At 41.6% G+C, this 72,089-nt stretch overlaps 1 protein-coding gene across 1 annotated transcript; it reads left to right on the top strand.

Moving 5' to 3' along the window:
- The first annotated feature begins 38,139 nt into the window (after positions 1–38,139).
- Positions 38,140–54,933, top strand: LOC127581842 (gap junction beta-4 protein-like). Its single transcript, XM_052036618.1, has 2 exons — positions 38,140–38,284; positions 52,141–54,933. Exon 2 carries the CDS (start codon positions 52,154–52,156, stop codon positions 52,952–52,954), a length of 801 nt encoding a protein of 266 aa, XP_051892578.1. The 5' UTR covers positions 38,140–38,284; positions 52,141–52,153; the 3' UTR covers positions 52,955–54,933.
- The last annotated feature ends 17,156 nt before the right edge of the window (positions 54,934–72,089 follow it).

The raw sequence follows: 72,089 nt of genomic DNA, 5'->3' as shown, positions 1-72,089 counted from the left end.
TTAAATACTTCTTCATCCAAATTAAGTGGAGATTAAGACGGTGGTTGGAAAGAAATTGCATAATCAATTCATCACTGCAACCCCTCCCTTCACACAAAGTGAATGTTTTGGATTGCTCATTATTACAACAAAAGCAGTTCCCACCCCACTGCAACCCTGTCTCCTTGAGATATTCCATTGTCAAGAAAATGAATCGCATAGTTTTTTGTGCAAAATTAGGTTCAATTTAAATGGAAGTATATTGGTATTGGTATTCTTGTCACTTGTACCAAGGTATAGTGAAAAACCTGTCTTGCATTATATGTAAAGGAAAATCAGGGACTTGGGTGTGGAATCCAGCCCTGGAAATCTGCCTCATAAAAACACAAACAATCGAACATAAACCTTACAAAATAGAATCAGGATTAGATCACTGGTCCCCTTGTGCTTGTCCTGCTATTCAATAAGATCATGGCTGATCATCCACCTCAGTACCACTTTCTGACACAAGCCATACTTAGCCTGTCCATGTTCCTGGAACTTCTCTGCATCCCCCTCACAACCCACATTGGTGCCCAACTTTGAATGATCACCAAACTTGGCTACGTTACGTCTCCTTATCAAAATCTCCAATATATATCACATAGTTATTGCGACATAGAAGGAAGCCATTCAGCCCATTGAGTCAATGTCAGCTGCAAACACAGCAATCCCATTGGTCCAAATTCCTTTTTCTTAATCCCCTGCAGTCCCAAAATTTATCCTCCCATTACCTTCCCCTTTTGATTCTTTTGCCATTCATGTGCACTACAGGCCAATTTCCTTCAGTCAATTAATCCAACTGTGTGATTTGGGGAAGTGGGAGGAAACCGGAGCACCAGAGAAAACTGAGAGCACCCAGAGCAGTCACAGAGAGTATGTGCAAACTCCACACAGGCATCAGAACAGAACCTGAGGAGCTGTAAGGCAGCAGACTTGTCGTGAACAACTGGAGCCCCACTACTGATTTTGTAGTGCTCAAAGTCACAATGTTCCAGCACAAAAATGCCCTGTTTTGTGTAGTGGTTAGTGTAACGCTATTACAGCACCAGCGACCCGGGTTCAATTCTGGCTGCTCTCTGTAAGGAGTTTGTACGTTCTCCCCATGTCTGCGTGGGTTTCCTCTGGGTGCTCCGGTTTCCTCCCACATTCCAAAGACGTACAGGTTAGGAAGTTGTGGGCATGCTATGTTGGCGCTGGAAGCGTGGAGACACTTGCTATGTTTCTGCGCAAAGATGCATTTCACTGTGTGTTTCGATGTACATGTGACTAATAAAGAAATTTTAATCTTATCTTCAATTCACATCTATCCTATCTAATTTTGTATATTATACAAAGGTTATGTATTAAGCTTCCATGCAATTAAAGACTTTCTGAAATCCCCAAAACATCCCTCCTTATCTATTTTTCTATTTACAGCCACAAGTAAAACTTAAACAAAATGTCAAAGATAGTTTCCTTGATTACTGGACTCACCCTTCAGAAACCTGCCTCCCCACGCTGGTAGTGACCAGTGCCCACACACACATCTCCCAACATGTCCACAACCACCAATTTACCCATCTGACCACCCATCCAACTTTCAAGAGCTAGCCTAAGGCTGGGATCTTCGGCAACTCAGCTCCTACCTCTCCAACATCTGTCCACGAGCTGCAAGGCTTAGGTCAGCAGTGTGATGAAATACTCTCCACTTGCCTGGATGAGTGCAATTTCAACACAAGAAGTTTGGCACTATACAGGATATAGCAGCCGGCTTGATATGCATCCCATCTACAAACACTCACTCACTCCACCACCGACACACACTAGCAGCAGTTTGTACCATCTGCAGGATGCACAGCAATAACTCACCAGGACTCCTTGGACAGCACCTTCCAAACCCTTGACCTCTACCAGCTGTAAGGACAAGGGCAGAAAAACATCGGAACACCACCACCTGGAAGTTGCCCTCCAAGTCATACATCATATTGACTTGGAAATATATTGCACTCCTTCACTGTCATTGGGTCAAGATCCAGGAACTCCCTCCCAAATAGCATTGTAGGTATACTCACACCTCAAGCAGTTCAAGAAGGCAGTTCACCACCACCTTCATAAGAACAATTAGTGATGGGCAATTAAATGCTGGCTCAGCTGGCAAAGCCCACATCCCTTTACTAACAAAAAGCACACCCAACTACAGTCGATAGCAGCACCTTCTACCCAACAATGCTAACAAACTCCCAACCCATATCATCTTGCAACATCCTTTCCTATCCTTCTACCAGTCTCTCATCCTGAAGAGTGTTAAAAACCTTCTGTTGCCAACCCAATTCTTCAACCAACCTCCCACCCTAACTCTCTACTTATGTCCTGCCTTGGTTTCTTAACATACACCTTCCCTATCTCTGCAATCAACCTCCATCCCCAACCCATTCATATACCTACCATCCTCACCCCTCTACCTACCCTTTGCTTCGATACCTCTTCTAATCTCATAACCAACACCTCTACCAATCTTTCACCCCAACCACTCTATCAATCTCTCACCCCGACCCATTTCTCTACCTCATTGCACAGCCACTTCACTTGTCTCACACTTTGACCCTTCCAAGCACCCCCTTCTTACCACTGATCCTCCACTCAGTCCCAAATATCTCTCCACTTCACCTCGCCCTACAAGCCCTTGAATCCAAACTTGGGCCCTGAAAGCTATTGAGTTTTCCAGTGGTAGTCCCTCAGTTAAATCACTGCATGCCACTAGATTAACACACCCAAGGTTGGGCACTGAAGCTTACTTAGCTACAGGAAAGAAGCTTCAGGTAGCAACAACAGAAATATTCTTTTCAGTGCTAATCGTTCTTTCCAATCAACTTTTAAAGATAATGTCACTCTCACTGGCTGAGTAGTAAATACTCCACCTACACCATAATATTATTGGGATGAAGAGACTGGTTGCTGCAACAATGAGTCAAAGTTTATCATGAATCTATGGGAGCAGTCTCAGAAAGGAGTGTTTCTAAGTGTACATTCCTGCTCTACCCTTACAATAGCAGTTCTACACTACAACCTTGACACTGGGTGTGTTGGTTTTAAGTGAGTAATTGTGCCTTTAAGGTAATTTCTTTAGATGAGGATAGTTGTCAAAGAAAATATATGGCCTGGTATTGTATCAGGAAACTACAAGAAATAAACATTTTGGAGCTGGTGGTCCTGTTTCATCAGCTGAAAATAACTAATCAAGTTTCCCTCCTAGTCAGCATTCCTTTCCACCTGATCTTCCTGCTTTCCTATTGAGATGATTCAACACACCTAGGTGCAAGAACAAAAAAAGTTTTGCTTCACAATATATGTTATTTGGTGTACTTTGCATAAACAGCCCAGTTGCTTCATGTTTTTGTTAGTTCTAATCCCGATCATTTCAAGGCTCCATGGGTCACCTCCCATCTTGAACTTCAATTAATTTCAGCTCCTCCAATACGCTGCCACACATATTCAAACTCATAATGGCTATTACAACATCTATGTTTGTGATTTAGTGTCAAATTCTATTTGAATTAATAATACTATAAGTCAAGTCTATTGTCACATGCACAAGTACAGTGAGGTACAGGTGCAATGAAAATCTTGCTTGCAGCAGCATCACAGGCACGTGGGTACAGACAATACACAGAATATAAATTATACATAAATTATACAAGACAGTGAAGAGAATGAAAAAAAGACCGTGCAAAAACAAGACCTTTGTACAAAAAACAAAAATACAATCATAGACAAGTCCACGGTAGTGCAAGAGGTGGTCCGTAGAATTCCATTGCTGAGGTAGGGCTAGGTTTGTGCAGGTCAGTTCAAGAACCTGATGGTTGTAGGAAAGCAGCCGTTCCTGAACCTGGTGGTGTGGGACTTCAGGCTTCTGTACCTCCTGCCCAATAGTAGCAGTAAGAAGAGGGCATGAGCTGGATGGAGGGGATCCTTGATGATTAGGAGATTTGCCTTACCTTTGCATTGTTATGGATCTCTAATGTCCTCTTCCAAAAGTGGAGTCACTGAAGAGGAAGAATTTTGCCCATCAAATATACCACCCTAGACTAAACTCACCTGATAGTACAAAAATGGAAGTGAAATTCTCAGTTTTGCCACTTTTGTGTTACCCTTTCACCAGCTCTACCCTCAAACAGAAAATGACAAGTTATCCTGGACTGAAGTAATGGCCTAACCTGTCACATTGGAAAACAACAACAAAAATTTTGCACAAGAAATTTTCAATTGAGGGATCACTTCTGGAAAATTTAGTAGCAAGCAAGACCCAAGGCTTGATCTAGCGGTGCAATGGAGTGAGCCTAGAGTTATGAGAAGTGTCAGGAATAAAAAAGAGGGTTTTCAGACTATAATTGAAAGGGTAGAATTCAGGGATCATTGGGTTAGGATTGAAAGAATGAGCTCTGCCGACCACCATTACATAAGGACTCATAGCATATTGGCCTGGGTGAAGATATTTTGGTTAGTGAAGGTTTGATCTGGTAAATGGAGATAGCATACCACACACTAGAGTCCAAAAACCTCATGGTTCAGCCCCCAGTAAAATAAGTCACTGCAGCTGAACTCATCCATGTCAGGCTGGGAAAGATGTAACGCTCTGGGACACCAGCTTCTGATTTCTATCACTGACCAGATCAAACTTTTTGAAAGCTATCAAAGTTGGCTTTAGCCACTTGCTGTTGAATAACTGTGCTCACAGGAGAAGAACAGGTGCTTGGGCAAGACAGCCAGATCTATTGGTCGGGTGGAACTATACTCCACGAGAAAGTAGAGTTCAAATAAGCATAGGTTTATTTACATTTCTGAATTCCAGCACCATCTCACTTGTTGCAGTAATAGATTAGCTGCTGGATTTTTCACATAATCGTTAATAGCCTGATATCATCTGGGGCTCAAGTGTAGAGAAATAATCATCAACTGACTAGTTAATGCATGACTATAAGAGTAAATTAGCAGAGATGTTTGCACTGATCCCTCAGCCCTTGCTGGTAACAAAGTGTCAGAGACAAAAATAGGACAAGTTATTTATCAAATACTGAGAAACATATTATCAGAAACACTGCCTGAAGAACATTATCCTATCACTCCCTCTTTTTAAGTACAGAGAAACTGTGATCAAGTTTTTTGAAACAAATGACTTTGTTTTTTTAAATATAATTGGTAACAAAAGAAACCCCAGACTCTGGTGTCTTTGTCAGGAAACAGTGAGATGGAAGGTTGAAGGTCAGTGCAAGTATGAAGTAATGAGCAATACTTAAGTAGATCTAATTTGATTATGAGGCTTTAAACACTACACCAAACTCATACCAGTTTCCAGCATTTGAAATGACTCTTGCTGTTCTCAATATTTTTATAATAGTACATGTCAACAAAATGAAGTCTGTAATTCTACCCCATTTCAAATCTATTCTATCCATTGAATAAGCTAACAGCAAAGTACACGCAGGGCTGTTTACAAGACTATTAAGTCATGTGTAACTTAATACTGCAAACATTCACTATTACAAAAACTCTAAATCCATCATTTAAAATGAAATGAAATATGCCTGCATTTTTACTTTAATGTTTACATTTTAGGCTTTTCACCTGACCAAGAACTGTGCAGTCTGAAAGAATCCATTTATCCTTGTTAATCCATTGGTAATTCAAGCATCAGATCAACAATAAGTCTTTACCAGCACATTCAAGTCATACTAAATTCTGGGCTTTTGCTTTGAAATCATTCATTGATATTGAGTTGGTGTTTTTGTACATGACAAGGAGTTGACAGAGATTGACTGCAGGAATTTCAATGGGGCCGACGTGACTAAAAGCTAAAATGTCAACATAACGTGCAGGTGAGAAGGGAAAAGCTGAAGCTCAACCAGCCTTAGAGATTTGTGGGTAAAGGTATTTTCTTATCTCAGTCTCATGGTAGATTTTTAAACTTCTGTGTTTTTTTTAATAAATTTATTTTTCTAGCTGTTTGTGGGAGTAAGATTGAGGTTATATTTATGTAACACTACATCCTCAGGAACCTTAAACCACGACAGGTGATGAGTATTTTTAAAGTGCAGTCACTGATCTAATGTTACATTCAAATTGCAGCAGAGAAATAGGGCCAGTCACCCCAACTCGCAGTAATTATGCTCCATATGCAAGCCTTCTCCTACCCTACTCCACCTCATTCCAATTTCCCTTACAAGCTAGCAGTTCCCTTACAATCTGCACCAAGAAATGGTGGTCAGGGCAGTGGTGTGCTCCTCTTGTAGGATATGGGAAGTCAGGGATACCTCCAGTGTCCCTGATGACTACACCTGCGAGAAGTGCGTCTGGTTGCAGCTCCTTACTGACCGCGTTAGGGAGCTGGATAAAGTCCGGATCATTCGGGAATCTGAGGGGTTGATACACAGGAGTTACAGGAAGGCAGTCCACCTAGGTTGCAGGATGCAGGTAGCTGGGTAAACGTCAGGAGAGGGAAAGGGTAGTCAATGCAGTGTACTGCTATGGCTGTCCCCCTCAATAAAAAGTATATCGTTTTGGATACTGTTGAGGGGAGACGACCTACCAAGGGAAAGCCACAGCAGCCAGGTCTCTAGAACTGAGTCTGGCTCCGTGGCTCAGAAAGGAAGTGGGGGAAGAGGAGTTCAGTGGTAACAGGGGATTCATTGGTTAGAGGAACAGATTGGAGATTCTGTGGACAAGAACGAGACTCCCTCATGGTATGTCACCTCCCAGGTGCCAGCGTCAGAGATGTCTCGGATCGAGTCCACAGGATTCTTAAGGGGGAGGGTGAGCAGCCAGAAGTCATGGTCCACATTGGCACCAATGACATAGGCAGGAAGGGTGACAAGGTTCTGCAAAGTGAGTTCAGGGAGTTTGGTGCTAAGTTAAAAGACAGAACCTCCAGGGGGGTGATGTCAGGATTACTACCAGTGCCACGTGTCAGTGAGGCAAGAAGTAGGAAGGTAGTACACATGGCTAAGGAGATGGTGCAGCATGGAGGGCTTCAGATTTTTGGATCATTGGGCTCTCTTCCAGGGCAGATGGGACCTGTACAAATGGGACGGGTGCACCTGAACTGGAGGGGAGCAATATCCTGATGGGGAGGTTTGCTCATGCTGCTCAGGGGAAGGTTTAAACCAGAGTGGCTGGGCAGCAAGTGGAGGGGCTGTGGGGAAAATCGATGTTAAGCCTACAAGCAGAGACAGGAATCAACTGGTTGATAAGCATGGTGGGACTAATGTTCTGAGATGCATCTATTTCAATGTAAGGGGTATTGTCAGTAAGGCAAATGAACTGAGGGCGTGGATCAGCATGTGGAGTTATGGTGGCCATTAGTGAATCTTGGTTGCAGGAGGAGCAGGACTGGCAGGGTTCCAATGTTCCAGGGTTCCAATGTTTTAGACATGATAGAGAGGGAGGTATTAAAGGGGGAGGGCTGGCATAACTCAGCAGGGAAAATGTCACGGCAGTGCTCAGAGAGGACATACTGGAGGGCTTGTCTACGAAGGCAATATGGGTGGAACTGAGGAATAAGAAAGAGATGACTGCATTAATGGGACTGTATTATAGACCTCACAATAGTCAGTGGGATTTAGAGCAACAGTTTTGTTGAGAGGTAGCAGACAGTTGCAAGAAAAATAAGGTTATGATAGTAGGTGATTTTAACTTTCCATATATTGACTGGGACTCCCATACTGTAAAGGGATTGGATGGGATAGAGTTTGTCAAATGTGTTCAGGAAAGTTTCCTTAATCAATATGTAGAGGTCCCAACTAGAGATAGTGCGATACTGGATCTCCTCTTAGGGAACGAGTCAGAGTAGCTAACAGAAGTGTGTGTAGGGGAACACTTTGGAATTAGTGATCATAATTCCATTAGTTTCAAGATAATTACGGAGAAGGATAGGACTGGTCCTCGGATTGAAATTCTAAATTAGAGTAAGGGCAATTTTGATGGCATCAGAAGGGATCTGGCAGGCATGGATTGGGATAGGCTCTTTTCTGGCAAAGAGATGCTTGGTAAATGGGAGGCTTTCAAAAGTGAAATATTAAGAGTACAGAATCTGTATGTTCCCATTAGAATTAAAGGCATGGCTAGCAGGTTCAGGGAACCTTGGCTATCGAGGGATATTGAGGCCCTGGTAAAGAAAAAGAACATGGCACATATCAGGTATAGGCAGTCAGGATTAAATGAGGTGCTTGAGGAGTATAAGAAATGCAAGAGAACATTTAAGAGAGAAATCAGGAGGGCAAAAAGAAGACATCAGGTTGCTCTGGCAGACAGGGTGAAAAAGAATCCCAAGGATTTCTATAGCTATATTAAGAGCAAAAGGATAGCAAGGGACAAAATTGGTCCTCCTGAAGATCAGAGTGGTCATCTATGCATGGAACCAAAAGGCATGGGGGAGATCTTAAATGAATTTTTTTGCATCCATATTTACTCTGAAGTCATACACAGAATCCTTAGAACTGAGGCAAAAGAGTAGTGAGATCATGGACCATATCCAGAAGCGGAGGTGCTGGCTGTCTTGAGGCAAATTAAAATGGACAAATCCCCAGGGCCTGACAAGATGTCCTCCTGGACCTTGTGGGAGGCTAGTGCGGAAATTGCAGGGGCCCTGGCAGAGGTATTTAAAACATTCTTAGCCATGAACGAGGTGATGGAGGACTGGAGGATAGCTAATGTTGCTCTGATGTTCAAGAAAGGTTCTAAGAATAAGCAAGGAAATTATAGGCCTGTGAGCCTGATGTCAGTTGTGGGTAAATTATTGTAAGGTATTCTAAGGGACAGGATATATAAGTATTTGGATAGATAGGGCCTGATTAGGGATAGTCAAAATGGCTTTGTGCATAGTAGGTCATGTCTAACCAATCTTATAGAGCTTTTCAAGGAAGTTACCAAGAAGGTTGATGAGGGAAAGGCAGTCGACATTGTCTACATGGACTTCAGAAAGGCCTGTAACAAAGTCCTGAATGGGAGGCTAGTCCAGAAGTTTAAGTTGCTTGGCATTCAGGATGAAATATTCAATTGGATTCAACATTGGCTTAGCGGGAGAAGCTAGAGAGTGGTAGTAGATGGTTGTCTCTCTGACTGGAGGCCTGTGACTAGTGGTGTGCTGCAGGGATCGGTGCTGGGTCCATCGTGGTTTATCATCTATATTACTAATTTAGACGATAATGTGGAAAACTGGATCAGCAAATTTGCAAATGACACCAAGAATGGGGGTGTAGTGGACAGCGAGGAAGGCTATCAAAGCTTGCAAAGTGATTTTGACCAGCTAAGTAAATGGGCTGAAAAATGGCTGATGGAATTTAATGCAAACAAGTGTGAGGTGATGCACTTTGGGAGGACAAACCAGGGTAAGACTTACATCGTGAATGATAGAGCTCTGGGGTGTGCAGTGGAAAGAAGGGACCTATCTTCCTGTGACACCACTTTCAAGGGTCCATAGTTCCTTGAAAGTGGTGTCACAGGAAGATAGGTACATAAAGAGAGCTTTTGGCACTTTGACCTTCATAAATCAGGGCATTGAGTACAGGAGTTGGGATGTTATGTTGAAATTGTACAAGACATTGGTGAGGCTAAATTTAGAGTATTGTGTGCAGCTCTGGTCATTTCCCTACAGGAAAGAATAAGCTTGAAAGAATACAAAGAAAATTTACAAGGATGTTGCTGGGACTTGAGGACCTGAGCTATTGGGAAAGGTTGAATAGATTATTATTCCCTGGAGCGCAGGAGAATGAGGAGAGATCTAATAGAGGTATACAAAATTATGAGGGGTATAGATAGGGTGAATGCTGCAGGCTTTTTCCCTTAAGGTTGTGTGAGACCAGAATTAGAGGACATAGGTGAGGATGAAAGGTGAAATATTTAAGCAGAATCTGAGGTGAAACTCCTTCACTCAGAGGACGGTGTGAGTGTGGAACGAGCTGCCAGTAGAAGCGGTAGATGCGAGTTCAATTGTAGCATTCAAGAGAAGTTTGGATAGGTACATGGATGGAAGGAATTTGGAGAGATATGGCCCCGGTGCAGGTAGATGGGACTAGGCAGAAGATCAGAGTGGCATGGACTCGGTGGACTGAAGGGCCTGTTTCTGTGCTGTAGTACTCTATGACTCTAAGCTATATGTTATTCTGATTTGGAAATATATCATCATTTCATCATCATCATCATCAACGGGTCTAAATCCTGGAAGTCCCTACCCAATAGCATTGTGAGAAGGACTGCTGAAGTTCAAGAAGGTGGCTCACAACCTCCTTCTCAAGAGCAATTAAGAATGGGACAATAAATGCCCATTTTGCCAGCAGTGCACAAGTTGTGAAAAATGAATAAATTGTGAAAAAAATTGTTGGGTTCTTTCCCAATGATGGAAACATTTTCTCTGTGCTTACTCTAGCAAGTGAGCTGAAAGCCTCCATTATGTTACCAACAGCTTTCCCAGCTTGATAACAATGTTCTTTCATTTGTGGCATCATTCTTGTGAATTTTCTTCACCTTTCCCAGTACCCCTATATAATTTCTTAATTTGCATTAAACTCTAAATTGGTTTAATCAAGGTGTTATGAATGTTTCGTATCAACTCTACGCTTTTCATATTTGCCCTAGTGTTAACAATGCTGGCCTTATTGACCTGTGTCCCTATGTTTAATGAGTTATGTACCTATAATTCTAAATGCCTATGGTCTAAATGCCTATATTTAAACTTACTATATGAGCATGTGGCTTCCTTATAGAAGTGTACCAACTCACTCTTGATTGTTTTGAAACTCATTTGCCAAATACATATGTATTCTACAAGCTTATTCATGCCTTCTTTCAATTTTGCTATATTCTTCGTCAGTATTGACTATACACGTCAATTTTGTTCAAAAAACTTGTAATTGTTCTGTATTTCCATTTCTTGAGTTTTTTATTATTAATGTAAATTGTGAGTAATAGTGGTCCTGGCTTTGAACCATTCCCTGCTTCAAAGTGAACACCACTTTTCACTTTTTGCCAGGCTTAGTAAGTATCTTTAACACTTACTCTCTATTTTCTGATGTATGCTCAGCTTGCTTTCATTCTGCTGTATGTCCCTTGTCGTCACCTGTTCGGAACCCAACAGGTGACTTATTGAAGGCCCTTTGAAAACCCGCATATATTGTATACATTGCATCACCCATGACTTCTCTTCAACGAATTCAGTCAAGTTGGTCAAGCAAGATCTCCATTTTTAAAATCCCTGCTGATTTCTCTATTGTATTGTTGTTTATCAACGATTTTTCTGTTCCATCTTTGAGCAAAGGTTCCATTAAATTTCCCATTATCAAACATGTTCCACAATTTCTTTTACTTCCTTTTATAAATTTAGGAATAACAATAGCTGTCTACCAGTCCTCTAGCACATTTTTGAATGATTATATAGTGTTTCACAGGGTCGTACAACGTGGAAACAGGTGGTCCAACCCACTGCTTCTGCACTGACCATCAACCACCTATTTCTACTTATCCTACCCTAATCCCATTTCATTCTCCCCACATTTCCATCAACTTCCTCCCACATTCTACCACTTACCTACCCACCAGGGGCAATTTACAGTGGCCAATTAACCCACCAATCCACATATCTTTGGCACGTAGTAGAAAACCAGAGGACCTGGAGCAAACCCATGTGGTCACAGGAAAAGTGTGCAAAGTGCACTCAGACAATGCAGGCACGGTAGTGTAGCGGTTAGCGTAACGCTATTACAGCGCCAGCGACCCGGGTTCAGTTCCGGCCGCTGTCTGTAAGGAGTTTGTACGTTCTCCCCGTGTCTGCGTGGGTTTCCTCCGGTTGCTCCGGTTTCCTCCCACATTCCAAAGACGTACGGGTTAGGAAGTTGTGGGCATGCTACGTTGGTGCCAGAAGCGTGGTGACACTTGCAGGCTGCCCCCACAGCGCCCTATGCAAAAGGTGCATTTCACTGTGTGTTTCGATGTACATGTGACTAATAAAGAAATCTTATCTTATCTTACTGGGGGTCAGGACTGAACTCAATGACTGAAATTGTGAGCCAGCAGCTGCACTAGCTGCACCACTGTACCACCCATGCTGCCCACTATGGCTCCAGTGTCTCATCCCTAACTTATTTTGTTTTCAAATGCAATCTTCTTAGGTCAGAGTGAGAAGTGAGGTTTAAACCCTCTCCAATCAATTAGTTCATCAGTCATTTCCCAACTTTCTATACTAGATCTCTTCATACCTTTTATCATCCCTTCTGCTGAAACATTGTTCATCATGTTACTTTCCTGGGTCAACATTCCGGCTAAAGTTTGACACTAAAGGATCAAAATTGGAAAGTGTTCATCTAATGAGGCCATGAAGAAACTGGGTTGCCTGCCAATTACATGATTGCTCTATGCATCCAGAACTTAGCTTTGAGTCATGGAGTTGTATAGCACAGAAACTGGTCCTTCAGTCCAATTCTTCCATGCTGACCAGGATGCATTCCTGAGCTAGTCCCATTTGCCTGTATTTGGCCCACATCCCTCCAAACCTGTCCAAATGAGTGGCTGCCTACCTCCATGGATTGACAGTACTATTTAAAAACTACCTTGTGCCTCGAAAAGGAGAACTGAATTCTGGTGGTAGCAGGTCAGGAGAAGCATTCTGGAATGTATCCTGCCTTGGAGACAGTGAGCAATAGTGCCTGCCACACCACTGCCTATGGAGGAATCCAGAAAGTACCAAACGCTTTTTGAATTGTAGCCACAGCGATCTGAAATCAATCAGTCACCAACCTGCAAGTATTCCTTGATGCCTTTAAGAAGCACTGGTCTGGATTACTCTAGATTGTACCTTCAGCCGTTTGATGGTAAGAGAAAGAAAGATTTGCATTCATATAAGTGTTTATCATAGCCTAATTCATACCAGTTTTCTTTATAGCCAAAGAAGTACTTTTGAAGTGGGGTTAGCATCAGAATCACAGCAGTCAACCTGTTCAAAGCAAAATGCCCACACACAGCAAAGTGATAATAACCATATAATTCAGGGATGCATCACTTGTGCCTTAAGGGTCATATTTGGCCTTCCTCATGTTTGTTTCTTGGACCCATTCTGGAGCCTCCAATATGGTTTTCAGGGTTGAGTAGGTAGGTGGTCCTATTAGTCTGAGCAAAAGTTTACTCCTGTTCTACTGGAATAATCTGTATCATTCTGGTTAGTTAAGCTTCACCAACAGCCCTTTACATATCTTTCAACCTAACTCTATATTTGTCAGACTATATCAAGAAATCCTACCTATAAAAAAGCAGAAAACACTTAAAACACACAACAAATCAGAAAGACACAGATTTAATGTTTCAGGTCAATAACCTTTCACTAGGGGGACCTCAACCTGAATAGTTAAGTCCATCTCTCTCTCCACATGTTCTTGCTGACTTTGAAGACTGATTAAAGCATTTCTCGAGTTTGTTTTTAATTTCATATTTCCAATGCTTTTGTAATCATGCCTCCAGGTAGATTAAACCAAGGCATATTATGAGGTCAGGATGTGAAATTTATGTGTACAATGTATCAAGTGCACAAAAATTCTGCAAATTCTAATTCTTTTTTGTGGTTGGACTTGGAAATGACAACAAGGATGGTGGTTTTTTTTGTGGTCAGATACTCGATTGGCCAAAAAAAAAACCAAAACAATTAACATTTTACAAATAGCATTTCCTTTCAGAAGCATATTGCACGTTCAGCTTCAAAAATACAATAACTGAAACATAACATAAAGTGGAGATTTTCTGGGTCAAGGCCTTTCATCTGGACTGGACCCAAAACATCGACTGTCCATTTCCTGCCTGACCTGCTGAGTTCCTCCAGCAGTTTGTGTGTTACTTGTTGAAGTAGAGATTTCTATTTGCTTCAGAAATTTTAAATTTCTGCAAGCACAGGAGACCACCTCATTATTTTTACCAATTTTACCAATCAGAGATATATGGAACAAATTGCCAAACTGATCCTGTAAGAGATATGTACTCAGCGGCTTTCAAACTCCAATCTAATCCAGTGTAGAGTGTACAGATTTATACAGATGACACAAGTGTTCAAGTGTGTATAGTTGATTGGAGAGCTTTCATGGATGGCCTTTGAAAATGTTTACACACATTGCTGCAGCCTGGAGTTACATGACATGATCCTTAAGCAAAATTTGTTCACAACCAATGTAACATGTACTTTGAAGAGCAGACTAATTATATATTAACAAATGAGCATAGATTCAAGTGGTTAAACACAATTTGTAAAAAAGGTATGGAGACAAAATTGAGGGACACCTTAAAAACAGAAATAATGACAACATTATATATATTTTTCAAATGAGTTTTTAATTTATAAAACTATATATATTTAAAATGTTTTAATGAGATGAAGGTTGGATTCAGAACTCAGACTCATTATTATGAGTCTGCAGAATGAGTAAGGCATTAAAAATTACTTCAACCAAAGTTTGCTGCTGAACACATAAAACTCAAGTCATAACTCACTGCATTTTAAATGAGACCATTATTGCCTTATTGTTTGGTAGCAATCTGTGGATAAACAAGGCTGTTATTAAACTTTGTGTTTTCATAAATTTTATGCCTTCATATTTGGGTTTGTGTCTTCATGAATCCATTTAACTATGGTCAAAATAGAATGTTTCACATGAATGGCCACAGAAATAATTTGGATTGCTCCGATCCAATCCTCCACGAGCATTGAGATACACATCACTGTTTATGTGAAGTTAATTGAGGGCAAATAAATCATGGTCAAGACAGAAAGCATTAACTAGAGCATTGAACTCCAAAGTTAGAGTGCTGATGTCAAAGCAAGGCCTCACCAATACAAGTTTGGCATTATTTATGCACAGGTATCCATCAGGAGCAACATTATAAACAACTCAGTATCTATAATGCTCCAAAAAATACATTAAAGAGAACCAAACTTTGTCCTCCGTGTTTTTGCAATAACTAGGAGTGATCAGGAGTGACCCAAAGAACTTGAAAGCAATAAATGTTATAGAACAGCAGTCCTTTTGTCCAAGGCTTCCAAATATCCTCATGAGCCTGCTTCCTCATAATCGTTTTTCAAGGCTCTTTCTTGTTGCTCTAAGCAACCCATGATCTTTGTAGCTTGGAGACAACACATGTGATTCCTAATTGGGATTGTGGAGAATATTCTCTGAACCCCTAATCACTGAATCCACTAGGCTTGCATCCTTTGTATTCTGTTCCTTCCCTCACGTCCTGCTGCTCCATAGTACCATGGCTGGCATTTTGGCTCATCCTCATCACAGGAACAAATTCACTCTGTCTGTTGGGTGGTACCAATGCCTCTGGGATTAACTTCTCTAATCATACTACCTCTCCCCCATCCCCCATCCCCCATCCTCCTTCCCCACGCTTTCTGCCCTCTTCCTGCTCACAACTTCCTCTCAGCTGTGACTGTTCTTTGGACAAAAATAACCAATTATTATCTCCAACTTGAAATGCAATTCAAAAACTGTATCAAGGTAAAGCCACTTTCTGCAGACATGACAATCTAGGACAATCTCATCATCCACAAACCGTCACACACAGCAGTCCCAGCACACTGAAGTCCTGAGGCAGGGTTTTGACCCGAAACACTGACAATCCCTTTCCCCTCACAGATGCTGCTCGAGCTGCTGAGTTCCTCCAGCAGATTGTTTGTTGCTCCAGCACACTGCATTATCAGTCATTATCATTCATTATATACTTTTTGCTAGCTACAGTCTATTTCTAATAAAAGAAATGTTTGTGGTCTAGATTTTATTTTGGTGATAGATTTAGCATGAATTCAAAATATTTAGTAAACTAACTACTCTATTTCAGTTGTTTATTTGCACATTTATATCAAGTTAATGGAGCAGGTTATGATTTAAATTATATGCTAAATTAAATACAGCTCAGTTATAAAGCAAATTAAATATGTAGTTCAGTTTTACACTAGATTAATTATTATATACTAAATGAAACTTTCCACATCCTTGGCCTCCTCTGCATTTCTCCAACAATTCTTTCATAGATACAGCACATGAGAACATACAGGGGGAGCAAAAGCAGAGGCTCTGAGCACAGGAGCAACTACTCAGAAGGAGAACAGAAAATCAGCAGGGAATTTTCTTCCAAACCATTCTCGCACACATCCTAGGAGCAAGCAGAACATGAGATGAAAGTCTTCATGAAACAAATTAAGGACCCATTCTTATTACAGAACATGAAGCACAACTCAGCATTGACCAAGGAAAGAACAACTAATACCTTGATTTCTCCTTTGCAAACCCTGCACAATGCAGTTGATAGGACAGTGGATAAGCCGTCCCATTTTGGGTCCATTGGACCAATGTTGCTCTGTAATCAGACAATAGATGATAGCAGAAGAATGGCCATGAAGGTAAAGGGTAGTCTCTCACTCTCAGTCATTCTTCTACGAGGAAAAATGAGTATCGCTTTTCACCCCTTATCTTGAATGCTCTGTAGCACAGGATTGGAACTAGCACCACATTACTCTTTCCAATCTTATTATTAGCTTTTACAGAATCTCAGAAAAGGTACAGCATGGAAGGAGGCCATTTTCTCCATATGATATAAGCAGACATTTTTCGAATCCGTTTCAATAACCTTTGAATATAGAGGAGCAGAGCTGACGACATAATAATTTTTTTTTAATCTAAGAAATATCAGTCCAGTTTTTTTTCTCTTTGAAGTTTTTGGTTTGCCTTTGTCTATTATCATATATTTTTTGGTTTGGGAGTTTTTCTTTTCATATAATCAAATTTCTTTTCAATTTCTGTTTTTTGCATTATGTACACTTAGCAACAGAGCGGAAGGTCTAGATTACATATTTTACTGCTTGTGAGTATAAATATTAACTTATTATTGTTACCCCGATCTCTTCGCACCATATGTATAATCACTAATCTTATGTATATTAATTTGAATTAATTTGAAATTCAATAAAAGAGATTGAAAAAGAAAGAAAGGAAGGAGGCCATTTGCCCCATTGAGTCCATGCTGGCTCAATGTAAGAGCTACACAGCTGATTTCACTCACCTGCCTCTTTTCCTTCAGTAACTCATTTTTTGCTCCAGATTCCAGCATCTTCAGTCTCTTGTATCTAACAGTTCCTAACATGTTCATTTTTTAATACCATAATTAAATCTGTACCATAATTAAATCTGCCTCAACTATGCCCTCAAGTAATGCATTCCATATCTTGAGGGCATAGTTGAGGCAGATTTAAGTATTGGCTGCATTAAAGTAAATCCTCATGTTACATTTCTCATAGGAAAGACAAGGATGGGCCAGTCGTGCTGAACAGACCTGCCCCTTTATGTTGCCCCCCACATGAGACTTGTGCTTTCACTGACCTTTTTCAGCTCTGAAGGTCCTGACCACGTCACTGTTTTGGCTGTTAAAAAAAAGAATAGAAATAAAGATACTTAAAAACATATGAAAATTTCCATTGATTAATTAAAGACATATGATACAATGAAATAATGAAAAATAAACAAAACAATTGCCTAGGCTTACCTTTAATATGAAGTTTAGCAATCCCATTCAAATGAAAGGGTTTGCACTGGATGCACCAGTTATGGTTGGCATCAAGCTGAGGGGCTGATCCAAATTGCATCCAGGCCCTTGACACAGTAACTTGCAGAATACCCCTGGGTTCAATGGTGAGTCCGGGGACAGAATGAGTGGTCAGGTGAACAATCCATCTAACCTCGAGTGGATTCCCAGTTTCTGAACCTCAATGCACTGGTGCAGATATTTGGAATGCATTGCTGCATGCTCTGCAGCTCCCCAGCAGTTCCATACACACCCGTTTTCTCACCGTCAATGCATTCTAGCTCAACATCTGATTCAATAAGTTACAAATGGGGCACCTATTATGACTGCATATTTTTCTAAACTAATTTGACCCATTAAGTAATGGTAAATTGCATTCATTGACCATTGATAAACTAACAAATGTGGAAGACAATGGAAAAAGAATTAAAGTGGTCAGAAAAACATCTTTCTACACAGAGGGATGTTTAAAAGTTGAAATTTCTGACACAACCTATTGTTTGGACAAAGTCCATCAGTTCTTTTGAAAGACAATTACAAAATTGTTACAAACAGTATTAAAGAATATGAAAAATTATATTAGTAATAAAACACTCAAAATGCTCAGCAAGTCATGCAGCATCTGTGGACGAGAAACAGTGCTAATGTTTCAGGTCAGTGACCCTTCATCAGAGCTGGATAAGTTTCTCAGAGCATTGATCTGAATTATTAACCGTATTTCTCTCTCCACCTGCTAAGCATCTTCAGCATTTTCTGTTTATATTTCAGACTTCCAGCATCTGCAGTTTTTATTGCTTTTCAATTACTGAAGTAGAACATTAATTGACTCATGAGGCAAAAAGAAACTCTGACGAAGGCTTGGTAATCAAATGGCTGTTTCTGCCTTGAAATATTCCATATTTCCGAAGTCTTCAGAAAAGGTTTTCTTTAAGTATTTACTGAAATAGAATATGAAGAATGTAGATTAGTGATTTATAGCTTATATAGATTAAATCACTTGGCTGTGAATTTTACATATCTCACAGAAGACCAAGACCAGAGGATGTAATGACAGCACTAATGTACCTAGTTTATTTATTTGAGCCACTTACTTCACCCTGGATTTTTATACAGCAAATTTGATATAAAAATATATTTTACTTCAGTTTGCTACCTAACTGGCCATTTGAAAAGTTCCAGAACAATGTAATGACAAAAGCAGCTATTGTGCATGAAATCAGTTATATAAATAATGCTAAAGAGAAGCTGTAGTATATGTATTCTGATTAATGTGCAAGGTCCATCATAGTTTATATTTCTATTTGACATCTTTAGAGCTAGGTCATAGGACTGGAAATGTTATGTTAAAGCCATAGCAGCTTTTCTGATGAGTTGTTGTGTGTTGTCTTGGTAGTTGTGATGGAGTTCATATATAAATACATATTTAAGTATTACATGGAAATGATACATACATTTCCTTTAGTCTGTGCAACATATGATGCTCAAGAAATCTGTCAAGTTTCACAAAGAGAATTGGTATGTAAAATTGCCCAATCCCAGAACTAAAATAAGACACTGGTCTCGGTGGTATTTTAGACGTAAAGCTCTGGAGCACTTTCCTGCATTTTATGGGTTACAGAAACTGACTGTCCCAAGCCTGCCTTAAGCTAACCATTATGAATCACAGAGTAGATGGAGAAAGTTTGAACTGAGAGTTGAACAGATATGGAGTCACAGAGTTGTAGAGTACAGTAACAGGCCCTTCCGCCCACCATGTCCACGCCAACCCCTTTGTCCATCTACACTAATCCCATTGCTGTATTAGAGCTGTGTCCTTCTATGCCTTGCTTAGTTAAATGTCTGTCTAAATACCTCTTAAATGTATCTGATTCCCCACCTCTTCTGGCAAGTTGTTCCAGATAGCAACCACTCCATATGTAAAAATACTTACCTCTCAGATTCTCTTTAAAACTCCTACTCTAGATTTAAAATTATGCCTTTGTGTTTTTGGTATCCCTACCATGGGAAAAAGATTTTGATTATCTACCCCATCTATATCTCTCATAATCTTATATACCTCCAACAACCTCCTTTGCTCCAGGGAAAACAAGTCCAGCCTATCCGATCTCTCACTATAATTAATGCCCCCCAATCCAGGCAACATCCTGATGAATCTACTCTACATTCTCTGCAACACTATTACATATGGATGTCTCACTCACAGATCATTAAGGTGCAAATTACTGTGTATGTGACAGAATCACAGTGACTCCCAAAACATCATCAATTTACCTGCTGAAAGGTTTTAAGCAGAACTGCAGAATGAGTCTGTATTGTTCCAAGTTGCACGTCAAATTTAATCATTTTTAGTTAAAGAGAGTGAACTAATGTAGTGGTTGAGGAACCAATGCAGTGCACTAAAGTGGATGAAGGAGAGTGAATTGCTAATTCATCTGAGAGAAGCATTCTATGCCCTGGGCTCTGGATTGGAGTAAGTAAAAGGCTGGGAATTGATCTCCTGCGGTTGCATATGAAAGTGCCACGAGAAGGGGAGTGAGTATTGGTGGGTAAGAAAAGTAAACCAAAATGTCCCTGGGAGAATTATCTCTTTGGAGTGTTGAAAAGGAAATGAAGAGGAAGATATGCCTAGTGTAGGAACTGCATAGGATGTGTCAGAAATTGCAGATGATGCTCTTTTGAAAATTGATCCATTTGGGGTGGAGGTGAGAACAAGGGGAATCCTATCCTTGTTCTGGGTGGGAGGAGAAAGGAGGAGAACATAAGTGTAGGAAATGGAACAGCTGAGGTTGAGAGTGTGTTTTAAAACCAAAGACTTCAAATTAACACCAGGTTCATAATCTCTGACCAGCAGGGATGCCCACCCTCCTGTATACTTCAGAAATATGGGCATCTAAAATATGCAGCTCAAAGCACTGGAGAAGTATCACCAATGCTGCATCCACAAAATCCTATAAACCCATTGGCAGAAAAAGCAAAGCAATGTAAACATCTTCTCCCAGCACTGAGGCTCCAATCACACTCAGCTGCAGTGGGCAAACACTCCATCTATGTGCTAGACTCCAGACTCCCAAATTGCAAACTCCGTCATGGCAAAAGAATTCCAGGAGGATGGAGAAAATGCTTCAAAGATATTCTCAAAGTCTCCTTGAAACTTTTTAACCATCACCAATTAATGGGAATCTCTGACCCTTGACTGCTTAAAATGGAGGACAACGTGGGCATGTGGTGAGCATTTCAAGTCTCCAGAGTGGGAGGAGACAACTGAAGGAGCACACAACATCCCAAACAACCCACCCCGTCAAACATCACCTGCGATAGAGTCTACAGTTCTCAAAATTGACTTTTCAGATACCTCAAAATGGAGTAGAAGCAAATCATCCTTGACACCAAGAGACTGCCTGAAAAGAAGGAGAAGGGGACTGTAATCTGAAATCACCGCAGAACCTGTCGTCATGATTGAGCAAATCTAACAGCACCATTCAAATCCCACACATTGAAGAATTGATGGAAAACCATGCCAGAATGAATTAATAATTAATGGCCCTCTCTACCAGTGAAAGAACAATACTGCAGGAGGAAAAAATACACATTCATTAATCTCATTCAGCAAATAACTCTGCAGAAACCAGTTTAGTGTGCCAAAGAGTAGGCACTTAAAAACAACGTGCATTAGATTAATGAAGAATGATGCTTTGTATTTTGTTATACAAGCTATTCAGATCAAAATCAAGTTTGAATGGAATCCCATGAACTTCTGAAAAAAATGTTTAACATTTCTTTGCATATTTAATATTTAATAAGAAACAAACAAGATTTTTGTTTTGACTCCTTGCCTCGCATTTATTAAAGCATTGTTCATGAAGTGAAAACCTGCACAGCTGCAGCATGGATAAGTGCAGACATGAAGATGAGACCGCAGCATGAATTGCCTTGGGTGTCAGGTCTTTAAGTTTTAAGTTACAGAGTCACAATCTTGGTTTTCAACAACAGTCTGTCATCCACATTCACTTCTGTTGTCAGAGAGAACTGCTAATTTTAAAGTCATCAAACACACCTAGTTACTGCATTCTACAATATGGCACATAAAACTGCATACTGCACTTCATCATTTTTCCAACGAGTGCATATTATCATTGTTGTTCCTCTCCTCGAGATGCATTATCTCACATTTTTCAGTATTAAATTATACCAGCCGCTAATCACCACTCAGCTAACCTCTCTTTAACTTCCTTTTTTGTTATGATCTTCAACAAAAACATTTACTTTTATCAGTAGATTTGCAGACTGTGATTGAGATGTTACCCATCCCAACTATCTATTGCCCATTACAAAAATGAACTAAATGTTACTGCAGTATTCCTTTGCAACTTTAATAAAAACCAAGACGTTATGTAACAAAGTTCAATGTTTACGTGTACTGTACAGTGGAATTTTGCCAGAACACTCTATGCTAAATCCAAACAGGTACTGATTGCATCTATTCCATACTTTACGATTCTGCTTTCACAATTTCTCAGCATTCAACGTGTTCAGATAGGGAGTGTCCAGACATGTGTGGTGGCCACCAGTAGTAAGTAACTCACGTCTTGTGCCACTTCCATGAAATTCACACATGTGTATGACCCATGTGTCATTCATTCAGTAGCAGACCTCCACTGCAAATGTGTGGCCTGCCCCATTGATATTTGAAGGGCATTTGCCTGAGGAAGTCCCAGTACTGGAGTCTGGTGATCTGCTCAGGTAGGTACTCTCTAAATTAAAGACTTACCATTTGCTACAGGTCTCCCTCAGCCTCCACAATCAATCCCCCAACTCAATTAAAAGCCCCAATGCCCCATTGCCACCTTTCAAATTCAGCCCTCCGCCCCCAGCAAGCTCATCCCTGACCTGATCTTCCCTAATGGCCCTCTTCCCCATCCTGTATAACACCCTTTCCGCCTTCACCCACCCAATCTCCCACCCCCAGCTTGCCTCTACTGTGATCCTCTCCCCTCTGACCCATCACCACTTGGAGCAAGCAGACGAATCTCCATTAATGTGGCAAGTGTCTCATTTATTTATAGTTTCCTTGGAGATAAGGGATCTTTGGAGCTCCCTTTCTCAGGACCTCCTTCCTCCTCCTCTGACAGTAATCATATACAAACAATGCTGCCCTGTCCCTAACCCCACCTTCTCACTCCCTACCCTAGAACCACAGATTGTTCCTTTTATTCTCTACCAGAGTCCACCTGCAACAAAACTTTAATGGTCAATTAGTTGCTTCCCTCTGGAGTATTTCAATCTGTATTGTAGCCAATGCTGTGTTCTTGAGCCCTGGCCATTAAAAGTAACCACGTCACTTGCTCGATGTCTGCTGCTAGACAGGTAGGCCAACTGCTAAGCCACACCTTTATCCTGATGTACAAATCAATGCCATTATGAAAGAAGCAAAGTTAAAATTTGATACAGTTTGGTGTGAATTCAAGGGGGGTTCACTTAGTCTCATAACAGATACAGAGCTGTTGCTGCTCACAGATTGGCCTCTGAATTTCCTGAATAAAATAGTGCCGCTACGTCACTAGATATAAGATACTCTACATCCTGAAAGGTTCAAGCTTGTTTGTTCCTTGTCTGACAGATCCTTATCCTGATCCATGGTTCAAAAATTCTGTGTTATAGAGCAATATCTGAATAGTTCATGTGAGACTAATGAAGCCTCATTTTCTGTGCAAAATTGCACAGAATAAATGATCATTGTTATAACTCATTCACTTAAAATTTCGATGTGCATTAGTGTCATGCAACACTTTGGCACTGGAAATGCAAAGGTTTAACCTTGGATCACCAGTGCTCTTCAGGGAAGATGAAGTATCGACAGTTCAATCAGTGATTCCAGTCCCAAACCAACAAGCTAATAACCGCCCTCTGAAGTCACATGAAATCCGGTCAGTGAGAGATGGGCACTAAATGCTTGTTCTGACCAGTGATCATTACAGTGGCTTTCCCTGTGACAGACATCAAGGAGATATAATTATGGAATTGGATTTATTTCCTTTCTTAAACATGGTTGCAATTAATGGTATCTCTGAGATCTACTGACCTATCCTTCTTTTCCAAGAAGAGGAAGATGAGTCAGTGAATTTGTATCAGCAGTTACTCTTCGCTGAGTTTTAAACTGACAGCAGGGATACCATCTGCTCTTGAGGTCTTGTGTTTTTGTTTCTTTTGGCATATGGCAGTAATAATCGGGGGGTAGCAGGGAAACTGAATCAGAAAGCATCTTGTGGAATAATGTCATTTTGTTTTAAACATAAGTGTTAGTCAAACATGACCGTGGTCTGGCACTTGCATCAAGAACAGAGTCTCTGCTGAGGAGTTCTTCATAGTACTGAGAGGCTCTCCTCTTCTTGGCTTTGAAAACATCTTTGTTTCCTCCATCCAACTGGTAGAGTGCCAATACCCTGTACAATTTTAACATTTCTAAACTCCAATCCCTTTGCAATAAAGGCCAATATGCCATTTGCTTTCTGAAATACTTGCTGCCCACTAACATATTGTGATTCATGCACAATCTCATTTGCAATTTTCATTCACAATATTGTCTGCCTCATTTTCATGACTTCTATACATTAAACTCCCATTTTCTAAATATCCACTCACTCACTTAATCTACTTTTATCCTGTTGCAGAGTCCAAACATCCCCATTGCAACATGCATCCTACCTATTTTAGTATCATTGCCAAACTTGGAGACCTCACAATCTGCTCGCTCCTCTATGTCATTAATATGAATAGTAAATAATTTTATGGCCAAGAATTGTATTATTGGGAAAGGTTCAAACTGAATTGGCAGGGAAAGAGGCTCAGAGTAGGTGTTAAGATGGGGAGGTACCTAGAAGAGAAAATATTAGTAAGTCCAGTAGGCAGAGCAGGAAGATAAATGCACATAAGGGAAATACAAGTTAAATTGTAAGGTTGATGAACTCTCAAAGCTTTAATTGACGTGTGGGCATACAATATTGTTGCCATCATTGAGACATGGTTGAAAGGCGAGCAGGACTGACAGCTCAGTATCCTGGGCTACAGAACTTACAGGAGAGACAGAGGAGGATGTTAAAGAGGAGGTCACATTTCACTGTGGGGGAATCCATTACTTCAGTATTGAGGGAGGATATCCAAGAAGGCTCCTCAAATGAGACAACGTGGGATTAGATTAGGAACAAAGACAGTGCCATTACTTTACTGGGGGTGTATTACAGACCTCCTGATGGTCAACAGGAGATAGAGGAACAGATATACAGGCAAATAGCAAAGAGATGTGATAAAAGTAAGGTTATAGTACAAGGGGATTTCAATTTCCCAAATATTAACTAGGATTGTTTTAGCAATAAAAAGCTCGGGAGGGTGGGATTTTTCAGGTGTGTCCAGGAGAGCTTTTTGACACAGTGTGTAGCTTAATTGGCCCTTGTCTTGAGGAATGTAACCTGTCAGATGGAGGGAGTGCCAGTGTGGGAGCATTTTGGAGATAGTGGCCATAACTCTGTTTATTTCAAAGTTGTTATGGAAAAAGATAAGGTTAGACCAGGCATAAAGTTCTCAAATTGGGGGAAGGCCTATTTCATTAAAATAAAACAGGTCCTGGTAAAGGTAGACTGGGAGCGTCAACTTGCAAATAAGTCTACGTCTACACAGTGGGAAGCATTGAAAGGAGAAATAACAAGATATCAGGGCCATTGTATTCCTGCAAGGGTGAAAGCCAAGAGTAACAAGTGTAGAGATCCCTGTATGTTGAAGGATATCGAGGGATGCAGAAGGAGAAAAAAGGAAGCATATGGCAGATATAGAAAACTGAAGACAGGGGAGGTCCATCAAGAGTATAAAAAGTAAAGAGATGCTGAAAAGGAAATTTGGAATGCCAAGAGGGGTCACAAAATATCACTGGCAGACAGGATTAAGGTAAAAATTTTATAAAATGTTAAGGACAAAAGAATAACTAGGAAAAGAGTAGAGACCATTAGTAACAACGGGGGCAATCTGTGTGTGCTGCCAGAAGGTATAGTGAGGTCCTCAGTGAATACTTCCCATTGACTTTGTTGTTGGAAAACTCAATAAAAGGGAAAGTGAGATTCTAGTGCAAGTCTCCATAAGAAAGAGCAGGTACTCAATGCCTTAGTGGACTTAAAGGTAGATAAATCATCAGGGCTGAATGAGATTTATCCCAGGCTGCTATGGGAGGCAACAGAAGAGATTGCTGAGGTTCTGGCTAAGATTTTTAAATCTTTGCTGGCCACAAGTGAGGTACCAGATGACTGCAGGATAGCAAATGTGATACCCCTTTTCAAGGGGGGCAGCAGGGAATAGCCTGGTACCTACAGACCTCTGAGCCTAACGTCAGTGGTGCGGAAGCTATTGGAAAGAATTCTTAGGGACTGGATTAATGATCACTTGGAAAGAGACAGACTAATCAGAGATAACAGGCACTGCTCTGTCAAGGGCAGATCTTGCTGAACCAATCTGCTGGAATATATTGAGGAGGTAATATTGATGAGTACAGTGCGATAGCAGTGGTTGACATGGACTTCAGCAAGGCCTTTGACAAGGTTTCACATGAGATGCTAGTCAAAAAGGTTCGGGCCCATGGGATCCAGGGAAAGTTGGCAAATTGGATCCAAAATTGGCTTGGCAATAAGGGAAAGAGGGTGATGGTTGTTTTTGTGATTGGATGCCTGTGACGAGTGGTATCCCTCAGGATTGGTGCTGAGACCCTTGCTGTTTGTAATATATGTGAGCGAATTGGATGTGGATGTAGGTAGCACAATCAGTAAGCTTGCTAATGAAACTAAGATTGGTGGAGTTGTTGACAGTGTGGAGGCTAGTCTTAAGCTAAAGAGAGTGAAGAAAGTTGAGGAGTGACCTCAGAGAGGTATATAAAATCATGAATATAGGGGAGTCTGAAATGTGAGGGCATAAATTTAAGGTGAGAGGGGAAGTCTTTAAACGTTTTCACACAGAGGGTAGTTCGTAAATGGAACGAGCTGCCAGTGGAAGCTGTAGGGACAGGTCTAATTACAATGTTCAAAAGGATTTGGACAGGGACACGGATAGAAAAGGCCGAGAGGGTTATGGGCCAAAAGCAGACAAATAGGGCCAGCTCAGATAGACACCTTGGTCAGCATGGATGAGTTGGGCTAATGGGCCTGCTTCCATGCTGTATGACTCCATGACCCTGTGAATCTGATGTTGGTGCATTGGTGAACTTGGCTGAGAAGTGGCAGATGGAGTTTAATCCAGAAAAATGTGAAGTAATGAATTTTGGGAGTACTAATGAGGCCAGGACACACACCATGAATGGTAAGGTCCTTGGGGTACTGAGGACCATGGAGACCTTGGTGTCCCATTCCAAAGATCCTTGAAGATAGCAGCAGTAGTAGATAATGTAACCACAGGCATATGGGATGCTGACTTTCAGTTATTGGGGCACTGAGTATAAGAGCAGGGAGGTTATGCTCAACAGTATAAAACAATGGTAAATTGGTTTATTATTGTCACATGTACCGAGGTATAGTGGAAAACTTGCCTTGTATACCGATGAATTCATTACAACAGTGCATTGTAGTAGTACAAGATAAAACAATAACAGAGTGCAGAATAAAGTGTAACAGTACAGAGAAAGTGCACTGCAGTTAGACAGTAAGGTGCAAGGTCACAACAAGGTAGATTGTGAGGTCAAGAATCCATCTTATTGCACCAGGGAGCCATTCAGTATTCTCATAACAGCGGGATAGAAGCAGTCCTTGAACCTGGTGGTACGTGCTTTCAGGCTTTGATATCTTCTGCCTGTTGGGAGGGGGGAGAAGAACGAATGACCAGGGTGGGTGGGGTCTTTGATTATGCTGACTGCTTTACCGAGGCAGCGGGAAATGTAGACAAAATCCATGGAGGGGGAGCTGGTTTCCGTGATGTGCTGATCAGTGTCCACAACTCTCTGCAGTTTCTTGCGGTCCTGGGCAGAGCAGTTGCCATACCAAGCCATGATGCATCCAGATAGGATGCTTTCTATGGTGCATCGATAAAAATTGGTGAGGGTCAAAGGGGACATGCCAAATTTCTTTAGCCTCCTGAGGAAGTAGAGGTGCTGGTGAGCTTTCTTGGCCATGGTGTCAATGTGATTAGACCAGGACAGGCTACTGGTGATGTTCACTCCTAGGAATTTGAAACTCTCAACCCCTTCAACCTCAGGAGCATTTGCACCACCCCACTTCCTGAAGTCAATGACCAGCTCTTTTGTTTTGCTGACATTGAGGGAAAGGATGTTGTCATGACACCATGTCACTAGGCTTTCTACGTATCTACTTCCTGCACTCCAACTCATCATTATTTGAGATACGGCCCACTACGATGGTATCATCTGCAAACTTGTAGATGGAGTTAGATTAGAGCAGAATCTGGCCATGGCAGTCATAAATGTATAGGGGGTAGAGTAGGGGGCTGAGAACACAGCCTTGTGGGGCACCAGTGTTGAGAATAATCCTGATGGATGTGTAGTTGCCTGTTCTTAGTGATTGCAGTCTGTTGGTCAGGAAGTCAAAGATCCAGTTGCAAAGAGAGGTGTTGAGTTCCAGGTTTAGAAGTTTGGAGATGAGTTTGCTTGGAATTATAGTTTTGAAGGCAGAGCTGTAGTCAATAAACAATAGTCTAATGTAGGTGTCTTTACTGTCCAGATGTTCCATAGATGAGTGTAGGGCCAGGGAGATGGCATCTGTCATAGACCTGTGTCGGCGGTAGGCAAATTGCAGTGGGTGAAGGTTGCCTGCGAAGCTGGAGTTAATGTGTGCCATGTCCAGCCTCTTGAAACGCTTCATGATGGTGGATGTCAGAGTCACTGGTCGGTAGTCATTAAGGCATGTTACCTTGTTTTTCTTAGGCACTGGGATGATAGTGGTCTTCTTAAAGCAGATGGGAACCTCAGATTGAAGCCGGGAGAGGTTAAAAATGTCTGCAAATATCCCTGCCCCAGCTGGTCTGTGCAGGATCTAAGGACACAGCTGGTGACATCATCCGGGCCAGTTGCTTTCCGTGGGTTCACTCTCCAGATGACTGATCTTACGTCCACAGATCTCAGCCGGAGTACTGAGTGCAGTTCTAGTCACTACACTACAGGAAGGATGTGATAGTGCTGGAGAGGGTGCAGAGGAGATTCACCAGGATGTTGCCTGTGATGCAGTATTTTAGTTATGAGGAGAGACTGGAGAAGCTAGGTCTGTTTTCCTGGAATGGATGAGTTAAGAGGGGACGTGACTGAGGGATATAAAATTATGAAGGGTGTAGGTGGTGTAAGCTGCAAGAAACTTTTCCCCTTATCAGAGGTGAATAAAACAGGAGGATTTAGGGTAAGAAGTAAGTGATCCAGAGGGAATTTGAGGGGAACCTTTTTCACCCAGAGAATGGTAAGTGCCTGGACCGCACTGCCAGAGAGAGTGGTGGAAGCAGAGTCACTGACGGCACTTAAGTGGTGTCAAGGTGAGCACTTGAATCATCTTAGCCTTGAGGGCTACGGACCAAGTGATGGAAGACAGGATCAATACAGATAGGTGCCCACTGGGTGTGTTTCCATGCTGTATGATTCCATGACTCCATGAAAGTGATATGCTGGTGAAATCAGCTGAGAAATGACAACCTGTTTCCATACTGAATAACTCCATGACTCTATTACTGATCCTTAGGGCACTCCACTACATAAATCCCTCCAACATAAAAAAACACCCATTTGTTCTGACTCCAGGTCTTCCAAGTTATAAGAACCTTAATCCACGCAAACACACTTCGTCCCCTTGCCTTGTGCTCTAACCTTGTGCAAGAGCCTTTTAGGTGGCACCTGGTCAATTGTCTTCTGGAAATCCAAATACATTAGATCTGCAGGTTCCCCTCCACCAACCCTGCTTGTTCCATACGCAAGGAACTGTACATAGAATATAGAATTGTACAGCACAGGAACAGGTCCTTCAGCCCACAATGTCTGTGCCAACCATGATGCCATCCCAAACTAATCCCATCTGCCCACACATGGTCTATATCTCCTCCATTTCCTGTCTGTTCATGTGCCTGTTTAAATGCCTCTTACACATTGCTATTGTATCTGCTTCCACCATTTCCAATGGCAACATGGTCCGGACTCCTATCACTCTCTGTGTAAAAAAATTTACCTCGTAAATCTGCTTTAAACTTTCCCCCTCTCACCTTAAAGCTATGCCACCTAGATTTTGACATTTTCATCCTGGGCAAAAGACTCTGACTTTCTGCCCTATTTATGCCTCTCACAATTTTGTAAACTTCTATGTCTCCCCTCAGCGTCCGACGCTCCAGAGAAAACAATCCAAGTTTGTCCAACTTTTCCTTATAGTCCATACCCTCTAATCCAGGCAGCATCCTGGTGAACCTCTTCTGTAGCCTTTCCAAAGCTAGCTGCTTGAATATCTGCTACTGTTCATCCACTGACCTATCCTTTACCTTGTTTAGTCCATCCACTCTCAACAACTCTACCTTCATACTTTTGCAATTGTCCTTAGTTAAGTTGAGAACATTGGTTTTGGACCCTGGTTGTTTTCCTCACATTGCTTCGGGAATTCTACCATGTTATCACCTCCATCTAGGGAATGCTTAGCCACAACCTCTTCTGATAATCATCCCACAGTCCTCATGGACATGCCAAACCTTCCCAGATGCCCAAGTAAATAAATATACCGATGCACTTTCTTGATCACTGCATCAGTGTGAAGGAGAGGTTGCTGGTGAGACAGATGCCGAGAAACTTGAAGCTGTTGGCCATCTCTACAGCAGCTTCACTGATGAGGATAGGGCTGTGTTCACCCCTCCTCCACCCATAAGGCCATAAGACCTAGGAGCAGAATTAGGCTATTCGGCCCATTGAGTCTGCTCTGCCATTCGATCATGGCTGATTTATTTTTCCCTCTCAAACCATTCTCCTGCCTTATCCCTGTAACCTTTGACACCCTTAGTAATCAAGAGCCTGTCAACATCTGCTTTAAATATACCCAATGACTTGGCCTCCACAGCCGTCTGTGGCAATGAATTCCACAGATTCACCACCCACTGGCTAAAGAAATTCCTCCTCATCTCTATTCTAAAGGGACATCCTTCTATTCTGAGGCTGTGCCTTCTGGTCCTAGACTCTCCCACTACTGGAAACATCCTCTCCACATCCACTCTATCCAGGCCTTTCAATATTCGGTGGGTTTCAATGAGATCCCCCCTCATCCTTCTAAACCCCAGCTAGTACAGGACCAGAGCCAACAAACACTTCTGATACATTAACCCTTTCATTCCCAGCATCATTCTCATAAACCTCCTCTGGACCCTCTCCAATGCCAGCACATCCTTCCTTTGATATAGGGCCCAAAGCTGCTCACAATACTCCAAATGTGGTCTGACCAACACCTTATAAAGCCTCAGCATTACATCCTTGCTTTCATATTCTAGTCCTCTCAAAATGAATGCTAACATTGCATTTGCCTTCCTTACTACTTACGACTCAACCTGCAAATTAACTTTTAGGGAATCCTGCACTAGGACTCCCAAGTCCCTTTGCACCTCTGATTTCTGAATTCGCTCCCCATTTAGAAAATAATCTACACCTTTATTCCTTCTACCAAAGTGCATGACCGTACACTTTCCTGCGCTGTATTCCATCTGCCACTGCTTTGCCCATTCTCCCAACCTGTCCAAGTCCTTCTGCAGACTCCCAGCTTCCTCAACACTTCCTGCCCCTCCACCTATCTTTGTATCATCTGCAAACTTGGCCACAAAGCCCTCAATTTCGTCATCCAGATCATTAACATATAACATGACAAGTAAGGTATCTTTATCAGTCACACGTACATTGAAACACACAGTGAAATGCATCTTTTGCGTAGAGTGCTCTGGGGGCAGCCCGCAAGTGTCGCCACGCTTCTGGCGCCAACATAGCATGCTCATACCCCTGCGGAACACCACTAGTCACCTGCAGCCAACCAGAAAAGGCCCACTCTTTGCCTTCTGCCAGTAAGTCAATTTTTTATCCATGCCAGTACCTTTCCTGTAATATCATGGGCTCCTATCTTGTTTAACAGCCTTATGTGCAGCACCTTGTCAAAGGCCTTCTGAAAATCCAACAAAATCCACTGAATCTCCTTTATCTATCCTGTCTGTTACTTCCTCAAAGAATTTGTTATTTCCTCAAAGAAGGAAGTAACACCCCCCTCCCCCACTTCCTCAGGTCAACAACCAACCCTTTGTCTTGCTGACGTTAAGGGCTAGTTGTTCTGATACCAGGACACAAGGCTCACAATCTCCCTTCTGCACTCCATCTCATCGCTGCCGTCAGTCTGGCAGACAAACAATGTGCAGATCAAATTCAACCATGATAGTTATAGTTGCCCTCTAAAATGCCCTTGACATTTCCTCATTATGCATTGTCCTACTGAGAAACAACACTTTGGGATTGTATAGCATTCCTGTCGTTTCTTTCCCCACTATTCCTAATTTCAACCCAAACGGATTCTACACCACTCTCCACTGCATCTATACCACTTCTCATCACTGCATTAATACCTTCTTTGATTAACAAAGGGAACCCCTTTCCCTTTTGGAACACTGAATATCCTGAAACATTGAGTTCCCGGGTTTGGTCACCCTGCAACCATGTGTCTGTAATAACTATTAGGTCAGTGTTGTGGAGATAGGTCATACAGCACAGAAACAGGCCCTTTGGCCCACCACATCCATGCTGCCCTTTTTGCCCATCTACACTAATTCCAGTTGCTCACATAAGGGCCATATCCTGCTATGCCTTGCCTATTTAAACATCTGTCTAAATATCTCTTAAAAGTAACAATTGATCAGTAGCAAAGTAGCAGAAGAATCTTAAAAGATTCCTCCACCTCCTCTGGCAGCACGTTCTAGATATCGGCCACTCGCTGTGTAAAAAACGTACTCCTCAGATCCCCTTTAAAATTCCGCCAAGTGTGAGGTGTTGCACTTCGGGAGATCATACATAAGGGGAAAGTATACAATTAATGGCAGTATCCTTAACAGTGTTAGTGTACAGAGGGCTTTTGGGTCCAAGTCCATAGCTCTCTGAAAGTAGCCAGGCAATTAAGTAGGGTGGTAAAGAAGGTGTATGGCATGCTTGCAGCTGTGTAAAACTTTGGTTCGGTCACACTTGTGTTCAGTTGTGGTCACCCCATTACAGGAAGGATGTGGAGGTTTTGGAAAGGGTGCAGAAGAGGTTTACCAAGATGCTGCCTGGATTAGAGGCTATGAGCTATATGGAGAGGTTGGACAAACTTGGGTTGCAGCGGAGGCTGAGAGAAGACCTGATAGAAGTTTATAAGGTTATGTGAGGCACAGATAGGGGAGACAGTCAGAATCTTTTTCCCAAGGCAGAAATGTCAAGTACTAGAGGACATGCATTTAAAGTGAGAGGGGGAAGTTTAAAGGAGATGTGCCAGGCAAGTTTACACAGAGAGTGGTAAATGCCTGGCATAGGCTGCCAGGGATAATGGTCAAAGTAGATACGATCGTGGCATTTAAGGTGCTTTTAGGTAGACATATGAACATGCAAGGTACGGAGGGATACGGATGAGGTGCAGGCAGAAGAGATTTTGGTTAATTTGGCATTGTGATGATTTTAACTAGCTACCTTATCTTTGCCTCTCATAATCTAAGATACTTCTATTAGGTCACCTCTCAGCCTCCTGTGTTCCAGAGAAAACAAGTCTAGCCTATCTCATCTCTCCCCATAAATATAGTCCTCAACCACTTTCTTCAGACAGCCAAAGCTTGTAATGGTGAATTTTGCCAATGTTGTTTGCCTAGTTGGAAGGTATGGGAAGTGGTTCTCCTTTTTCACAATCTCACTGTTGTAGCGACTCACCGTCTAGTCGGGCGAACCGGCTCGGCAGTCGGGTCGCGCGGCGTCGGAGCGACGAGGCCCAAGATGGCGGCGGGCCTCGTCTTTCCGAGCGACGGGGAGAACCCGCGCGCGGGGAAGTCCTGATGACGTAGGACTTACGTCATTGCCAGTTGTTTTGGGTGGGAACATTCTCCCTTAAAGGGCCCACGCAAGGCGGGAAAATAAACCAGTTCTGTTTGGCAATCCTCCGAGTAGAGTCTTGTTTTATTCCGTGGTAGCAACCACTACATTGGTGACCCCGACGGTCCAAACGGCTTTTGGACCCGCGAAATGGACGACAGCACAGCAGCCAACGCAGTGGCCCTCAAGCTGCCCACCTTTTGGACGCTTCGGCCCAGCGTCTGGTTTGACCAGGCCGAAGCGCAATTCCACCTTCGGCAGATCACCTCCGACTCCACGAAGTACTACCATGTGGTTAGCTCTCTGGACCAGGAGACAGCCGCCCAGGTTGGAGACTTCATCCAGTCGCCTCCGGAGGAAGATAAGTACCCGGCTTTCAAAGACCTTTTGATCCGGACCTTTGGCCTCTCCCATCGTGAGCGCGCAGCCCGCCTGCTTCATCTGGATGGCCTGGGACACAGATCCCCATCCGCCCTAATGAATGAGATGCTGGTATTGGCCGAGGGACACAAGCCATGCCTGATGTTCGAACAGGCCTTCCTCGAACAGCTCCCCGATGACATCCACTTGTTGTTAGCTGACGCCGACTTCAGCAACCCCCGTGGGGTGGCCGCCCGGGCAGATGTCCTGTGGAGGGCCAAGCGCGAGAGCGGTTTGTCCGTCAGTCAAATCACCAGGCCGCGAGCCCAACGCCTGCCTCGCCCGGCCCCAGCAACTGAGCAGCCACGCCCCAGGAACGCAGACGACGACACGGGTGACCAGCTGTGCATCTACCATCAGAGGTGGGGTGCGGAGGCCCGTTGATGCCGCCCACCCTGCAAGTTTCAGGGAAACGCCAGGGCCAGCTGCCGCTGATGGCTACGGCGGCTGGCCGCCGACAGAGCCTCCTCTTCGTTCAGGACAAGAAATCTGGACGGCGTTTCCTCGTTGATACTGGAGCGGAGGTCAGTATTTTGCCCCCGACAGGCCGCGACACTCGTGACAGGCCACCAGGTCCTCTACTCAATGCCGCCAACGGTACAACGATACGGTCTTTCGGCACCCGTACGCTTCAATTACACTTTGGCGGCAGCCGTTTTACCTGGACCTTTACCCTTGCCACCGTCACCCGACCACTCCTAGGAGCCGATTTCCTTCGGGCCCACAACCTGTTAGTCGACCTGCGAAGGAAGCGGTTAGTCCACTCTAGCACTCTCCGGACCTATCCCCTGGGAGAAATCAGCCCACCAGCCCCGCGCCTGGACTCCATTTCCCTTTCTGGCGACGATTTCGCCAAGCTCCTAGCCGAATTCCCATCGATTTTGGCACCTTCGTTTACAAATTCTAGGCCCATACACGGGGTACGACACCACATCATTACCACAGGGCCACCCCTTCATGCCCAAGCACAACGATTACCTCCAGACAAGCTCCGCCTGGCAAAGGAAGAGTTCCGTCACATGGAGGAGCTGGGGATTGTTCGCAGGTCAGACAGCCCCTGGGCCTCCCCCCTGCACATGGTCCCCAAAGCCACCGGAGGGTGGAGGCCCTGCGGCGACTACCGCAGGCTGAATGACGCCACCACCCCGGACCGCTGTCCCATCCCTCACATCCAGGACTTTGCAGCGAACTTACACAGGGCCCGCATCTTTTCCAAAGTGGACCTCGTTAGGGGATACCACCAAATCCCGGTCCATCTGGATGACGTCCCCAAAACTGCGATTATCACCCCATTTGGCCTGTTCGAATTCCTTCAGATGCCGTTCGCCCTTAAGAACGCCACGCAGACCTTCCAGCGGCTGATGGACGCGGTAGGCCGAGACCTGGACTTCGTGTTCATTTACTTGGACGACATACTGATCGCCAGCCGTAACCGCCAGGAACACCTTTCCCACCTCCGCCAGCTGTATTCCCGCCTCTGCGATTTCGGCCTCACGATCAACCCGTCCAAGTGCCAATTCGGACTTGACTCTATCGATTTCCTCGGCCACAAAATCACCAGCGACGGGGCAACACCCCTACCCGCCAAGGTGGATGCTATCCGCCATTTTGCCCGCCCCGACACAGTCAAAGGCCTACAGGAATTCCTTGGGATGGTCAACTTTTACCATCGTTTCATCCCTGCAGCAGCCCGTATCATGCGCCCTCTGTTCTCGCTGCTGGCTGGTAAGGGCAAGGACATCACCTGGACTGACGAGGCTGCGGCTGCTTTCGTTAAGGCCAAAGACGCCCTGGCAGACGCCACGATGCTGGTACACCCCAGGACTGACGTCCCGACTGCCCTCACGGTAGACGCGTCCAACACCGCGGTGGGTGGGGTACTGGAACAGCTACTCGAAGGCCGCTGGCAACCCTTGGCATTTTTCAGCAAGCACCTTAGACCGCCCGAACTGAAGTACAGCGCTTTTGATCGGGAACTTCTAGCGCTGTATCTGGCGGTCCGGCATTTCCGATACTTTCTAGAAGGCAGGCCTTTCACCGCTTTCACCGATCATAAGCCTCTGTCCTTTGCCTTCTCCAAAGTCTCCGATCCCTGGTCAGCTCGTCAGCAGAGACATTTATCCTACATTTCCGAGTTCACAACTGACATCCAACATGTCTCCGGAAAGGATAATGTCGTTGCTGATGCACTTTCCAGACCAGCCATCCACAACCTATCCTTGGGTGTCGACTACACGGCCCTAGCTGACGCACAGCAAGCCGACGACGAACTGCCCAGCTACAGAACCGCAGTCTCGGGTCTGCAGCTCCGAGATTTCTTGGTTGGTCCAGGTCAGCGGACCCTACTTTGCGACGTTGCGACTGGTCAGCCCCGCCCTATAGTCCCTGCAGCCTGGCGGAGACGCGTTTTTGACTCGGTACATGGGTTGGCGCACCCGTCCATCAGATCTACTGTCCGACTGGTCGCCAGCAAGTTTGTCTGGCATGGCCTGCGCAAACAGGTCAGTGAGTGGGCCAGGACTTGTCCGCACTGCCAGACGTCAAAAATCCAGCGACACACCAAGGTCCCACCACAGCAGTTCGAGCCTACCCGTAGGAGGTTCGACCATATACACGTCGACCTCGTGGGCCCTCTGCCGGTTTCAAGAGGAGCCCGGTACCTCCTTACCATCGTGGACCGGTTCACGAGGTGGCCTGAGGCAACCCCCCTGACTGACATCACAACTGATTCCTGCGCCCGGGCGCTGCTCACAACTTGGGTCTCACGTTTTGGCGTTCCGGCCCACATCACTTCAGACAGAGGCACCCAATTCACTTCCAGTCTCTGGGCTCCATTAGCGAACCTGCTAGGGATGCAGCTGCACACCACCACGGCCTACCATCCTCAATCAAACGGGTTGGTGGAACGTTTTCACCGCCATCTGAAATCGGCCTTGATGGCTCGCCTGAAGGGTCCTAGCTGGGTTGACGAGCTGCCTTGGGTCCTGCTCGGCATACGCACTGCCCCCAAAGAAGACCTCCGCACTTCGTCAGCTGAGCTTGTATACGGGGCGCCACTAGTCGTCCCCGGGGATTTCATACCTGCCCTTCGGGACCAAGGGGAACAACCCCCAGCAGTCCTACAAAGACTGCGCGAGAAGCTTGGCGCCTTGGCCCCGATTCCCACCTCACGGCACGGTCAAGCCCCATCCTGTCAGCCCAAGGAACTACGGGACTGTAAGTTTGTTTTCGTTCGCAGGGGCACACCTCGAGCGCCATTGCAACGACCATATGAGGGACCGTTCCGAGTCATACGGAATAACGGATCCACTTTTATTTTGGACATTGGAGGCAGGGAACAGATTTTCACGGCGGACCACTTCAAACCGGCCCATTTGGATCTGCAACAGCCTGTCGAGGTTGCCACGCCGCGACGCAGAGGCCGCCCCCCAAGCAGCAGCTGGCACAGCCCACGGACTTTGGGGACTGTCTCGCCGGTTCTGGGGGGGGTTGTGTGGCGACTCACCGTCTAGTCGGGCGAACCGGCTCGGCAGTCGGGTCATGCGGTGTCGGAGCGACAAGGCCCAAGATGGCGGCAGGCCTCGTCTTTCCGAGCGACGGGCAGAACCCGCGCGCGGGAAAGTCCTGATGACGTAGGACTTACGTCATTGCCAGTTGTTTTGGGCGGGAACATTCTCCCTTAAAGGGCCCGCGCAAGGCGGGAAAATAAACCAGTTCTGTTTGGCAATCCTCCGAGCAGAGTCTTGTTTTATTCCATGGTAGCAACCGCTACACTGTGAAGATTTACTGTTCAAGTGCAGTGTTATGCACCTGGGACAAGTTGGTGAAGGGTCTTTGCTTTGCAGATGTTTAATATAAGGCCCATTCACTTCTTTACTTTACTGAATGAGCGGGTGGTGATTTGAAACTCAGCTTCTAAACATATGCACAATTATGATCTGTGTATCACAGCTTAATGAGTAACATTAGATTGACCTCGGTTTCTCAGTGGTGGCAAAGTGGGTTTTCCCGCTTATCCTGTTCACAAAGAAATGGTCTCATTTCTAAAGTTTGCCCCACCCCAGAGCTTCAAGCCAGGACAAGATAGATTCCTTCTTACAACTACACAGACAGATGAGTTTAAGCTTGTGACAGACTTACAACGAAGCACTCTGAATTGCTGCAAAATATCTGCAGATTTTACCTTTGCAGGTATGTGAAAAGCTGTATTTAAATGTATTAAACTAAACAAAAGCAGAACGTAAAGAATGTCACGGTGAATGTTGAAATAAGAGCTTTCCGGTCAAAATGGAGCTCTGAGATTATGACAAAAAGTAAAAAAAACTTTGTTGTGAATTGTTCTTTGTCCAAATAGGTATAAACTGATTAAACCTCATTAATTTTGTGGAGGGTACAGGGATTAATTTTAAACTCGGCGTTCAGCACATAAATTTATGGCTTACAATCGTTTGTTTTGTCGAACATTATGGAAAGCTGGATTTCATGGAAGTAGATACTACAAATTCATTCATGCTATTCCTTTCCTATCTGAATCTGTCTGCAACTGATAGATTAAATAAGAATATGAGAAATACTGATACATATTTGATGTCTAAATGAAATCTATGAAAAGTGATGGAATGATAAAAGCCAGATATTTTAAATCGTTAATCCCATTGGAATGTAAATGTTAAGCACTTTTGTTGTTAAGAAGTGCTGCAGAGCCTATCTAAGTATTATAAAGTTGTAAGAATGAACTGCCATCAATCAAAGTCTTTGCAGAATGAATGTAGGATCATGTTGTTTGAATGACTGATTAAATTGCTCGGAGAACTTGTTCTGTCACAAAAAAATATACCTTTCCGATATATGAGGTAACCTGTTTTGTTCTTGAAGGATTTCGCTTCAGGGTAACCTATCATGTCAGCCATGTCCCCAAAACCTGCACCTAATTTATGATCCATCTCTTCTCCAGCCCCTGTTGTAACTAATGCCTTCTCCTTGTTATACTGAATAAGGTTGGATTCCAGGTAACTGAACCAAGTTACCATGAAGGTAGTCAAGGGTTTTAAAAGAATATGGTTTCAAAGCAAATTTTGCCTTGTCTTTTGCTGGAGGACATTGCAAACAGGAATGCAGAATTAAGGAGATAAGAGCAAGCTTAGAGAGTAGACAGATATACAGCAGTTGAGTTCAGTGTGTGATGCAGTCCATTTTGACCAAAAGAACAGGAAATGAAAATATACCATAAACAATGGAGGGACAGAGAACAAAAGAAACAATGTGGAAATATGCCTCTAGAGCCTGTTCTGCTATTCAGTATCGTGGCTAATCCACCACCTCATCCATCTTCCTGTCTGATCTTAAAGTTTCTCAAGGATAGAATAAAGCAGATTTTTCAAAGGTGAAACATTCTTAAAAGGAGCAATTGTGATTCAGGATTTTTTTTATATCAGGAGATTGAACAAAAAGGTGAGCAGCTGAATTCCTTCCTAATTTTATCACATTTTTTGATAGTTTTATCTATTTTGCCAGCTGCTCTTGGCAATTTGAGTGATGATTGCTTCCTTTTGTGACCATGTCAGTCTGAAAATGAACAAGACACATTGCTGACTGCATTTAAATTAAACCTTGTCTTTGGGGAATGTCTAACTTGAATGCATTTCCTTTCCATTTTCAGATCATGTCAGATTATATAAAATATGTGTGTCCATAGTATTACTCTATATTGTTGGTTTACAAGGTAAGTTCAGGAATACTGCCATCTCAGTGTGTAGCCTCACTTAACAGAGACCATTAATTCCTTAATAAAAGGACAATACCACAGTCAGTAAAATAAGGCTTGATGCTGAAAGAACAGCACTGATGATTTTACATCTCTCTGGAAGGGCTGAAACCATCTACCTAAAAGGTGTAAACTCTGCCTGGAAAAGATTCTTTTCTGAATCCACTTTTGGTATGTGCCTATGGTTTTGTGTCAGAAACTTTGCAAACAAAAGTGTTTTTCCTTCAAAAAAAACCCTTGCAATCCAGGACTCTCACATGATCTTTAGTTTTCTATTCTTCATGTTGTGAGCTCTATAAGAGATGGTGCCATGCAAATTTCCATCCAAAGGCCATGGCTTGGGAGAATTTGCTGAGAAAAGTTGCAAGGACTTGGCTTCTATGACCTAAATATTGTCATGAGTGGGGTCATTCTCTGTAAGTGGGATTTGGGAATGCAATATGCTCACTTATCAAGCTCTGAAGAGATTTTAACTCCTGGAACTTTCTCTTGTTCAAGCCTCAATTCCCACCCAAACCAAAGAGAAATCACTGCTTGGGATGGAAGCAGATATTTCTGTTGACTGTTAGGGTGAAAGGGTTATTCATAGCCTGGGCAAACCTCAGGGCAAATGAGTCTACGGTCTCCCTGTGAGCCTTGGAGTACACCACCTTTTCCTCTTGGTGTACATCTAAAAATAAAGTAAAAACTTGCCTTACTAACCCTTATTTGTCCTTTGGCCTGTTATGAAAGCCATACATTCTTTCTCTATACATCAGGCCACATAGGCATCATCAGAGACAGAGCTATATATTTAAGAAGGATCTTGTGAATGAAGAGTGGATGTCCTTGCCACTGGCAGATGTAAATCTGCAGATATCCAGATCATTTTCCCATCCCTATTTCCACTTTTCCTCAACTTTTCCAGATCAGCTTTCTTATGCTGACCAGTTCCATTAAACGGGAGTTCCTCTCTACATCCACATAGACTTTCTTCTCTTGGTAGATGGGAGTCTGTGGTTCTTAAAAACTCCAGAATCACTCAAAACATAACATTGAATTTATTCCAAATCTATCTTGTTCAAATTATAGGTTCCCTTGAATTAAAAGGGCCATATATTTATATATATGGATATATTTTAGCGAGGGCCATTTTATATTGTCACGAACCAGCAACAAAAGAAACACACTGAGCATGATTCAGTGTTAAAAACTATTTTATTAATCACTACTTATGATAATACATAAAATAAAAGTAAAAATGTTAGTATGTTAGAATTCAAAAATGTTAAACCTCGAATGTTAACCCCAAAACTAAACTCTTTGTGTGTGTGTGTGACAAAGTCCAAAACTCCCAGTTCAGGAATGGTTCCTAAAGTTCAGTTCCACAAGCCATAAGGTGAAACATGAGCAAGGGCTTCTTCAACAACCACCGTTGTCAGAAGATAAGACGTAGACGTAGAGAAACATAGAGAGAGTACATACGAAATCCAAATGTTCCACGATGGAACCCCAAACGTCACTCCAGTGTTTACTCAGTAGTGACTTCCTCACCCCGAAAAGCATCCGAATCGTGGTCGTCCACACACACAAATACCTGTTTCCTTCTACAGGTCAGCAACAAAGTGAATTCCACCGGATTACTTCCAACTTCCATACATGGATTTCTGTGGCAAACACAGTTATTGTTTCTCATCCATCAATAGAGAAAACTAGCAGGCTGGTGTCTCTCTCCCTTCTCTCTCTCTCTCTCCTTCTTCTTCTGACTTCTACAACGTCATTACATCCTTTATCTTCTATTGACGTAAGCACGCCAAACAAACAAATAACACACACTCTCTATCTTAAAGGGACATTCACTGAGTCCGTAACAATATCCTAAGGTTGTTTACAATATACACTGACATAAATGTCGTGAAAGTTATTTCAGTATGTATTTGGTACAAGTTTCAATCTCACTCTCTCAGATGTACAAGACATTGGTAAGGCCACATTTGGACTACTGTATACAGTTCTGGTCCCCTTGCCAGAGGAACATTGTCATTAAACTGGAGAGGGTGCAAAAATCGATGTACAAGGATGTTACCAGGACTGGATGGATTGGGTTGTAAGGAGAGACTGGATAGGCTAAGACTTTTTTTCCCTGGAGCATAGGAGGCTGAGGGGTAACCTAATAGGGGTTTGTAAACTCATGGGGGGCATAAATAAGGTGAATAGCTAAAGTCTTTTCCCATGGTAAGGGTTTCCAAAACTAGAGGGCATAGGTTTAAAGTGAGAGAGGGAAGATTTAAAGGGGACCTGAAGGATACCTTTTTCACACAGAGGGTAGTAGGTATATAGAACGAACTGCCAGAGGAAGTCATGATGAGTCAGTTATAGAGTCATACAGCACAGAAACAGACCCTTCAGCCCAAATGATCCACACCAGCCAAGATTCCCATCTAAGCTAGTCCCATTTGCCCACATTTGGCCCATATCCTTCTATACCTCTCCTCTCCATATACCTGTCCAATTGTCTTTTAAAAGTTGTTATTGTACCTGCCTCAACCACTTCCTCTGGCAGCACATTTCACATACAAACCACCATTTGTGTAAAAAAGATGCCACTCAAGTTCCAATTAAATCTTTCCCCTCTTGAAGTGGGAGAGGCAGGTACAATTACAACACTTGAAAAGCATTTGGACAGTTACATTGGAAAGGAAAGGTTTAGAGGGATATGGACCAAATGCAGATAAATGGAACTATCTTAGTCAGGCAATTTAATCGCCATGGACAAGATGGGCTGAAGGGCCTGTTTCCATGTTGTATATCTCTATGATTCTTTCTTATTTACTGCACAAGTCGGGGCAAATCCACAACCAATGTTCAATATCAACAATGAAAACTGTATTGCTCAAACCCATGGCAACAGATGATTAGCTTTAGAAATATTTGATCTATGTTGATTTAACAAAAAAGATTAATTAATGTAAGTTCATAGAATCATAGAATTGTTATGACATGGAAGAAGGCCTTATCTATCTATGATAGATGAACTCTACATCTGTTCTTGGTAGTGATTCACGTATCTCTTCCTCTCAAAATAAGGTAGAAAGGACTCCACAGTACAAAACCTTATCTGCAGCTGAAAAGCTAGCCCTCTCAGATCTGCATTCTATACCTTTGCTATCACTATCATTACATGCTTCATAAGATGTAACTGGGCTGTTGCTTCATTTAAGTTGATTCAGAAACATGCTTTCCAGGAATACCTGATCAAACATTTGGGTTCTTTGTGCTCTAGAAGGAGAGCAAGAAGAAGAGATACATGTGGACCCCTTCTGCTTTGTGGTTCTCTCTTTGAACCAACTGCTGAAGCAGCTGTTTGTACTACTCAGGCAGACTAATGCTGCTTAGAATGAGCAGCATCCTTCAACCAATCTTTGAAATGTCATCCTCATGCTGTTAAGTGATTGGGTGGAGAGAGCAGAAATGAAGGCTAACTGAATGATTCTGATGATGAGTAGAATGACTCGAATGCATATTGCAAATCGCGTCCTATTAACATTTGTTCTAAGGCAGTGATAAGTTGAAAGCCGATAACAATTGGAACACACTGGAGATGCTGAGTTAATTTCCAGGTGGCCGATCACTTCTTTTCTGGATCTGACAAACTGAGTTGTTTGATAACTAAGTTCCAAAAAACATCACTAATGTATTTGCTGATTTGTATTGTCACAAGATTAACCAATACCTTGATTCCAAAGCTTCCTTCCTTAAGCATAGTGCCTCCTTATCTCTCCATAGATATAGACAGGGTAGACTGCAGGAAACTTTTCCCCTTACCAGAGGTGAATAAAACTAGAGGACATCGATTTAGAGTGAGCGGTAAGAGGTTTAGAGGGATCTGAGGGAGATTTTTTTCACCCAGAGAGTGGCGAGTATCAGAATGCACTGCCAGAGAGAGTGGTGGAAGCAGAGTCGATGACAGCATTAAAGAAGTGTCCATATGAGGACTTAAATTGCCCAGGGATAGAGGGCACCGGCCAACTGCTTGAAGAATGGGCTTAATACAGAAGGGTGCCCACAGGTTGATGTGGACACAGTGGACGGAATGGCCTGTTTCCATGCCGTATGAGTCCATTACGCTATGACTCTTATTTCTTCAAGCCTTGCGACCCTCTGAGATACTGTCACTTCTCCAGTTGTTGCTTCTTGAGTATCCCATAGTCTAATCATTCTCCCTTTTCAGCAATGTGTCCAGCTGCCAAGGCCCTGCACTCTGCAATTCAATCTTAAGCCTTTCATCTTCTATTTCCTCCTCTAAGATTATAATTAAAGCCAGCCTCTTTGATCAAGCTTTTGTTTAATCACACATAATATCCCCTTGTGCAGCTTATTTCTGATAGCACTCATGTGGAGCTCCTCGGAAAATTTACTATGCTAAAATTTTGACTTATTTTTGTGCACCTTTTTATGTGTAATATTTGCACTAAAGACTGTCTCCAGCCAATCACTGGTGCTGCCATTCATTTCCAAGTCAATTACCGACTGTTGGAAGATTGGCCTGGACACTCCTGGGTGCAATTCACTAGAGACTATCTGCCATTTGTACATTTACAACACATCTAATGGCATCTTCTAGTGCAGAGAGGCCACTTTGAGGTTAATCAACAGAAATTGTCAGTCAAAGGTGCTACCAACAAACTGTGTTTTTCACTTGCAATAAAACAAAGAGCAAACCCCACATCAAGTCAGCAAAGAGATGCAAATTAAAGGATCCCCGCTGGGAATTGAGACACAAGAGACTGCAAATGCTGGAAAATGGAGCAGAAAACAAACTGTTGGAGGAACTCAGTGAGTCAGGCAGCATCTGTGGAGGGAAATGGACAGTCAAAGTTTTGGATTGAGACCCTCCATATGGATGCAGTTCCTCCTGTAGTTTGTTTCTTGCCCCACTGGGGTATCTTTGTTTTGCTAACAACACTGCCAGATTCGTTCTTTAGTGCTGCACGTTTGTCCACTAGCATCACCAACAAAGATGGCAGCATCTCAGTCCACAATGCTGCCATCGTTGGATCTTTGATTAGCCCAAACCTTTCCATGGTAGAAGGGTCAATTGGACTGGTCCCTCATGTGAGGGGTATCCAGACAAATAGGAGAATACTGTCTGCCCTTCTCCATTCCTGTATTGTCCCTCACCTTCATGGCTGCTATTCTATAGCTGCCATTGGAAGGTGTAACTTGTCTGACCTGCTTCCCAGCAGTCAGCGCAGCAATGACATGGCAGATAGGAGCTCAGCTGGGACCTGCTGTTGGAAATGCACAGTTAGTGTTTTTGCACATGATTCAGGGTGAAAACCATCTTGACAATGTTTAATTGATTCTTCACCACTTTCTTGATTTGTCCTTTCAAGAAAGGTTAGATACTTTGAGTCTGTATTCCTTGGAGTTTACAAAAATGAGGGCTGACCTTATTCAAGCACATAAGATCCTAAGGGGGCTTGACAGGTTAGATGTTGAGATGTTTCCACCAGTGGGAGAGTCAACATATGAGATAAGGTGCCAGTTATTTAAAACTGATGTTCAAAGAAATTTCTTCTCTCAGGGGGTAGGGAATCTCTGGAATTCTCTTCCCCAGAGGGGGGTGGAGACCAGATCATTAGAAATATTTAAGGTGGACTTAGATAAATATTTGAAAGATCGAGGAATTAAAGGCTATGGGAAACTGGCACAGAAAAGGAGTTGAGGCCAACATAGATCAGCCATGATCATATTGAATGGCAGGGCAGGCTTGAGGGGCTTGGTGACCCCCATTTTCTCATGTTCTTGAGTTTTTATGGGTAACCTAATTGGGTATTAACATTACATGTAACATCTGTTTATTGCACCAGAAAAGGGTGAAATCTAATTTCAACGTATACATAAATACAAAGTGTCATTTGCATGCAGGGGGTTCCCACAGCCTAAATTCATTACTTTTAAATTGATCTTCAAATGGACAGAACTCTCTGCAGATCTGCTAAGTACTAAGTAGAAATCCCAGGGACATTTGCTTCCATGTTTGTCTGAGCATGGTGACTTGCTGAATCTTGTAGAGCTGTAGTTCTAAAATCATGTAGATGTAAATCAATTTGACTTAGGGATTTTTGAAAGAAGAAAGTATTGGGAAGTTCGATAAGGTTGTCAAGAACCTCAGGAACAAGACTCGCCAATGCCCAACAGGGTGTGACATGCTTCTCAGAGATCGAAGGAAATATTCCTACACTGATATGTTCTCTAAATTCCTGTGGAAAAACTGTTTATTCAAGCCAGGAATCTACAACGTGTCTGGACAACAGAAATATTTAACCTACTTTTATACTGGAAGTATTTACATTCAAATTCTGAGAGGCGTAGACCGACACTAAGATGTTTTCACCACTAAATCTGATGGTTGCATCCATGCACCAGAACTTCCCTGTCCTAGTGTTGTGTGACCATATGGGTTACTGCCTTTTGGGGTGGGGAAGGGTGGGATTTGTTAGTGTATGCTCAGGCTCCTGGTTCATTCATAATCATCTCCCAGAATCCAGTTATAGTACAGTAGACAGAAAATTTGTATGAGCCGGCACACATATCATGGGTAGTAGAGAGTCCAAATTGGTTCCACTATGGTGTATAGTAGACATCCAAATATTTGTTGCCAACGTTAGAACTGACTGCACATTATTGACACTATGCGACAATGACTGATAGCCAATGCTGATGTTTTGGGGCTCAGCACTCCAATGGATTTCTTCCTGACCATCTCAGGGCTGAACACACATTGAGCAGCCGGAAGAATCCCTCCTCCCAAACCCCCCCCCCCCCCAACACTACCCCACCTCAACCACTCCCCCCCCCCACCCCACCACCAACCTGATGGTTATTCTGGAGACAATTTTGGTAATACATTTCTTTTTATCCGCAGAAACATTCTTTATTCATAACGTTTGCAAATACGGTACATTTATAGTACAAGACATTTCATTCTATTTACTTACAAAAATTATATTATATCGGTATAATACCAATTTTTACATTATGAACATAAGGACCAAACTTATGCAACCAACCTGGCTACTTTTTATACTTTACACTACAGTTAGCTATTGCATTCATCTGATTTAAACAGTCAATATTATCTCACATAACAAGGTTGCACCAGAATTAAACTGCCACTCATTCAGATGATTAAATTTACTTTTCATACAATCGTTAATTTATTTTTCTAAGGTCTTTGTTCCTTATTCTATTTAGTGAAATTCCATAAATCTCCGTTCCCAGCCAAAGCTTTGTTAATCCTGCTTCCTCTGATTAAGTTAGCTTTTTAATAAAGATATTAATTCCAAGAGGTTTAATCTTTTAAATTACAGAAGTTCAGTAAATACTTTCTGAAATTCCTTCCTGCATAGCTGTTCTTAAAAGAATTCCAATATATGAGTGAAATAGTCTGTTATATCTAAATCAATATTGACTATTGTAATGCCATCTTCACAGCAATGTAGACATCATTCTGTAAAATATTTTTAGAATCTATCCCACTCTATTATTACCCCGTATCTATAGGGATTCATGTCACAGTCATTGGGATAGATTTTGACTTTGGAAATAATAAACAGGGAAATGGTAACATGGGCTACCAGTTGCTATTGACCTTTTGTACAGTCAAAATCTACCCTTTTGGTTTGAACACCAGGCTAATCACAGTTATCTTTATTCTCTCACATTCAGCTATTTAAAGTTTTCAAAAAATTAATTTCAGCATTAACTATTTCCTCTTTTGCTTCCTTGATGATTGCATTTTGTCTGATCTCAGTGTCTTGCCAACATTTAAGGAGTCATTTCACAACCAAGTATTTCAATGGAGAGCGGAGCCCACAGAGTCACTTCAACAGCAACTCATGGCTTTGTTTTTATTAATCATAATGGAGTGAATACGAATAGCTGTGCATCTGTAATTATCCAAAGAATGTCCTCTTAACAGTCCTGATGAAGGGTCTCAACCTGAAATGTCAACTGTTCATTTTCCTCCATAGATGCTACCTGACTCACTGAGTTCCTCCAGCTTCTTAGTGTGTTGCTCCTCTTAACAATTGTCACTTAACACGGGGAAAATAGAGCACAGAATCATCATTCAATTATTGTTGCATTTTTTCCAAAAATATGGCATTCAGATGACATTAGTATCAAATTTGTCCATTTGTAAAAGGCTATTTAACATTTCCTTAATAATCCAATAATACATAGACCAAATTAGTCCCTCAAAAGAGTTAATGATCTTCTATCTGTTATCTTCAAATAACAAGATATGGTTGCTCTGGTCTGCTTAGCTGATTTCCACATGTCTTTGGAATCCACTGGCATAGTATTTTCTCAAATGTGGGCTGAAATTAATCTTTAGTAAAAGTCTGCCAAATCACAACCAGGTAATTAGACAGAAAAAAAATCAGAGCAGTATGATCCACACAGCTACTAACATTGCAATTTCAGCGACAGAAGATATCGAAGTATCATCTCCTTTCAATTAGTAGATTCAGCAACTGTCTCACTAGGAAACCTCAGACTCTTTATGATATGCTCCACCATTAAGCCTAGCTAGAACACCTGGTCTCTGGATAAATAGCATTCCTATATTTAGCATAAGTATTCAAAACCTTCATATTAACTCTGATCTGAATGTAAAGGTCAACGTTAATGGATGCTTTAATTTTGATGGAAAAAAAAGTGAGGTGGGATGTTAATAAGTAACCAGACTTCTGATCATAGAATGATGGAGGTCTACAGCAGAGAAGGAGGCCACATGTTCATGACTGCCAGAAATGGAGTTATACAAGTTACTCCTTCCAAGCTCTTGGTCCTAGCCCTACAGGCATTATAGGCTATGGCTCTTCAAATCCTCATCCAGCAACCTTTTAAATGTGATCAGGACTTTTGCTGCACATTGTGAGTTCCATCACTGCACTACTCCATGACTAAAAGAAATCCTCCTGCCCCTTTGTCTTTCCACTAATTAACAAATTTATAACTCCTACTTATCAAACTCTCTGCCAAGGGAAATAGGGCCTATCCATCTTGTTCATGTCTCTCACATCTCCTGCTAGTCTCCTCCATTCCAAAGAAACCAATCCAGCCAGGTCAGTCTCTCTCATAACCATAATTCCCCAAATCTGGCTTCATTCTTGTATGTTTCCTCTTCACCCGTTCCACTGCTGTGACATTCTTTCTGCAGTTTGCTAACCAGAACAGTACACAGAACTCTGGCTGTGGCTTATAAGTGTTGTGACCCCTCCCACACCACCCCCCCACCCCACCCCTCGACCACCCTACTCTTATCTTCTATGCCTCAACTGATAAAAATTCAACTGATAATCACCTTATCTACCTCTCCAATTACCTTCAGGGGTCTGTGAACATGCACTTTGAGGACCCATTGTTTCTTCACATTTTTTAGTATCTTGCCATTCATTGTGTGTTCCCATACCTTGTTTGCTCTCCTTAAATGTATTAACTCATACTCCTCTGGATTGAATTCCATCTGCCACTTTTGCCACTTTTGTCTCCATCTCACCAGTCCATGGATAGCTTTCTGCATCATTCTCAACATAAGCAAGAACAGGCTTCATGAGTTTAAAACATTGTGGACTGAAAGCTGAAACAAGAGGAATCTACAGTGTGACATCATAGGCCAGACTGTGTTGGTCAATGCTGTGGAGTAAGTTTTAAGTTATCCTATAGCATTTAACTAAACTTTAGCAGCTAAACTTAAATAAATAAACCGACTGAGGATAATAATTTGATTAACATTGGATTCATTAATGAAATCAATAAAATAATGGGAGGACAGATGTTGCATTGCTCTGGCAATATGTGGGAGCTTACGGACATTTTTGTCCAAGGTGACGATGTCCCAGGTAATTATCTGTGGCTCAAGGAACTTTAGTCCCATGTTAAGACACTGAAGTTCAAGCTGCATGCATTGCAAGACATCAGGTAGGGAGAATGTTACCTACATTGTTTGCTTCAGGAGGCAGCCACATGCTTTAAATTAAATACATTAGAATTGACACATGGTCGGGGACAGGAGGTTGTGACTGCAAGTGAGCTAAGTACAGTGATCCATGAGGTAGTACTGCAAGAACCTCAGTCCCTGCAGTTGTCCAATAGAATGGAGGTTATTGCAACCATTATTGACAAGTGTAGCAACTGCAGGAAGGACAAGCAAAGTCGTCACTTTGTGGTACAGGAAGCCGTTCAAGTGAGAGGAATTAAAAAGGAGGATGGATGCAGTCAGAGGCAAAATTGATGGGGGAAGGGGTAGATACTGTCCTCTGCAACTGGGAGCGTGTGAACTGAAGGCTATGGTGCCTACCCAGTGTCAGGGTGAGGGACATCTCTTCCAGGCTGGAGAGGAACTTGAATTGTGAGAGGATGATCCAGTTAAAGGATGAAATTAGAGCAACAATGAGATAGGATATTAGATCAGAAAACCAAGATGTAAAATCTGTCTTGATGGATCTAAGAAGCTAATGGAAAAAACATATCAATTAGAAGTGTCTGCGGGACTCCAAACACTGGAGAAAATGTAGGGATGACATCAAACAGTAAATTAGATATATTTTAACATGGGTACCACACAATAATGAGTCACATTAATTTACATATAGAATAGTCAAGCCAAATTAACAATATTACTGTGGAGGATGAATACAAGACCACAAGAAAATAAGATCAGGAATATTTGAATCCCTCATGACTGATCTGCTCCAAGCCACAACTCCTCTTCTGTGCCCATTTCCCAGAGCCCTCAATTCCTCAACCTTTCAAAAATTCATCCATCTCCATTTTAAATACCTCGCAGTGGTCAATCAAACATTCATTATGAATCAATACTTTTCTTGTTACTTTCTTTAATCGGATTAATGTAGTTGATTGCTCTTCTTAATGTTGAAATCAGGAACCTCTTCCCTTGATAAACAAGTAACTGCTTGCCTACTCCTATTTCTGGAAATGATCAACCATTTGGAGCCACCATTGAAACCCAGGAACAACCTCTCCAAATGTTATCATTTAAATACAAAAAGCTTTTGGAGGAGAAAACCTTTTCAAAATGCAACTCCATTTTACCATTGTTAAGTTAGTCAGATGTGACCTTACCTCAATGAATCTATGTTGGCTGTTCATGATTAAACTCATTCCTATCTAAACGCAAATTCATGCTGCCCCCAGAATTTTTCCACCAATTTGCCGATGACCACTGTTAGGCAGATGAGACTGAGCTGTCTCTTTCTCCCTTTTTGAATAATTGTCTATCATCCAGCCCTCTGGCACCATAACTGCAGTTAATGAAGAATGGAAAGTGATCATCTAGCCCCAATGTAACTATATTCTTTGCTTCTTTTATGAACTTCAGATACATTTTACCCAGCACTAGTGATTAATCCTCTTTTTAAATATGGTTGATCACTTAATATGGCTTCTCTCTATATATCTATCATTTCCAATATTTAGCTATCTTCATCCTTAATGTCAGTGTCTTATCATGCCACTCCTCCATGAAGACAGATATAAAGTATTCACTTAGAGTTAAATAAATGTTTTTCACCCCTACACTCTAATAGGATATTTCTTGATATCTTCTTTATTTTACGTATATGTAACACAGATTGGGATTTTCCACCACTTTGCTTTCCAATATTTTTGTGTGTGCTGTTTTTGTTTTTCTGTTTTTTTGAACTCATACACTTTTCCAGGAATCTTGCATTGTTGAGTTCTCAGTATTTATCAAGATTGTCTCTTTTGTCATTTCCTGGTGCCCATGTTCCTGAAGTCCAAAGGGGCAGTGAAACTTCACACTGAACTTTAGCTGAACGAGATGTTAACTGGATCGGAACGCCACCCAATATTAAAATTAGGAACCGCTGCCCATGGTGATCAACTGCTTGATTGCACATCACTGTTTCTGGATATGACTAAACTTCAGGAACCATTACTGAAACCTAAAAAGAGGAAATTCTTCACATGGTTGTTTTCAAATGGAGAAAAATTCTTAGAGAAGAAAACCATTTCAAAATGCAACCTAATTTCACCAATTGTTTCCCAACTAAATTCTTAGTCACCCATTTCGTAATGTGCTCCTTGGGAAACAAAGACAATATCTGATTAATGTGGAATCGTAGGAATATTTTGATATATTGCCATTTAAAAGATTGTTTTAAAGTGTCTTTTTCTATAATGGTTTTTAAATCTGTTTCTATTCATTAATATTTCATCATATTTTGTTTCCTTTTGTGTATTATTGAAGACTTTCAGGTACAATGAATTGGGGTTTTCTTCAAGGCCTCCTCAGCGGGGTGAATAAATACTCGACGGGGTTCGGTCGGATATGGTTGTCCGTCGTCTTCCTCTTCCGAGTGATGGTTTATGTGGTCGCAGCAGAAAAAGTCTGGGGTGATGACCAAAGAGACTTTGAGTGCAACACCAAGCAGCCTGGCTGTGAAAATGTCTGCTTTGACCACTACTTCCCAGTCTCGCACATCCGACTGTGGGCTCTCCAGCTGATATTTGTCTCCACTCCATCCCTGTTGGTGGTCATGCATGTAGCTTACAGAGAAGAAAGGGAGAGGAAGAACAAGAAGAAGCATGGTGAGAACTGTCGTAGTCTTTACCCAGACACAGGGAAGAAGAAAGGAGGACTGTGGTGGACTTACATAATCAGCCTTGTGTGTAAAGCAGCAATTGATATGGGGTTCCTGTACATACTTCATAACATCTATGAAAACTTTGACTTGCCTCGTCTTGTTAAATGTAAACTAGATCCTTGCCCCAATACCGTTGATTGCTTCATTGCCAGACCCACTGAGAAAAGGATCTTCACTATATTTATGGTTGTTACATCAGGCATCTGTGTTCTCTTAAACATTTCCGAATTTCTGTACCTTGTAAGTAAGAGAATCATAACTGATTGCTGTAAGGCAGGAAGACGACGACACACAAACCATTTCACAAAAACTTCAATGACCTTACTTGAAAAATCATCTGGTGCAACTTTCATTTCAGGGACTAAACCTTACCCTGCAAACCAACGTCCAAACATTGCCCTTCACTTGAATTCATAAAACATCCACTAGAATTCAGGTCCAAAATTACTTTCAGTTGAATATGCAGAGCTATTTAAACACTGGGATCAGCAATAGCGATGAACATTGTATTTTTCTTCATCCTATACTTACTAGAGTTTAACAAACCTTGGCCTACCATCTACTAACAAGCTGTATAATGAAGATCATATCATTTTGCTATAAACTTGAGTTACTTGCAGTGGATCTACACATCTCACCTCCACTCCCTGCCCTCGGTCAAACGAATGCACTGTGTCACTTTGCACTTTTGATTAGCAAATGGCTATTTGATATCTGATTAAATTTGATTGGCCATATTTGAGTCAGTAGGCTCATATTAAGAGCTTCCAATAATGTACAATGTTGTAGAAAATGGGCAGAGTAAGAAGGAAAATTAAGCCATACTAGAGCTAATAAGCTTAGGGAATAACTTACTAATAAAGACCATTTAGATGAACATTATAACTGAAGCAAAAAATAATTGCCAAACAATGAGCATGTCAAACAAGAGTTATTCCCCATTATTGCTAAGTGGTGTTATCATTAAGTGGTGTCGCTCATCATCAATATTCTGGGAGTTACCACTGACAAGGAATTCAACTTTACGAACCACATAAATCCCATGATGACTGGAACAGGGCAAGGGCTGGTTATTCTGTGCTCAAAGCCTTTTTATCCACTACAAGGCATAGGTCAGGTGCCTTATGGAATAATCTCCAGTAGCCTGAATGAATGCAGCCACAGCAAGAGTCAATATCAACCAAGGCAAAGCAACCTGTTTAAGTGGCTGCTCATTCATCTTATTAAATACCTACCATTTCTGCTCTGGCTCACCGTGGCTACAGTGGTCATTACTATCAATTGTAGTAAAAATTGTGGTAAATCACACATTCATGCTTCTGTTTTTGATTTAGGGGATGCAATGATAAAATTATAACTGATGGTAGATTTATTGAAGTGGAGATTCTGAATTAGAGAGTGATCAGTTTGACTGACCTCACAACATACTCTGAAAATGCTGAAACCAACACCTGTACACAGTAATTTACAGAATATCACTCAGCAAACTTTTCACGATATGACTTTCATGCAGGCTCTTTCATAGACATTTCCACTCGTACACATGGATAGACAATCAATTCCTTTCTATCACCATCAATTCTTCCTCCAGTTCTAAAGCTTTGTGAAGCAGCCTCTCAGGAGATAGGTGCATTGTTCTTTCAGGTTGAATACAACCATTTCTGGGTTTCTTGAAGCATGCAAAATTGCTTCCAGCTGCTATTGTCAACTGTCACGACAAGCAACTGGTAGAGGTGCTCTTTACACATAGTTAGCAATCATTTTTTTGCTAAGGCAGTATGCATTTGGCAATAATGTCAGTGCTATCCCTAGCAATAACCCACCCTATTATAAGATTCTTGAGTGTGCCCCAGCCACCATTTTCCATGAGGATCAGCGAACCTACCACTAACAAGGGAGAAACAAGCAGCTATAGTCCTTATGAAGGGTCTCAAACTGAAACATCGACCATCCCTCTGCTTCCACATACGTTTCCTGGCCCACTGAGTTCCTCCTGCACTTTGATTTTGCGAACAAGGGAGGTTTACTTGAACTCAGTGCAACACTATGAGGTATATTACGACATAAACCCATAGAACAATGCTAAGGGCAGGCAATATAATAGAAATGTTTCAGAAATTTAAAGGTAGAAGCAAACTGTTTGCATCATATTTGGGGTCAAGAGCACTTAGCCATAGGGCCAAGATTAAAGAATGGGCTGAATGCTCTCCTTCAGTAACACAATGTTTAAATGATTCAATGTTAGCTAAATTTAAAATGTAAGATTAGATTAAGTCAGATGTGGGAACAAAAGTGGTTGCAAGATATGGAAAAGCCATTGGAAATATTCGTTTTGACCTGTACAAGTTTTTCACTGTACCTCGGTACAAGTGACAATAATAAACCAATAAAACCTTCATGAATTTAACATGATTTCTTTCTCATATTGGTTATGTACATGTATATTTGTATATTTATTTTGGGATTCTTAATTTCAAATATTATAATGGATTATAATTCACTGTAGTGAGACAGAGCCAGTGTAGTTTTACAGCACGTTCACTTATAGTTTGGTGGATAATTCATAGTCCAATCTTTGCCAAATGGAGATAGTCCCAAAGTCTGAATTTAATTTTATTGCTTGAATATTTTCAGTGATTTGTTGTGCTTTACGATGCATTATTTACAGCAGTAATGATTCAACATAACTTAATGTATAATGTGGAATATGCATATTTTATATGCATTATGTGCACATGCACAGAGATAGATAAATTTTTCATTTTAACATTGCTACTCATTTTACTAAGGAGACTATATATTAGCTTCACCTTAGGGTCTTATAAACTGGTTTGCAATTTCATGTCTGAAGGTGATGGTGAAAAGTTCCTAGCTTACACCGTATCTGTGTGGATTGCCTAATGATATCAAAATCTGAGATATTGAAATGCTTTTGCAACCCTGCCCTCGCCAAGTGATTGACTTAAAGTCATTGCAATATGGGCAAGAAATATATATGGTTAAGTTCTTTGGATAATCTGATAACCTTTACTAACAAAATTAACTTCTTGTCCATTAAAGGAGCACTGTCACTTGGAAAAAAATAATTAGCAAGATAAATTTTTCAGCATATGAACAGCTGTCAATGACTGATTGCATGTTTCAATGAGTCACTTATGTCCAATGAAATATCAGGATTTTGCAATGGAATGTTTAGAGAGTCTATTTCTTGTTCCAACTTGTAGCAGGAGCTTAACTTCAGTCAATAATACTTCTTTATGCAATGCATTTGTTCTTTGTTTCCTGTACCAGCAACTTACTTAATTTTAACTGTTTTGTATTCCAATATGTCACATTAAAGATATAAGACTTTTGCAAACGTGTGATCGAGCTGGATTTTAACCCTTGGACATCAATACTGTGAATTATATTAAACCACCATGGTTTTATAGCTGTGGATAGAAGTGATCAGTGCTTTTGGTAAAATGCCCATCCAATGAAGTCAATGGGCTTGATCTGCCCCACTTTTCATGCCTGCTGCTTAAGTTATTCCAAGGGTCACACTTAAGTTTTGTTCTCGCATGAGTTCAAACATCCTCTAGCTCAGTACCACAGCGTCCTTAAGAGATAACTGGGCCTGATCATGTTTCTTATGTTCTTAAAGATATACTTGAGTTATAGCAATTAATAAAGAATATTAAGATTGAATAAAATAAAGAAAAACACACATACGTTCATCTGTGCTTGCCTTTCCAACACAAGTCAATGATCCCATTCAAATAAATGGACCATGCTATATATGTACCTGCCATGGTTGGTTCTAAGCTGAGGGAACAGATATGAAGAGCATCCAGACCTGTAACTCAGCAAATCTGTGTTCTACCCCTGACCTTATTGCTGAGCCCAACAACAGAGCGGGATGTCAGCCGTGCTGGCGTTTGATCCCCACCTTGTTCCTGACTTCCATGTTGCAATGTCCAGATCAAGCTAACCCAAAATGGCAGCTAGCCAGTGGTTCTCTATCAAGCTCACAGCCAGGGTAAAGCACAATCTGAGCCTTTTTATAGGCAAGTAACCTTTTGCCACACTTACTTGGATTACTTTTATACTCCATTGCCAACTTGAAGAACAAATTCTGAAAATAAGTAAATAAAATAATCATTAAGCCTTTTTCACTGATGTTAATTGTATAGAGCAGATAAACTAGAGGACAAGGTAACCAGCAGACTTTTAAACAAATTCTTATCAGGTTGTCACCAAACTCTGAGACCTAGGACTCAACACCTCCCTCTGTAACTGGATCCTTGACTTTCTAACAAACAGACCGCAATCAGTGAGGATAGGCAGAAATACCTCCGGCACGATTATTCTCAACACTGGTGCCCCACAAGGCTCCGTCCTCAGCCCTCTACTCTACTCCCTATACACTCACGACTGTGTGGCCAGATTCTGCTCCAACTCCATCTACAAGTTTGCAGATGATACCACCATTGTAGGCCATATCTCAAACAGCGATGAGTCGGAGTACAGGAAGGAGATAGAGAGCTTAGTGGAATGGTGTCATGACAGCAAGCTTTCCCTCAATGTCAACAAAACTAAAGAGCTGGTCATTGACTTCAGGAAAGGGGGTGGTGTACATGCACCTGTCTACATCAATGGTGCTGAGCTCGAGAGGGTTGAGAGCTTCAAGTTCCTGGGAGTGAACATCACCAACAGCCTGTCCTGGTCAAATCACATAGATGCCACAGCCAAGAAAGCTCACCAGTGCCTCTACTTCCTCAGGAGGCTAAAGAAATTTGGTTTGTCCCCTTTGAGTCTCACCAACTTTTACCGATGCACCATAGAAAGCATCCTATCTGGGTATATCACAGCTCGGTACGGCAACTGCTCTGCCCAAGACCACAAGGAGCTACAGAGAGTTGTGGGCACATCCCAGCGCATCACAGGCACCAGCCTCCCCTCCTTGGACTCTGTCTTTACCTCTCGTTGTCTTGGTGTATCAGCCAGCATAATCAAAGACCCCACCCACCCGGAACATTCTCTCTTCTCTCCTCTTCCATCAGGTAGAAGATACAGGAGCCCGAGGGCACGTACCACCAGACTTAAGGACAGCTTCTACCCCACTGGGATAAGACTATTGAACGGTTCCCTTATACAATGAGATGGACTATGACCTCACGATCTACCTTGTTGTGACCTTGCACCTTATTGCACTGCACTTTCTCTGTAGCTGTGGCACTTTACTCTGTACTGTTATTGTTTTTACCTGTACTACCTCAATGCACTCTGTACTAACTCAATGTAACTGCACTGTGTAATGAATTGACCTGTACGATCAGTTTGTAAGACAAGCTTTTCACTGTACCTCGGCACTTGTGACAATAATAAACCAATACCAATACCAATACCAGTTTCTGGCTTCATATATACAGTGGCTGTCAGAAATTTAACAATCCTTGACCACATTACAGTATGAACAAAACAATTTCTATTTATATTGTCTACTTAATATGGCATAAACATCCCATCACTTCACAGAAATATAAATATTGACCATGATCCAGAGATATTAGGTCAGGTATCAAAACTAATGTTCTCAAAGTTCTAGGCTTTATTCAATAGGAAAAAGAGGTGGTGATCAGGACAGTGGCAGCTGATTACTTGACCATCAATTAATCTTGGGGTTGTTCAGGAGGCCAGAATTGGAGCAGATATGTGGGGAGGAGTGTAATTATGAAGGGAACTGAAGACAGGGAACTTGGAACGAGTGTGGACCAGAAAGCACATGGTTGATGAGTCAATAGGACATGGTGTGAGTAACCATAGGCAACAGGGTGTGGTAACTTCAAGTTTATAGGGAGTGAAATAATTGAGGACAGCTAGGAGTGCATTAGAATTGTCAAGTCTGAGGACAAAGGGAGAAATTACAGTTTCAGCAGCAGATCAATTGAGGTATAGCTGAAGTCCAGCAAAGTTACAAAGGTGAAAATAGGTAATCTTAGTAATGGCATGGGTACAGGATCCAAATCTTAACTCAGCTTCAGATAGGACACAAAAGTTGTGAACATTCAGTTTCAGATGACTGTCGGATAAAGGGATCGATTCGATGACTAAAGATCAGACCTTGCAATGGGAACCAAAAACAATGGTTTCAGTCTTTTTTAATATTAAGTTCTAGAAACTTCCTTCCAGTACTGAGTGTTGGACAAACAATCTGACAATTTAAAGAAAATGAAAGACTTGAGAGAGGCAGTGGTAACGTAAAAATGAATTTGTAAACTTCAAGTATTTTAACCCTAATATTTGTGATTAATTCCACATATCCATCGCAGGGTACATTGTAAGCACAATATCTGCCTTCTTCATTGTCACACTTAAGCTACTGATGTACTCAAAACTTAAAATGGCAATACATAAAATGCATAAGTGGTCTAAAAAGAGATATGTGCTAAATTAGTGTCATAGTAACATAACAAAACAGCTCAATGTGGAAACTGATATTGTATTAATGAGAAAGGTGAAGTTGTGATACTTAGGGACAACAGAGAATAGGGCAATGTATCAGGAAAAGAAGTCATTACTGGTGATTCTTTGTCTTTGACTGGATAGAAAAGAGTGGAATTAAGTGAGTGTGTTCCTATCTCACTGACACTTGGGCAGAAATGTTGGAAGAGGATGATGTGGTCAGTTAATTCAAAGGCTGCAGGCAGATTGAGAACAACAGGCATGAATCACTTACCTTGGTCACAGGCATGTGGAACATCATTAGTGACTTTGATCAGAGTTTTTACTATACTGTGGCAGAGGTGGATTAGAGGGATTAAAACAATATAAATCGAGAGAAGATGAGCAATAAATATTAGAAGGTTCAACAGATTCAAGGATGTTGAGAGGAAAAAATGGTTGGAGATGCGGTGATAGTTTGCAATGATGACAGAGTTGAATGGGGCAGCAAAGCGAGGCAGCAAATAGACCCACAGCATCACAATGCAGAGACCCGGGTTCGATCCTGACAAAGAGCGCTGTCCACGTGTGTTTACTCTGAGTGCTCTAGTTTCCTCCCACATCGCAAAGACATGCTGGTTGGCAGGTTAATTGGCCATTGTAAATTGCCCCTTGTGTCTATGTGAGTGGTAGAATCTGGGGGGAGTTGATGAAAATGTTGGGGAAAATTAAAAATGGGTTTAATATAGGATTAATGTAAATATGTGATTGCTGGTCAACACGGACTCAGTGGCTGGAAGATGATGCTGTATCTCTCTTTGACTCTATGACTCAATGAATGGCTAGGTTTCTTCAAGAAGAGTGGTACTGACAGATTTTAGAAGAGGAGAGCAGTGGCCAGGAAGAAGAGATGTTAATGATATCATGTGGGACTGGAAAGGAAGGAAGGTTGAGCGGTAAGTCTTTCAAGGGGCATAGGATAATGGAAGCAACAGCTAATCTCATGAGCTGGAAGATTTTTCAGAGGTCGGGGGGAGAAAGGAGAGAAATAGGGGAAAGATGGGAGTTTGATGCTGGGCTGGGGTGGGTGGAGGGGGGCTCCATTAGAAGTTTGGACTGGTAGACTAAAGGAAAGAGGCAGAAACAAAGGACTGCAGATGCTGGAATCTAGATGAAAAACACGATGATGCTGGAGGAACTCAGCAGGCCGGGCAGCATCCGTGGAGAAAAACAGGCTGTCGACATTTCAGGTCAGGGACCCAAACAGTCCTTTCAGGTGAGACAGAGATTCACCTGCACCTCCCTTAATAAAATCTACTGCATTTGGTGCTCCAAGTGTGACCTCCTCTACATTGGCGAGACCAAACGCAGACTAGGTGACCGCTTCGCAGAACACCTGCACTCTGTATGTAACCATAACCTGCATCTCCCTGTTGCCAGTCACTTCAACTCCCCTTCCCACATTATCATTGATATGACAGTCCTCGGCCTCCTCCACTGCCAGGAGAATTATAAGCGCAAACTGGAGGAACAGCACCTCATTTTCCATCTTGGAACCTTGCACTCTAACAGCATGAATATTGAACTCTCCCACTTTCAGTAATCCTCATCCCCTGCCCCCCAACCCCACCCCCCCACCCCCACCAGGCTTCTTCCCTTTTTCCCTTTCCTAGCCTTTTTGTTTCTCTCTCTTCTTACCCTTGACCCATCCCCCAGTAGATGGGCTCTCCTCTCTTCCCCCACACCTACCTATCACTATTTGTTACCTGCATCTACCTATCACCACCTTGTGCCCACCCCGCCTCCCCTCTTTTGTCCGCCTATCACTGCTCTGCTTTTCCCTCCTATATATTGGGCTCCCCTTTTTCCTGTCTTCAGTCCTGGAGAAGGGTCCTGACCCAAAACGTTGACCACCTGCTTTTCTCTATGGATGCTGCCTGGCCTGCTGAGTCCCTCCAGCATCATTGTGTTTTTCGAAGGAAATGGGAGATGGTAGAGGCAACTGCCTGGCTGGTGATAATCAAAGTGGAGAAGAAATCCATCAGTTTGTGCACTTGTTATTGGAGATGAGGTTGGAGGAGACAGGAGAGAAAATAAGCTGTAGGTTTTTCAGTCCAGGGCGAGCTTTGAGTAGTGAGCGGTTTTGGTGCTTAATGTGGTCCAATCAGACCTTATAGTGATGGCTAAACCAGTTGTCAAACATGTCCATACAAGTATAAAGGAACTTTAGATAAGGGCTATATCAGGGGAGCAACCAGCGTGAATGAGGTGGAGTAATGGTCACCATGCTTTTGTTCAGCAGATCAGCAACATTGCAGCAAATTGAGGATGAAAGATTAGAAGGCTGATATTTTAAAAGTGCAGATTTATGAACTGAAAGAGAAGTTTAAGAGTCAGAGTCGTAGAGTCATAACACACAAAACAGGCTACTTGGTCTACAACGTCTACTCCGACCAATGGGCATCTATCCATACTCATCCATTGCTTTTTGGCCCATAAGTTTGTCCAAAGGAACTCATGTAAAAAAAGCAGTGCTGCCAGGGAGAAAGGGTCATCTGTCTTCCTTTTCATATGTTGGAAAGGAAACACACTTGGAGTTTTTAAGTTAGCAGAACCAGGGCAATAAATCAAAATCAGTTGTAGGAAAAACAGAGTATTCGTCATTTTCTAAATGTAGTAATCCATCTCCGGAGTCACTGGGGCTCACTGAAGTTTTATTGCAATTGTGTAGGATCTTAATGAGCTTAGACTTGGAGTAAAGTGTACAGTTTTGTTCTGCTACCTAAGAAAGGAAGTACTTGCTGTGGAATTAGTACAGCAAAGATTTGCTAGTTTAGTTCCAGGGATGGTGGGTTTGCTGTATAATGAGAGGTTGAGTGGATCAGGTCTATATTCCCTAGAGTTTAGAAGAAAGAGAGGAGATTCTCATTGAATTTTACAGAATTCTTACTGGGGTTAACAGGCTGCATCTTGGCAAAGAAGTCAAGAATCAGGGGTCATACCTCAGAACAAGGAGAAAGGTCTGATATGAGGGAAACCTCCACTCTCAGTGTGGTGTATCTTCGGAGTTCTCGACTTTGGACAGCTGTGGAAGCTTGGCTGTTGAGTTCATTCAAAACAGAGATTGATTGATATTAAGGGTAAGGGGATAGTAGAGAAAAATGGCATTGAGGTAGAAGATCAACCATGATGTTGATGAATGCAGAGCAGACTCAAAAGGGTGGACAGCTTCCTCCTACTCTGATTTCTTACATGAAACAGACCCATGATGAATAGATCCACTCCTGCAGAGGCAGGAAGCACCAACAATAAATATAAATCCGCCCCACCCCCCCCCCCCCCCCCCCCCCCCCCCCCCCAGTCACTGGATATTTAAGCATCACCAAGGCAGTAATAGATTCGAGCACCTGACCTCTGAAGTAGAAAGACTTTGAAGAAGACCAGGGAAGTCTTCCTGTGTTTATCCCTTAACCAACATTACTGAAGCATTATTTAATCTGTTTGTCTGTGCAAGTTGGTTGAGGATTTCGAAAATCAAACAAAAACTGCAGTTGCTGGAAATCTGAAATAAAAACAAAAAATTCTGGAAACGCTAATCAGATTAGGGAGCATCTGGTAACAGAGTTAAAGTTTGTCAGAAATGGAAAAGTGAGAGAGAAAAAACAAATTTTAAGTTTCAGAGAGAGTCATGGAAAGGTAGCTGGAACAAAGGACATCTCCAACAGGGTGAGACCAGGGTTGCCATTTAGAGTCTACTATGGAGCTGAAGCAAGGTGTTTGCAGGATGTTTTATCAAATGATTTCTAATAGAATACAACTGGCTAATGAAACAGTTATTTAGCTTTTCTTTCCACAGATGCTGCCTGCTGTTGAGCTTTTCCAGCGCTTTCTGTTTTTATCCTATTACCAGAAGTACTCTGCTTCTGTCTGCCAATTCCCTTTAGCTTCAATTGAAAATGTGGTTTTATTAACTTCTTAGAAACAATTTAAATAAAATGCAGCTTCAACAAAAAAAAACTGTTTTAAACAGTCCTGAAAACCAATTTGCCCATTTATATGCATCTAAAAGATTGCTTGACAGCTATTTCAAAGGAGAAGAGGGTTTCCTCCCAGAATCCTGGTTCATGGTGTCCCTCAGTTTTTTGCTGCTTTCTTTATCTCTGACCTCCTTTCTTGTTGTGCCTGATTTGTCACTTACTGATCCACACTCATGTGTCCGTTTCTCTACCATGGCTCTAGTTACCTCGCAACCCTTAAATATCATTGGTTAAGGAGATAAATAGATCCCAGGCCTCCCCTTGCCTTTGTTATCACCTCATACTTCCAGCAACTTGCTGGGTAAAAGAATTTCAGGTTGAAGGGTGCGAATAAAAGTCTAATTTGACTGGAAGTTGGAGGTGTGATGTTCAAACTCTTAAATCCACTCCAGCACCCTGGGTATCTGGGTTGGGAAACATTACTCACCCCTCTCCCTCCACACCCCCACCCCCAAATCCACCGCAATATTTCTGCTCTCTGCTAAATCCAACAAGGCATAGGTAACTCCTACTGAGAAGTAAACTCTTCATTGACCTGTAGATAAAAGCTTTTCAATTCCATCTCTAACATTTTCATAATTAATAAATTAACACATTTGAAGAAAATGAAGGAAATACGTAACTTACATAGAACAGTACAGCACAGGAACAGGCCCTTCAGCCCATAATGTCTGTGCCAAACACGATGCCAAGATTAACTAAATCTCTTCTGCCTGTACATGATCCATATCCCTCCACTCCCTGCAGATTCATCTGTCTATCTAAAAGCCATTATCATATCTGCTTTCACCACTACCCAAGTCACCCATTCCAGACACCTTCCACTCTCTGTGTAAAAAATCTTGCCCGTGTATCTCCTTTCAATTTTTTCCCTCTCACCTTAAATATATGTCCTCCAGTATTGGACATTTCTACCCAGGGATAAAGCTTCTATGTCTCTCATAATTTTATGAGCTTCTATCAGGTCTCCCCTCAGCCTCTGATGCTCCGGAGAAAAAAAAACACATTTCATTGATTACTCATCAATTCTGGAGATCTATTGAAAATGTAGGTCCTATCTATGACCGTAGTGGGAGTGGCAGGGATCCTATTTGCTTTATATGTGGGGGAAAAAAAACACATATTTAGGAAATATTTACAGTTTCACTTGTGGATACCTTCAGCCATGGTGTGAACTTTGGTCAAGTTTCAATCCTTCAGAAAAAATGAGTGCCACCATTGTCTTAATATCACTTTGTTTTATTTCCTGGTTTGTGCATGGATATCCTCGCAATTAGTGTTCAATTCCAGGAGCCTGCAGGGCAACTCTGAAGGGTGTCAGCACTCTGAAGGTGCCCATATTCACAAAAGTTGCTGAAGTAAATCCAAACCCTTTGGAAACTATTATTCCATACCTCCTCTCGTTCCACCCTTTCCTGGTCAAATCAATTCTTCCACCAAAATGTTTGCACTTACTGTTCCGTGAATTTTAACCTTGGTTTTACCCTTTGGTAAAATGAATTTGCATTTAATGATTCAGTGGATGGGTACTCCTGCCATTTACCTTGCTCATGACATGGTAATGAGGAAAGTAATGCTACAAATAAATTATCCCACTATGCTACAACTGGTTGAGCCAGTCCAATTTGATTGTAATGAGATAATATATTCTTCCCAAGTTTGCTTTCCCCTCATTATAGTTAAATACAAACTCACATGCAAAGCTAGTACAGCTGCATTTTTATTCACTTATGAGTTGTGAGAAACCTTGGCAATGTCAGCATTTGTAGCCCATCCCTACTTCTCCTTGGGAATGTGGTAGTGAGCTGCCTTTTTTGTTGCCAAAATCTCCAATGTTCATTTTATCTCTGCTTGATAAAAAAATTGGAGCATTTCATTGTGCAATCACAATCAAAACCCTGACCAGTATAATAACTTATAGGTGCTGATGTGCAGACAGGTAAACCATATGGTAAAATAATAGAAGTGCAAATAAAAGCCAAGAGCAACTCTATTCCAATTATATGGTGCAATTGGTGGGGTTACATGAAACATTTTAAAAACATCAAAACACAAACAAAGCTATCAAAAGGATACATACAAGTTGGTACAAATTTGAGCAAATAGTGAGCTAATTTGGTATGTGTGAATTTTCAGGTAAAGTGATTTTACTTACTGCATGAGAAATAAACTTATAATTAACAAGTTCTAATGAATTAGCCCAAAGTGCAGTGGACTCAAATAATGATGCAGTCATGGTGGCCCAATCAAGCTGATGTGATATAGTTTCAGTCTATAGTGTGCCTTATTGTCCTAATCTGACTTCTGAGCCTGCTAAAGTCATCAAGTGGGTCTCACATATCAAACTGGTTTGCACTAAGTGCCTAAAAGATGATAAAGTCAACCTATTGCTGAATTATCATTTAATTGTTTTCAAGTGGATCACTAGTCCTTCTTAGATCTTAATATTTATAATGTAAGAGGGCATTCCCAATCATACTCTCCTGGTCACATCTAACAAGACATGGTTGGCAGTTTTCCCCATACATCAAAAGTGCATCTACAGAAGAAGGAAATTGAGATTTTAATATATTCTTTCATCTTGTCATTGAGTCAGCAGGTACAAAATTACCTTTGAAATTTGGTCATGCTATGATTTAGCAACACAACTTGTACCTGAAAGGTCACTCAAACAATAATGTGATAATGACCAGATAATTTGTCTTAGTGACATTGGCTAAGGTTCAAAATAGCACTTTGGCCTCACTTGCATTCACATGACAGAGCAGATGATGAGTGAGTTTAACACTTCCAAAAATCTCTTTAGTCATTGCAACAAACAAGCTACATATCACAATTTGTGCGTGCTCTGCTGAGAATAGTAACCAAAGATTCACTTCAGTTTTAAGGGGATTGAATTTACATCACACGATTCTTGTTTTCCAGCAATTTTATTGTGTCAGCAGTTGTATTTCCACCCTGTTCAAAGCCATTGCACAATTTTCAATCTTTATTCAGGGAGTGATAATAAGGTTTTGCAAAGCAGATTTTGATGGTAAGTAACCTCTTTCCACATTTTACCCTCTAATTGAGCAACAGTTCAAAGTTACTCTTAAACTTGTCCTAAAAATGACCTGCTTTGGCCTATAACTGACCACAGAATCACAATAATATAGTCGGCATGTAATGACACAAGCATAGGGCTAAATTGTATCATATTTGCGTGGTGCAAGGTGTTCACTGCCACATTGCTGGATAGTGAATTAATGCTAACATTTCTAGTAACGCGAACACCCTAAAAAAGTGTTCAAAAATAAAAGCATCTCCACAACCCATGCACCTAAGTATATCATTTTTCAGGGGATATAATTAATAAATACTTGAGTTTCTTTGTCAGTTTATTGACTCCTGCAGACTACATTGCACTTGGATGCAAAATATCAACCCTGGATTTCCACATTTAATTGCAGATGAGTCTACTCTGAAAGCTGCTGTTAGGTTTCCTCTAGTATGACAGTAATAGCCTGAGCATTATTTCTCATTGCAAATTTTTGGAAATCCAGAACATCTGAAACTCCTATTTTTCACATCATTCAAAACCCCTTGAAGGGTACATTCAATGACCTTGGACCTCACCTGTGGGATGGAATGGAAAGGGTAACATTGACTGGGTTCCGGCTTCTGATAGATATTTAATGACTTGCTGAATCAGTAAACGTGAACCTTGGGCTTGAGGTAAATCAAGTTCAATGAAAGGGTTTCCAAGCTCCCTCCGTGGATAAGGAAAAACCAGCTGGGTAAGGCTGACATGGATTTGCAACCCAACAGAGAATCAATGCTTTCTGAGAGGAAAAGATTTGGCAAAAAAAGAAAGAGAAACAAAACTGCAGACAGAATTACATCAAAGGAGACACAAGAGACTGCAGATGCTGTAATCTGGAGCAACAAACAATCTGCCGGAGGAACTCAGCAGGCTGAGAAGCATTGATGGGAGGAAAGTAATTGTCAATGTTTCAGTTCGGAACCCTGCATCAAGAATTACATTAAACAATTGTATTGATCCACTGAAAGTTGTTGGGAACCATGAAGAAGTGATTGGATTGGCAAAAAAATAAAATTCTATTGATCATAAGGGGTACCCCTGGAGCTTTTGAAATGTTGCTCACATTTATTTTCATCCTATGATAACAATGAGTGTTTCATCATACAATGTGCTGAAAGGGTGGATGTGAATTGATTACATTACTAAACTGCATCACTGGCTTCTTAATTAGCTCTTATCCCCCAATTCTGGCATAACTTCCTCACTGTCACCGAAATAAAAATACTATTTGCACTCATTAATCACAGATGGCAAAGGTCTGTGAGCTTTGTTTTTTTGGTATCAGGCAATTAACAGCATTGCTGTAAATTTAGGGATAATATGATGTCTTTTCTCCTGCAAACTTCAACATTTAAATATAATTAAGCCCTTTTCTCAGACAATTAACCACTTGACAATTATGAGCTGTTAATATCTCAAATCAGAATGTAGAAAGTGAGATTATAGTTTACACCAGAGCAGATCTCCACATTGCAGTTGCTTGAGACATTTATCTACATTAAAGGCTCTGTATTTATGAAAATTGTTGCGGTAATGATTCCTCTCAGACAAGAGAGAAATGGAAAGCTGGATTCTTTCAACATGTAACTGTACATGTTTCAAAAGAAGAATTTAACACTTTTATAATTCCTTTCACACCACTGGGATGTGCAATAGCCAGCAAACAACTAATGAAATGTATTCTTGTTGCAAGAGAGATGCAAAGGGGATATGATAAAAGAGATTAAAAAGGTAAAGATTTTGATAAACTGGGTATAATTAAGCTAAGCATTTGCAGTGTGCATTATGTAACAAAGATAAAGACTTTTAAAGGAAAAACTGCACATGCTTTTGACAAAATGTGAAATTCAGTTTTTGAAAATGCACCAAATGGATATTGTGGACAGGCTAGATGAACTATGGATGTCTTTTACCTGAAAATGTTATTCCTTTACTATGTAATGACACCAATATAGCAGATATCTTTCACATTGCAAGTTCTTACGAACAGCAACTAAATTAATGGACAGACAACTTACTTCAATGTTGTTGGTTGAAGGATAAGTGTTGGCTTGTTTTGCAAGAGAACTCCCTACTTCTTCAAATAATGCCATGGGATCTTTTATGTTTACCTGGAAATATGAATGGAGGTTTAGTTTAAAATCTCCCCTAGAAAGATGGCACCTTTAACTATGCTGCAGTTTTGTAAGTTGTAAATCTCTGAAGTGGGACGTGAATCTCAAAACTTCTCACACAAAGACCAAGGTGCTATGTTAAATGCCACAGTTCACTAGATGTTTATTTTTTAAAGGACACTTGGTCAGGCGAATATGAATACCAATTAGTAACATATTGTGGCTGGATAACCTTGGACCAATAAGAAGGCGTTACATTCAACTTTGCACTCCTGATTGTAGATAATACAACATGCAAACTGTGCTGCATATATGGTGCAAGATTAGACAACATTGGCATCTTGACCTTAAGTACATTTTATATTTTGTGATCAAATATCCATTTGCCTTTTTTGAACAAAGTCACAAAAAAATAAATACTTGTGGGGCAGGGCATGAATGTGACATTTTATGCAAGTTATTTGTTTTTTAAATGTGGGGAAAATACACTTTCTAGGGGTGGAAATTTAATTTAAAATCATCTCAGGGATATTGCAATGTAAATATCGCAACATTTTTGTTTGGCAAGGTTGATAAGGTGTGAAGGAAAGGCTGTCGAAGCCTTGAGGAATAAATCAGCCATGACCTATAGGAATGGTAGAAATGATTCAAGAGTCTGAATGGCCCACTCTATGTTGTAATAAAACTCTCATTACCAATTGTGTCTATTGCAACCCAAACATCCTCAGTCAGAAGTGTCTGTTGAAATCCACTTTACATAGGCAAATACACAAGGACTGTATGGGCATAGTAAGAGAACAAAGCTGGTATGAATTGAGCATCTATCTGTGCTGCATTTATATTAACTGCTGTCCCTAAATCAGGTATTCACTGCATATTTGAACTCTGGTTGCACTTGCTACCTTATAGACAGACGCATAGATATGTTACCATAAGTACTTGTTCAATTTAAAGATAGTAGGAAATTTCTCTCTCTCCATCTACATAAAAACAGCAGCTGGGATACCATTATTGCGCCAGCATCCTGTCAATGTTTCTGTATCCCTGGGGTGCCCATCCAACTATACAACAGACATGATAGGAAAACATTCATCTAGTCCTTGCTCACTCCTCACACTTTCCTTCCCACTAAACATCTGCCTGTTATTCATCATGTTCCTAGTGAACAACACCATAGTTTTCCCTTTTTACCCTGCACACTAATGCTTTTGTATCATTAGTACTTTAATTAACAGTTGCGTTTGTCTTTAAAGTCAAGACCAATCAGGTGTAGAAACATTGTTTGAACCTGTGAAGGAAGTCCAAAAATAGGAATCAAAAAATAATTACTCAAAACTGATTAGAGATTCTGTCCAATAAGGCATTTAGGAGAAACTTCTTTACCCCTAAATCTTAGAAATTTGCCGCTGAAGGGAGTAAATAAAATGTAAGGCCCTCGACAAGCATCACTCACACACGTGGAGGACTGCACACAGTTTACAGTTGTGTGTTATGCTTGTACAAAGTCGTCATCATCGTCATGGCTATCCCTCGAGGTTGAGGATGATGGTCTTCATTCCGTTGATCTATTTATGGGCTCTCAAGTGGCTTATGAGTCCAATCTTGGCTCCGAAGTAGCCCACAGAGTGAAGACACCTATGCGTGTATTTGTTTAACGTGTACTTGATGTTACACTACAAAAAGCACACGATACTTCACAAATCAACCAACTGATTCCAATGGCATGGAAACCACGACGATTGGAGCTGATGGATTTGTTGCAGCCTTCATCCACCTTCACAGCCGTTGAGTTCGAAGTAACTTCATCTGACTGTTCCACCATTGAGGTCTTGGTTGGATTGTTCTTTGTCAGGGACCTCACCATCGACCTTACCGCCATGGGTGATCCTACCAGGAGCATAGCTCCAGACGGCATCGCTCTCAGGATCTCAGGACCACACAAGCTTCTCCACCACGACAAGGTGACAATCCATGGAGAAGTACAAAGTACAAAGTACCCTACCACACTAAACAGCCAGGATTTAGAAAAAATTTTATTCCCTCTCAAATAAAAACTTGGTGATGTGCAATAGCATTTCTAGGACTTTGGCTTTTCAGTCTGGAAATAAGTGCAAGAGGGAGAGAAATAGAAGGATATGCTGCTGATGTTAACTGGGAAGAGAGTTGTGAGGAGAGGTTATCAACTTAAAGTGTTAATTCTTTTTCTCTCTCCATGTTACCACACCTATTGTTCATTTCCAGAATTCTCTGTTTTATTTCAAATTTCCAGGATCTACCATAAAGTAGGAAGAGTATAAACAAGAGCAACAACCAGCTGGGTGGAATGGCCCATTATTGTTGTGTACATTCGTTGTGAATTTATGCATAATTAACCCACTGCCAACTGGAAATAAAGCTGCAAGTAAAACAAGTATCCTTTTGTGTCCAAGTCAAAAAGCTAAGCAAATGAAGGATAACTTAAATCTAGCCACCAACTGTATACTTCCTTGGCAAGGGATCTGAAATAGTGTTCAGTGAGCAGGAGTGGAATGTTTCTGTAAATGAAATGGTTTTTAAACCACAGAAAACAGAAAGGTTTTAACCAATAGCAACTTGTATGCTGTTCCAGTGTTGGCCTGTGGAAAAATGAGGCTGAAATGATAATGGGAGCTGGACAGGCTGATTAACACTGTGTTGCACTTGATTAGATGCTATCAAAAAATGACTTTTTACTTAGAAGTTGACATTTGAACTTTTAAAATCTTCAATATATGCTATTCACTTCTTTAAAGAAATCTTAAGCTGAATTAGAAGAAACTTCCTTACACCTAAACTTTAGAACTTGCCACCAAAGGGAGTCTTTCTATTGAATGTTCTGCTGACCTAGACATTATGAACTCAACTATGACCAATTACCTCATTAAGGCCTCTCAAATGCTCCAGGTTCATGAGGTAATTTAAAGAAATCCTTGTGTCCTTTCTAAATACCTCTTCCATCCAAACCTCTCCAGCATTTCCTTGGAGCATTTAGACTCATGATATATAGGATAATCATGCTAAAGGAGTGAAAAATAGTATATGCTATACCTATTCAATTAAACAACATCAAGATCCAGACAGGTATGTTATGTTTAGTAATTAGTTCCTTGTTGTAATGAGAGAGTACTTGAATAAAAGAATTTCAACTGAAAATAAGACTTCTGCAGAATTGAGTGAAATAAAATGATTCATTGAAGCTATTCATCAGCATTAGTCATGAATGCTAAAGACGTGAATAGAACCACATTCAAGCACAGATGTTTCCTAATGTCATGGGTCAGAATTTTGTGGTAAGAATGGAGAGTTCTGGATCTAGAAATTCTAGCTATCTGTACAAATTTAGTTCAATATTAAGTTGAATATTCAATATTCTGCTACGTGCAAATTTAGAACCAGCAGATCAAGACTTTGTACAAGTATTCCTCAGACACATGTAGGACTCCACACCAATTCAAAAAGTGTATTGTGCCCACACAAAGTACTCAACTGCACTTAACAGTCAGGTTTTAGATAAAATTTTATTGTGTAGCACGTGTGTACCCAGTCCAGTGTTGTAGAATTTCTAGGACTTTGGCTTTTCAGTCTGGAATTAGGCACTTGAGAGGAATCGAAAAAATAGTATAGTAAAGGTTAATTCTTACATTATACTGAACAACAAGCTCAAATTTCTTAGTGGTAAATCAGCTGCCAGCCTAGATGAGTATCTCACCACCATCATGGATTTTATCAATAAGTGTGTTGAGGACAGTGTACCAAAGGCGATAATCTGGGTGCTCCCAAACCATGGATGAACCAGAGATCCATTCCCTACTGACATCTCGGACTGCAGCATTCAAATCAGGTGACCCTGACCTATACAAGAAATCAAGATACAACCT

This window comes from Pristis pectinata, chromosome 22 (genome assembly GCF_009764475.1).
Source record: "Pristis pectinata isolate sPriPec2 chromosome 22, sPriPec2.1.pri, whole genome shotgun sequence".
Classification (NCBI taxonomy): domain Eukaryota; kingdom Metazoa; phylum Chordata; class Chondrichthyes; order Rhinopristiformes; family Pristidae; genus Pristis; species Pristis pectinata.
This window is presented reverse-complemented; position numbering and strand designations above follow the sequence as displayed.

What these genes read in the sequence shown, in the direction of transcription:
- LOC127581842 (XM_052036618.1), top strand. Translation starts at nt 52,154, where the DNA reads ATGAATTGGGGTTTTCTTCAAGGCCTCCTCAGCGGGGTGAATAAATAC.